We start from the raw sequence: 72,089 nt of genomic DNA, 5'->3' as shown, positions 1-72,089 counted from the left end.
GCTAACTTGCTTGTCTAGTGTTCAACCACCCAGTCCACGGTGACACGTGAAGCCTACCTCAATTTCGCTTCAAAAGCTCTCTCCTATCATCTTCGCAATATACCTTTAGATGTCCACTGAGACCCCCCTATATGACCTATAAAAATTATCTTTGGCAACCATGTTTGGACCATGGACCCCTACTTAGGGTCCGAGTTTGAAAATTATACCTTGATATTAAAAGGAGCTAGGGGGTCTCGAAATTTGAACCTTACTGGCGCCATTTTATTTTTTTATTCTTTTTTTTTAATTATTCCATTACGCTTTCTTTGCTGGATTTCACACACAGAAAACACCCCATGCATGCTATAATATCCAAAATGCTGCAAAAGGAGTCGAAAAAGAGCAAATAAACTGATTTTCCTGAATTTTTGCAATTTTTTTTCCATTTTCGCAATAAAAAAAATTTATTTCCTATATGCAGGACCCTCCAGAATATCGAAAAACACATTAAAAAAATATTATAATGTAAAATAAACAAAGGAAAAAAAAGGAAAATTTTTTGAAAAAGTGTATGTCCCTGGGATTCGAACCCAGGACCCCTCCGTCCAGCAGCTAACTTGCTTGTCTAGTGTTCAACCACCCAGTCCACGGTGACACGTGAAGCCTACCTCAATTTCGCTTCAAAAGCTCTCTCCTGTCATCTTCGCAATATACCTTTAGATGTCCACTGAGACCCCCCTATATGACCTATAAAAATTATTTTCGGCAACCATGTTTGGTCCATGGACCCCTACTTAGGGTCCGAGTTTGAAAATTATACCTTGATATTAAAAGGAGCTAGGGGGTCTCGAAATTTGAACCTTACTCGCGCCATTTTATTTTTTTATTCTTTTTTTTTAATTATTCCATTACGCTTTCTTTGCTGGATTTCAGACACAGAAAACACCCCATGCATGCTAGAATATCCAAAATGTTGCAAAAGGAGTCGAAAAAGAGCAAATAAACTGATTTTCCTAAATTTTTGCAATTTTTTTTCCATTTTCGCAATAAAAAAAATTATTTCCTATATGCAGGACCCTCCAGAATATCGAAAAACACATTAAAAAAATATTATAATGTAAAATAAACAAAAAAAAAAAAGGAAATTTTTTTGAAAAAGTGTATGTCCCTGGGATTCGAACCCAGGACTCTTCCCTCCAGCAGCTAACTTGCTTGTCTAGTGTTCAACCACCCTGTCCACGGTGACACGTGAAGCCTACCTCAATTTTGCTTCAAAAGCTCTCTCCTATCATCTTCGCAATATACCTTTAGGGGCCCACTGAGACCCCCCTATATGACTTATAAAAATTATCTTCGGCAACCATGTTTGGACCATGGATCCCTACTTAGGGTCCGAGTTTGAAAATTATACCTTGATATTAAAAGGAGCTAGGGGGTCTCGAAATTTGGACCTTACTCGCGCAATTTTATTTTTTTATTCTTTTTTTTAATTATTCCATTACGCTTTCTTTGCTGGATTTCACACACAGAAAACACCCCATGCATGCTAGAATATCCAAAATGCTACAAAAGGAGTCGAAAAAGAGCAAATAAACTGATTTTCCTGAATTTTTGCAATTTTTTTTCCATTTTCGCAATAAAAAATATTATTTCCTATATGCAGGACCCTCCAGAATATCGAAAAACACATTAAAAAAATATTATAATGTAAAATAAACAAAAGAAAAAAAAGGAAATTTTTTTGAAAAAGTGTATGTCCCTGGGATTCGAACCCAGGACCCCTCCCTCCAGCAGCTAACTTGCTTGTCTAGTGTTCAACCACCCAGTCCACGGTGACACGTGAAGCCTACCTCAATTTCGCTTTAAAAGATCTCTCCTATCATCTTCGCAATATACATTTAGATGTCCACTGAGGCCCCCCTATATGACCTATAAAAATTATCTTCGGCAACCATGTTTGGACCGTGGACCCCTACTTAGGGTCCGAGTTTGAAAATTATACCTTGATATAAAAAGGAGCTAGGGGGTCTCGAAATTTGAACCTTACTCGCGCCATTTTATTTTTTTATTCTTTTTTTTAATTATTCCATTACGCTTTCTTTGCTGGATTTCACACACAGAAAACACCCCATGCATGCTAGAATATCCAAAATGCTGCAAAAGGAGTCGAAAAAGAGCAAATAAACTGATTTTCCTGAATTTTTGCAATTTTTTTTCCATTTTCGCAATAAAAAAAATTATTTCCTATATGCAGAACCCTCCAGAATATCGAAAAACACATTAAAAAAATATTATAATGTAAAATAAACAAAAGAAAAAAAAGGAAATTTTTTTGAAAAAGTGTTTGTCCCTGGGATTCGAACCCAGGACCCCTCCCTCCAGCAGCTAACTTGCTTGTCTAGTGATCAACCACCCAGTCCACGGTGACACGTGAAGCCTACCTCAATTTCGCTTCAAAAGCTCTCTCCTATCATCTTCGCAATATACCTTTAGATGTCCACTGAGACCCCCCTATATGACCTATAAAAATTATCTTCGGCAACCATGTTTGGACCATGGACCCCTACTTAGGGTCCGAGTTTGAAAATTATACCTTGATATTAAAAGGAGCTAGGGGGTCTCGAAATTTGAACCTTACTCGCGCCATTTTATTTTTTTATTCTTTTTTTTTAATTATTCCATTACGCTTTCTTTGCTGGATTTCACACACAGAAAACACCCCATGCATGCTAGAATATCCAAAATGCTGCAAAAGGAGTCGAAAAAGAGCAAATAAACTGATTTTCCTGAATTTTTGCAATTTTTTTTCCATTTTCGCAATAAAAAAAAATTATTTCCTATATGCAGGACCCTCCAGAATATCGAAAAACACATTAAAAAAATATTATAATGTAAAATAAACAAAAGAAAAAAAAGGAAATTTTTTTGAAAAAGTGTATGTCCCTGGGATTCGAACCCAGGACCCCTCCCTCCAGCAGTTAACTTGCTTGTCTAGTGTTCAACCACCCAGTCCACGGTGACACGTGAAGCCTACCTCAATTTCGCTTCAAAAGCTCTCTCCTATCATCTTCGCAATATACCTTTAGATGTCCACTGAGACACCCCTATATGACCTATAAAAATTATCTTCGGCAACCATGTTTGGACCATGGACCCCTACTTAGGGTCCGAGTTTGAAAATTACACCTTGATATTAAAAGGAGCTAGGGGGTCTCGAAATTTGAACCTTACTCGCGCCATTTTATTTTTTTTATTCTTTTTTTTTAAATATTCCATTACGCTTTCTTTGCTGGATTTCACACACAGAAAACACCCCATGCATGCTAGAATATCCAAAATGCTGCAAAAGGAGTCGAAAAAGAGCAAATAAACTGATTTTCCTGAATTTTTGCAATTTTTTTTCCATTTTCGCAATAAAAAAAAATTATTTCCTATATGCAGGACCCTCCAGAATATCGAAAAACACATTAAAAAAATATTATAATGTAAAATAAACAAAAGAAAAAAAAGGAAATTTTTTTGAAAAAGTGTATGTCCCTGGGATTCGAACCCAGGACTCCTCCCTCCAGCAGCTAACTTGCTTGTCTAGTGTTCAACCACCCTGTCCACGGTGACACGTGAAGCCTACCTCAATTTTGCTTCAAAAGCTCTCTCCTATCATCTTCGCAATATACCTTTAGGGGCCCACTGAGACCCCCCTATATGACCTATAAAAATTATCTTCGGCAACCATGTTTGGACCATGGACCCCTACTTAGGGTCCGAGTTTGAAAATTATACCTTGATATTAAAAGGAGCTAGGGGGTCTCGAAATTTGGACCTTACTCGCACCATTTTATTTTTTTATTCTTTTTTTAATTATTCCATTACGCTTTCTTTGCTGGATTTCACACACAGAAAACACCCCATGCATGCTAGAATATCCAAAATGCTACAAAAGGAGTCGAAAAAGAGCAAATAAACTGATTTTCCGGAATTTTTGCAATTTTTTTTTCCATTTTCGCAATAAAAAAAAAATTATTTCCTATATGCAGGACCCTCCAGAATATCGAAAAACACATTAAAAAAATATTATAATGTAAAATAAACAAAGGAAAAAAAAGGAAATTTTTTTGAAAAAGTGTATGTCCCTGGGATTCGAACCCAGGACCCCTCCCTCCAGCAGCTAACTTGCTTGTCTAGTGTTCAACCACCCAGTCCACGGTGACACGTGAAGTCTACCTCAATTTCGCTTCAAAAGCTCTCTCCTATCATCTTCGCAATATACCTTTAGATGTCCACTGAGACCCCCCTATATGAAATATAAAAATTATCTTCGGCTACCGAGTTTGGTCCATGGACCCCTACTTAGGGTCCGAGTTTGAAAATTATACCTTGATATTAAAAGGAGCTAGGGGGTCTCGAAATTTGAACCTTACTCGCACCATTTTATTTTTTTATTCTTTTTTTTTAATTATTCCATTACGCTTTCTTTGCTGGATTTCACACACAGAAAACACCCCATGCATGCTAGAATATCCAAAATGCTACAAAAGGAGTCGAAAAAGAGCAAATAAACTGATTTTCCTGAATTTTTGCAATTTTTTTTCCATTTTCGCAATAAAAAAAAATTATTTCCTATATGCAGGACCCTCCAGAATATCGAAAAACACATTAAAAAAATATTATAATGTAAAATAAACAAAAGAAATAAAAGGAAATTTTTTTGAAAAAGTGTATGTCTCTGGGATTCGAACCCAGGATCCCTCCCTCCAGCAGCTAACTTGCTTGTCTAGTGTTCAACCACCCAGTCCACGGTGACACGTGAAGCCTACCTCAATTTCGCTTCAAAATCTCACTCCTATCATCTTCGCAATATACCTTTAGATGTCCACTGAGACCCCCCTATATGACCTATAAAAATTATCTTTGGCAACCATGTTTGGACCATGGACCCCTACTTAGGGTCCGAGTTTGAAAATTATACCTTGATATTAAAAGGAGCTAGGGGGTCTCGAAATTTGAACCTTACTGGCGCCATTTTATTTTTTTATTCTTTTTTTTTAATTATTCCATTACGCTTTCTTTGCTGGATTTCACACACAGAAAACACCCCATGCATGCTATAATATCCAAAATGCTGCAAAAGGAGTCGAAAAAGAGCAAATAAACTGATTTTCCTGAATTTTTGCAATTTTTTTTCCATTTTCGCAATAAAAAAAATTTATTTCCTATATGCAGGACCCTCCAGAATATCGAAAAACACATTAAAAAAATATTATAATGTAAAATAAACAAAGGAAAAAAAAGGAAAATTTTTTGAAAAAGTGTATGTCCCTGGGATTCGAACCCAGGACCCCTCCGTCCAGCAGCTAACTTGCTTGTCTAGTGTTCAACCACCCAGTCCACGGTGACACGTGAAGCCTACCTCAATTTCGCTTCAAAAGCTCTCTCCTGTCATCTTCGCAATATACCTTTAGATGTCCACTGAGACCCCCCTATATGACCTATAAAAATTATTTTCGGCAACCATGTTTGGTCCATGGACCCCTACTTAGGGTCCGAGTTTGAAAATTATACCTTGATATTAAAAGGAGCTAGGGGGTCTCGAAATTTGAACCTTACTCGCGCCATTTTATTTTTTTATTCTTTTTTTTTAATTATTCCATTACGCTTTCTTTGCTGGATTTCAGACACAGAAAACACCCCATGCATGCTAGAATATCCAAAATGTTGCAAAAGGAGTCGAAAAAGAGCAAATAAACTGATTTTCCTAAATTTTTGCAATTTTTTTTCCATTTTCGCAATAAAAAAAATTATTTCCTATATGCAGGACCCTCCAGAATATCGAAAAACACATTAAAAAAATATTATAATGTAAAATAAACAAAAAAAAAAAGGAAATTTTTTTGAAAAAGTGTATGTCCCTGGGATTCGAACCCAGGACTCTTCCCTCCAGCAGCTAACTTGCTTGTCTAGTGTTCAACCACCCTGTCCACGGTGACACGTGAAGCCTACCTCAATTTTGCTTCAAAAGCTCTCTCCTATCATCTTCGCAATATACCTTTAGGGGCCCACTGAGACCCCCCTATATGACTTATAAAAATTATCTTCGGCAACCATGTTTGGACCATGGATCCCTACTTAGGGTCCGAGTTTGAAAATTATACCTTGATATTAAAAGGAGCTAGGGGGTCTCGAAATTTGGACCTTACTCGCGCAATTTTATTTTTTTATTCTTTTTTTTAATTATTCCATTACGCTTTCTTTGCTGGATTTCACACACAGAAAACACCCCATGCATGCTAGAATATCCAAAATGCTACAAAAGGAGTCGAAAAAGAGCAAATAAACTGATTTTCCTGAATTTTTGCAATTTTTTTTCCATTTTCGCAATAAAAAATATTATTTCCTATATGCAGGACCCTCCAGAATATCGAAAAACACATTAAAAAAATATTATAATGTAAAATAAACAAAAGAAAAAAAAGGAAATTTTTTTGAAAAAGTGTATGTCCCTGGGATTCGAACCCAGGACCCCTCCCTCCAGCAGCTAACTTGCTTGTCTAGTGTTCAACCACCCAGTCCACGGTGACACGTGAAGCCTACCTCAATTTCGCTTTAAAAGATCTCTCCTATCATCTTCGCAATATACATTTAGATGTCCACTGAGGCCCCCCTATATGACCTATAAAAATTATCTTCGGCAACCATGTTTGGACCGTGGACCCCTACTTAGGGTCCGAGTTTGAAAATTATACCTTGATATAAAAAGGAACTAGGGGGTCTCGAAATTTGAACCTTACTCGCGCCATTTTATTTTTTTATTCTTTTTTTTAATTATTCCATTACGCTTTCTTTGCTGGATTTCACACACAGAAAACACCCCATGCATGCTAGAATATCCAAAATGCTGCAAAAGGAGTCGAAAAAGAGCAAATAAACTGATTTTCCTGAATTTTTGCAATTTTTTTTCCATTTTCGCAATAAAAAAAATTATTTCCTATATGCAGAACCCTCCAGAATATCGAAAAACACATTAAAAAAATATTATAATGTAAAATAAACAAAAGAAAAAAAAGGAAATTTTTTTGAAAAAGTGTTTGTCCCTGGGATTCGAACCCAGGACCCCTCCCTCCAGCAGCTAACTTGCTTGTCTAGTGATCAACCACCCAGTCCACGGTGACACGTGAAGCCTACCTCAATTTCGCTTCAAAAGCTCTCTCCTATCATCTTCGCAATATACCTTTAGATGTCCACTGAGACCCCCCTATATGACCTATAAAAATTATCTTCGGCAACCATGTTTGGACCATGGACCCCTACTTAGGGTCCGAGTTTGAAAATTATACCTTGATATTAAAAGGAGCTAGGGGGTCTCGAAATTTGAACCTTACTCGCGCCATTTTATTTTTTTATTCTTTTTTTTTAATTATTCCATTACGCTTTCTTTGCTGGATTTCACACACAGAAAACACCCCATGCATGCTAGAATATCCAAAATGCTGCAAAAGGAGTCGAAAAAGAGCAAATAAACTGATTTTCCTGAATTTTTGCAATTTTTTTTCCATTTTCGCAATAAAAAAAAATTATTTCCTATATGCAGGACCCTCCAGAATATCGAAAAACACATTAAAAAAATATTATAATGTAAAATAAACAAAAGAAAAAAAAGGAAATTTTTTTGAAAAAGTGTATGTCCCTGGGATTCGAACCCTGGACTCCTCCCTCCAGCAGCTAACTTGCTTGTCTAGTGTTCAACCACCCTGTCCACGGTGACACGTGAAGCCTACCTCAATTTTGCTTCAAAAGCTCTCTCCTATCATCTTCGCAATATACCTTTAGGGGCCCACTGAGACCCCCTATATGACCTATAAAAATTATCTTCGGCAACCATGTTTGGACCATGGACCCCTACTTAGGGTCCGAGTTTGAAAATTATACCTTGATATTAAAAGGAGCTAGGGGGTCTCGAAATTTGGACCTTACTCGCGCCATTTTATTCTTTTATTCTTTTTTTTAATTATTCCATCACGCTTTCTTTGCTGGATTTCACACACAGAAAACACCCCATGCATGCTAGAATATCCAAAATGCTACAAAAGGAGTCGAAAATAAGCAAATAAACTGATTTTCCAGAATTTTTGCAATTTTTTTTCCATTTTCGCAATAAAAAAAAATTATTTCCTATATGCAGGACCCTCCAGAATATCGAAAAACACATTAAAAAAATATTATAATGTAAAATGAACAAAAGAAAAAAAAGGAAATTTTTTTGAAAAAGTGTATGTCCCTGGGATTCGAACCCAGGACCCCTCCCTCCAGCAGCTAACTTGCTTGTCTAGTGTTCAACCACCCAGTCCACGGTGACACGTGAAGCCTACCTCAATTTCGCTTCAAAAGCTCTCTCCTATCATCTTCGCAATATACCTTTAGATGTCCACTGAGACCCCCCTATATGACCTATAAAAATTATCTTCGGCAACCATGTTTGGACCATGGACCCCTACTTATGGTCCGAGTTTGAAAATTATACCTTGATATTAAAAGGAGCTAGGGGGTCTCGAAATTTGAACCTTACTCGCGCCATTTTATTTTTTTATTCTTTTTTTTTAATTATTCCATTACGCTTTCTTTGCTGGATTTCACACACAGAAAACACCCCATGCATGCTAGAATATCCAAAATGCTGCAAAAGGAGTCGAAAAAGAGCAAATAAACTGATTTTCCTGAATTTTTGCAATTTTTTTTCCATTTTCGCAATAAAAAAGAATTATTTCCTATATGCAGGACCCTCCAGAATATCGAAAAACACATTAAAAAAATATTATAATGTAAAATAAACAAAAGAAAAAAAAGGAAATTTTTTTGAAAAAGTGTTTGTCCCTGGGATTCGAACCCAGGACCCCTCCCTCCAGCAGCTAACTTGCTTGTCTAGTGATCAACCACCCAGTCCACGGTGACACGTGAAGCCTACCTCAATTTCGCTTCAAAAGCTCTCTCCTATCATCTTCGCAATATACCTTTAGATGTCCACTGAGACCCCCCTATATGACCTATAAAAATTATCTTCGGCAACCATGTTTGGACCATGGACCCCTACTTAGGGTCCGAGTTTGAAAATTATACCTAGATATTAAAAGGAGCTAGGGGGTCTCGAAATTTGAACCTTACTCGCGCCATTTTATTTTTTTATTCTTTTTTTTTAATTATTTCATTACGCTTTCTTTGCTGGATTTCACACACAGAAAACACCCCATGCATGCTAGAATATCCAGAATGCTACAAAAGGAGTCGAAAAAGAGCAAATAAACTGATTTTCCTGAAATTTTGCAATTTTTTTTTTCCATTTTCGCAATAAAAAAAATTATTTCCTATATGCAGGACCCTCCAGAATATCGAAAAACACATTAAAAAAATATTATAATGTAAAATAAACAAAAGAAAAAGAAATTTTTTTGAAAAAGTGTATGTCCCTGGGATTCGAACCCAGGACTCCTCCCTCCAGCAGCTAACTTGCTTGTCTAGTGTTCAACCACCCTGTCCACGGTGACACGTGAAGCCTACCTCAATTTTGCTTCAAAAGCTCTCTCCTATCATCTTCGCAATATACCTTTAGGGGCCCACTGAGACCCCCCTATATGACTTATAAAAATTATCTTCGGCAACCATGTTTGGACCATGGACCCCTACTTAGGGTCCGAGTTTGAAAATTATACCTTGATATTAAAAGGAGCTAGGGGGTCTCGAAATTTGGACCTTACTCGCGCAATTTTATTTTTTTATTCTTTTTTTTAATTATTCCATTACGCTTTCTTTGCTGGATTTCACACACAGAAAACACCCCATGCATGCTAGAATATCCAAAATGCTACAAAAGGAGTCGAAAAAGAGCAAATAAACAGATTTTCCTGAATTTTTGCAATTTTTTTTCCATTTTCGCAATAAAAAATATTATTTCCTATATGCAGGACCCTCCAGAATATCGAAAAACACATTAAAAAAATATTATAATGTAAAATAAACAAAAGAAAAAAAAGGAAATTTTTTTGAAAAAGTGTATGTCCCTGGGATTCGAACCCAGGACCCCTCCCTCCAGCAGCTAACTTGCTTGTCTAGTGTTCAACCACCCAGTCCACGGTGACACGTGAAGCCTACCTCAATTTCGCTTTAAAAGATCTCTCCTATCATCTTCGCAATATACATTTAGATGTCCACTGAGGCCCCCCTATATGACCTATAAAAATTATCTTCGGCAACCATGTTTGGACCGTGGACCCCTACTTAGGGTCCGAGTTTGAAAATTATACCTTGATATTAAAAGGAGCTAGGGGGTCTCGAAATTTGAACCTTACTCGCGCCATTTTATTTTTTTATTCTTTTTTTTAATTATTCCATTACGCTTTCTTTGCTGGATTTCACACACAGAAAACACCCCATGCATGCTAGAATATCCAAAATGCTGCAAAAGGAGTCGAAAAAGAGCAAATAAACTGATTTTCCTGAATTTTTGCAATTTTTTTTCCATTTTCGCAATAAAAAAGAATTATTTCCTATATGCAGGACCCTCCAGAATATCGAAAAACACATTAAAAAAATATTATAATGTAAAATAAACAAAAGAAAAAAAAGGAAATTTTTTTGAAAAAGTGTTTGTCCCTGGGATTCGAACCCAGGACCCCTCCCTCCAGCAGCTAACTTGCTTGTCTAGTGATCAACCACCCAGTCCACGGTGACACGTGAAGCCTACCTCAATTTCGCTTCAAAAGCTCTCTCCTATCATCTTCGCAATATACCTTTAGATGTCCACTGAGACCCCCCTATATGACCTATAAAAATTATCTTCGGCAACCATGTTTGGACCATGGACCCCTACTTAGGGTCCGAGTTTGAAAATTATACCTAGATATTAAAAGGAGCTAGGGGGTCTCGAAATTTGAACCTTACTCGCGCCATTTTATTTTTTTATTCTTTTTTTTTAATTATTCCATTACGCTTTCTTTGCTGGATTTCACACACAGAAAACACCCCATGCATGCTAGAATATCCAGAATGCTACAAAAGGAGTCGAAAAAGAGCAAATAAACTGATTTTCCTGAAATTTTGCAATTTTTTTTTTCCATTTTCGCAATAAAAAAAATTATTTCCTATATGCAGGACCCTCCAGAATATCGAAAAACACATTAAAAAAATATTATAATGTAAAATAAACAAAAGAAAAAGAAATTTTTTTGAAAAAGTGTATGTCCCTGGGATTCGAACCCAGGACCCCTCCCTCCAGCAGCTAACTTGCTTGTCTAGTGTTCAACCACCTAGTCCACGGTGACACGTGAAGCCTACCTGAATTTCGGTTCAAAAGCTCTCTCCTATCATCTTCGCAATATACCTTTAGATGTCCACTGAGACCCCCCTATATGACCTATAAAAATTATCTTCGGCAACCATGTTTGGACCATGGACCCCTACTTAGGGTCCGAGTTTGAAAATTATACCTTGATATTAAAAGGAGCTAGGGGGTCTCGAAATTTGAACCTTACTCGCGCCATTTTATTTTTTTATTCTTTTTTTAAATTATTCCATTACGCTTTCTTTGCTGGATTTCACACACAGAAAACACCCCATGCATGCAAGAATATCCAAAATGCTGCAAAAGGAGTCGAAAAAGAGCAAATAAACTGATTTTCCTAAATTTTTGCAATTTTTTTTCCATTTTCGCAATAAAAAAAAATTATTTCCTATATGCAGGACCCTCCAGAATATCGAAAAACAGATTAAAAAAATATTATAATGTAAAATAAACAAAAGAAAAAAAATGAAATTTTTTGGAAAAAGTGTATGTCCCAGGGATTCGAACCCAGGACCCCTCCCTCCAGCAAGCTAACTTGCTTGTCTAGTGTTCAACCACCCAGTCCACGGTGACACGTGAAGCCTACCTCAATTTCGCTTCAAAAGCTCTCTCCTATCATCTTCGCAATATACCTTTAGATGTCCACTGAGACCCCCCTATATGACCTATAAAAATTATCTTCGGCCACCATGTTTGGACCATGGACCCCTACTTAGGGTCCGAGTTTGAAAATTATACCTTGATATTAAAAGGAGCTAGGGGGTCTCGAAATTTGAACCTTACTCGCGCCATTTTATTTTTTTATTCTTTTTTTTAATTATTCCATTACGCTTTCTTTGCTGGATTTCACACACAGAAAACACCCCATGCATGCTAGAATATCCAAAATGCTACAAAAGGAGTCGAAAAAGAGCAAATAAACTGATTTTCCTGAATTTTTGCAATTTTTTTTCCATTTTCGCAATAAAAAAAAAATTATTTCCTATATGCAGGACCCTCCAGAATATCGAAAACACATTAAAAAATATTATAATGTAAAATAAACAAAAGATAAAAAAGGAAATTTTTTTGAAAAAGTGTATGTCCCTGGGATTCGAACCCAGGACCCCTCCCTCCAGCAGCTAACTTGCTTATCTAGTGTTCAACCACCCAGTCCACGGTGACACGTGAAGCCTACCTCAATTTCGCTTCAAAAGCTCTTTCCTATCATCTTCGCAATATACCTTTAGATGTCCACTGAGACACCCCTATATGACCCGTAAAAATTATTTTCGGCAACCATGTTTGGTCCATGAACCCCTACTTAGGGTCCGAGTTTGAAAATTATACCTTGATATTAAAAGGAGCTAGGGGGTCTCGAAATTTGAACCTTATTCGCGCCATTTTATTTTTTTATTCTTTTTTTTTAATTATTCCATTACGCTTTCTTTGCTGGATTTCACACACAGAAAACACCCCATGCATGCTAGAATATCCAAAATGCTACAAAAGGAGTCGAAAAAGAGCAAATAATCTGATTTTCCTTAATTTTTGCAATTTTTTTTCCATTTTCGCAATAAAAAAAATTATTTCCTATATGCAGGACCCTCCAGAATATCGAAAAACACATTGAAAAAATATTATAATCTATACATCTATACATCTATACATAATAATAAACGTGGCTGTGTGTGTGTGTGTGTGTCTGTAATCACAATATATCGCCCCAGAAGCCTCGCCCGGGCACGAAACTCGGCCGATAATTGTGTTTTGACATAATGAAGAAGTATTTTTTTTCTTTTTCAAAAATTTTGATTAGTTATTTAGTTATCAATCATTTTGTAAGTCTATGCTTTTCGTCTGCTTTTTCGTCTTCAAAGAGCCATATTCAAAAAACTATTAAAAAATGCATATACTTTTCCCCACTCTTATAAATGTATGCTAATGCGAACCTCACAATTGAAATATTAATTTTCGACAACTTAAACCAATAATATACGAAGGAATTAATAATTTAATTGTAAAGTTCGCATTAGTTTACATTTATTAAAGTGGAGAAAAGTTTAACTTCTGTATTAAAAATGTGGCAACATATTCGATACGTAAATAGAACGCTTCGCTTTGATATATTTGTCGCTGTTCATAATTGTTATAATAAGTTTTTCTTCTTCTTTCCACGCTCTATTTTTTTTTTCTTAAGCGAAGACGATAATTTTTATAGCGATATTGTTGTACTTTGTACAACTAAAAATTCTTTTCACAACACTTTAAAAATATTTACTTTATTTTCTTTATATATACAGAGAACAGTCGGCAAAGAATTCGATTAGGTTGAAAAACATTTCGCTAAAAAGGAACGAATTCCAAAAGAAAAAATAAACAACTTAAAGAATAAAAATGCTGATGCCAGCCAATTTTTTGAAAGTTAACTTAGAAAAAACAAACCAAACGATGTTAAATAACAAACCAAACGATGTTAACAAAATGACATAGAAAGCGCAACTAGATCAAAATTATACAAGCACAACTAGATCAAATTATAATACCTGAGTGCTTGACGTAACAGATATAGAAATAGAATTTGATACCATAAAAAATTATATAGAAATAGAAATTGATACCATAAAAAATTTATTCGTTTTCGTGTTCTTTTCATGTATTTAGCATTTTAGTTTTTTTTTTCTTAAGCGTTGTAGCTATATAATTTCAAACATCCTCAAGAGCTATAACACATCTGCAGCAGAACTGGATATGAAGACAAAATTGCTGGACAGGAACACTTTAATTGTCCACTAATCTTCAGATTTCCGGCTATGTTTTAAAAAATTTTATTTGTGAAAACCTTTATCTTGGCGGACAGCTGGGCGCCTTTGGCAGCTAGTGTAAAATAAACAAAAGAAAAAAAAGGAAAATTTTTTGAAAAAGTGTATGTCCCTGGGATTCGAACCCAGGACCCCTCCCTCCAGCAGCTAACTTGCTTGTCTAGTGTTGAACCACCCAGTCCACGGTGACACGTGAAGCCTACCTCAATTTCGCTTCAAAAGCTCTCTCCTATCATCTTCGCAATATACCTTTAGATGTCCACTGAGACCCCCCTATATGACCTATAAAAATTATCTTCGGCAACCATGTGTGGACCATGGACCCCTACTTAGGGTCCGAGTTTGAAAATTATACCTTGATATTAAAAGGAGCTAGGGGGTCTCGAAATTTGAACCTTACTCGCGCCATTTTATTTTTTTATTCTTTTTTTTAAATTTTTCCATTACGCTTTCTTTGCTGGATTTCACACACAGAAAACACCCCATGCATGCTAGAATATCCATAATGCTACAAAAGGAGTCGAAAAAGAGCAAATAAACTGATTTTCCTGAATTTTTGCAATTTTTTTTCCATTTTCGCAATAAAAAAAAAATTCTTCCTATATGCAGGACCCTCCAGAATATCGAAAAACACATTAAAAAATATTATAATGTAAAATAAACAAAAGAAAAAAAAGGAAAAGTTTTTGAAAAAGTGCATGTCCCTGGGATTCGAACCCAGGACCCCTCCCTCCAGCAGCTAACTTGCTTGTCTAGTGTTCAACCACCCAGTCCACGGTGACACGTGAAGCCTACCTCAATTTCGCTTCAAAAGCTCTCTCCTATCATCTTCGCATTATACCTTTAGATGTCCACTGAGACCCCCCTATATGACCTATAAAAATTATCTTCGGCAACCATATTTGGACCATGGACCCCTACTTAGGGTTCCAGTTTGAAAATTATACCTTGATATTAAAAGGAGCTAGGGGGTCTCGAAATTTGAACCTTACTTGCGCCATTTTATTTTTTTATTCTTTTTTTTAAATTTTTCCATTACGCTTTCTTTGCTGGATTTCACACACAGAAAACACCCCATGCATGCTAGAATATCCAAAATGCTACAAGAAGAGTCGAAAAAGAACAAATAATCTGATTTTCCTGAATTTTTGCAATTTTTTTTTCCTTTTTCGCAATAAAAAAAAATTATTTCCTATATGCAGGACCCTCCAGAATATCGAAAAACACATTAAAAAAATATTATAATGTAAAATAAACAAAAGAAAAAAAAGGAAAATTTTTTGAAAAAGTGTATGTCCCTGGGATTCGAACCCAGGACCCCTCACTCCAACAGCTAACATGCTTGTCTAGTGTTCAACCACCCAGTCAACGGTTACACGTGAAGCCTACCTCAATTTCGCTTCAAAAGCTCTCTCCTATCATCTTCGCAATATACCTTTAGGGGCCCACTGAGACCCCCCTATATGACCTATAAAAATTATCTTCGGCAACCATGTTTGGACTATGGACCCCTACTTAGGGTCCGAGTTTGAAAATTATACCTTGATATTAAAAGGAGCTAGGGGGTCTCGAAATTTGAACCTTACTCGCTCCATTTTATTTTTTTATTCTTTTTTTTTAATTATTCCATTCCTTTGCTGGATTTCACACACAGAAAACACCCCATGCATGCTAGAATATCCAAAATGCGACAAAAGGAGTCGAAAAAGAGCAAATAATCTGATTTTCCTGAATTTTTGCAATTTTTTTTCCTTCTTCGCAATAAAAAAAAATTATTTCCTATATGCAGGACCCTCCAGAATATCGAAAAACACATTAAAAAATATTATAATGTAAAATAAACAAAAGAAAAAAAAGGAAATTTTTTTGAAAAAGTGTATGTCCCTGGGATTCGAACCCAGGACCCCTCCCTCCAGCAGCTAACTTGCTTGTCTAGTGTTCAACCACCCAGTCCACGGTGACACGTGAAGCCTACCTCAATTTCGCTTCAAAAGCTCTCTCGTATCATCTTCGCAATATACCTTTAGATGTCCACTGAGACCCCCCTATATGACCTATAAAAATTATCTTCGACAACCATGTTTGGACCATGGACCCCTACTTAGGGTCCGAGTTTTAAAATTATACCTTGATATTAAAAGGAGCTAGGGGGTCTGGAAATTTGAACCTTAATCGCGATATTTTATTTTTTTATTCTTTTTTTTTAATTATTCCATTCCTTTGCTGGATTTCACACACCGAAAACACCCCATGCATGCTAGAATATCCAAAATGCTACAAAAGGAGTCGAAAAAGAGCAAATAAACTGATTTTCCTGGATTTTAACTTTCTTTTTCCATTTTCGAAATAAAAAAAAATTATTTCCTATATGCAGGACCCTCCAGAATATCGAAAAACACATTAAAAAAATATTATAATGAAAATAAACAAGAGAAAAAAAAGGAAATTTTTTTGAAAAAGTGTATGTCCCTGGGATTCGAACCCAGGACCCCTCCCTCCAGCAGCTAACTTGCTTGTCTAGTGTTCAACCACCCAGTCCACGGTGACACGTGAAGCCTACCTCAATTTCGCTTCAAAAGCTCTTTCCTATCATCTTCGCAATATACCTTTAGATGTCCACTGAGACACCCCTATATGACCCATAAAAATTATTTTCGGCAACCATGTTTGGTCCATGGACCCCTACTTAGGGTCCGAGTTTGAAAATTATACCTTGATATTAAAAGGAGCTAGGGGGTCTCGAAATTTGAACCTTATTCGCGCCATTTTATTTTTTTATTCTTTTTTTTTAATTATTCCATTACGCTTTCTTTGCTGGATTTCACACACAGAAAACACCCCATGCATGCTAGAATATCCAAAATGCTACAAAAGGAGTCGAAAAAGAGCAAATAATCTGATTTTCCTTAATTTTTGCAATTTTTTTTCCATTTTCGCAATAAAAAAAAGTATTTCCTATATGCAGGATCCTCCAGAATATCGAAAAACACATTAAAAAAATATTATAAAGTAAAATAAACAGAAGAAAAAAAAGGAAAATTTTTTGAAAAAGTGTATGTCCCTGGGATTCGAACCCAGGACCCCTCCCTCCAGCAGCTAACTTGCTTGTCTAGTGTTCAACCACCCAGTCCACGGTGACACGTAAAGCCTACCTCAATTTCGCTTCAAAAGCTCTCTCCTATCATCTTCGCAATATACCTTTAGGGGCCCACTAAGACCACCCTATATGACCTATAAAAATTATCTTCGGCACCCATGTTTGGACCATGGACCCCTACTTAGGGTCCGAGTTTGCAAATTATACATTGATATTAAAAGGAGCTAGGGGGTCTCGAAACTTGAACCTTACTCGCGCCATTTTATTTATTTATTCTCTTTTTTTTAATTATTCCATTACGCTTTCTTTGCTGGATTTCACACACAGAAAACACCCCATGCATGCTAGAATATCCAAAATGCTACAAAAGGAGTCGAAAAAGAGCAAATAAACTGATTTTCCTGAATTTTTGCAATTTTTTTTCCATTTTCGCAATAAAAAAAAATTATTTCCTATATGCAGGTCCCTCCAGAATATCGAAAAACACATTAAAAAAATATTATAATGTAAAATAAACAAAAGAAAAAAAAGGAAAATTTTTTGAAAAAGCGTATGTCCCTGGGATTCGAACCCAGGACCCCTCCCTCCAGCAGCTAACTTGCTTGTCTAGTGTTCAACCACCCAGTCCACGGTGACACGTGAAGGCTTCCTCAATTTCGCTTCAAAAGCTCTCTCCTATCATCTTCGCAATATACCTTTAGATGTCCACTGAGACCCCCCTATATGACCTATAAAAATTATCTTCGGCAACCATGTTTGGACCATAGACCCCTACTTAGCGTCCGAGTTTGAAAATTATACCTTGATATTAAAAGGAGCTAGGGGGTCTGGAAATTTGAACCTTAATCGCGTTATTTTATTTTTTTATTCTTTTTTTCTAATTATTCCATTACGCTTTCTTTGCTGGATTTCACACACAGAAAACACCCCATGCATGCTAGAATATCCAAAATGCTACAAAATGAGTCGAAAAAGAGCAAATAAACTGATTTTCCTGAATTTTTGCAATTTTTTTTCCATTTTCGCAATAAAAAAAAATTATTTCCTATATGCAGGACCCTCCAGAATATCGAAAAACACATTGAAAAAATATTATAATGTAAAATAAACAAAAGAAAAAAAAGGAAAATTTTTTGAAAAAGTGTATGTCCCTGGGATTCGAACCCAGGACCCCTCCCTCCAGCAGCTAACTTGCTTGTCTAGTGTTCAACCACCCAGTCCACGGTGGCACGTGAAGCCTACCTCAATTTCGCTTCAAAAGCTCTCTCCTATCATCTTCGCAATATACCTTTAGATGTCCACTGAGACCCCCCTATATGACCTATAAAAATTATCTTCGGCAACCATGTTTGGACCATGGACCCCTACTTAGGGTCCGAGTTTGAAAATTATACCTTGATATTAAAAGGAGCTAGGGGGTCTCGAAATTTGAACCTTACTCGCGCCATTTTATTTTTTTATTCTTTTTTTTAAATTTTTCCATTACGCTTTCTTTGCTGGATTTCACACACAGAAAACACCCCACGCATGCTAGAATATCCAAAATGCTACAAAAGGAGTCGAAAAAGAGCAAATAAACTGATTTTCCTGAATTTTTGCAATTTTTTTTCCATTTTCGCACTAAAAAAAAAATTCTTCCTATATGCAGGACCCTCCAGAATATCGAAAAACACATTAAAAAATATTATAATGTAAAATAAACAAAAGAAAAAAAAGGAAAAGTTTTTGAAAAAGTGCATGTCCCTGGGATTCGAACCCAGGACCCCTCCCTCCAGCAGCTAACTTGCTTGTCTAGTGTTCAACCACCCAGTCCACGGTGACACGTGAAGCCTTCCTCAATTTCGCTTCAAAAGCTCTCTCCTATCATCTTCGCAATATACCTTTAGATGTCCACTGAGACCCCCCTATATGACCTATAAAAATTATCTTCGGCAACCATGTTTGGACCATAGACCCCTACTTAGCGTCCGAGTTTGAAAATTATACCTTGATATTAAAAGGAGCTAGGGGGTCTGGAAATTTGAACCTTAATCGCGTTATTTTATTTTTTTATTCTTTTTTTCTAATTATTCCATTACGCTTTCTTTGCTGGATTTCACACACAGAAAACACCCCATGCATGCTAGAATATCCAAAATGCTACAAAATGAGTCGAAAAAGAGCAAATAAACTGATTTTCCTGAATTTTTGCAATTTTTTTTCCATTTTCGCAATAAAAAAAAATTATTTCCTATATGCAGGACCCTCCAGAATATCGAAAAACACATTGAAAAAATATTATAATGTAAAATAAACAAAAGAAAAAAAAGGAAAATTTTTTGAAAAAGTGTATGTCCCTGGGATTCGAACCCAGGACCCCTCCCTCCAGCAGCTAACTTGCTTGTCTAGTGTTCAACCACCCAGTCCACGGTGGCACGTGAAGCCTACCTCAATTTCGCTTCAAAAGCTCTCTCCTATCATCTTCGCAATATACCTTTAGATGTCCACTGAGACCCCCCTATATGACCTATAAAAATTATCTTCGGCAACCATGTTTGGACCATGGACCCCTACTTAGGGTCCGAGTTTGAAAATTATACCTTGATATTAAAAGGAGCTAGGGGGTCTCGAAATTTGAACCTTACTCGCGCCATTTTATTTTTTTATTCTTTTTTTTAAATTTTTCCATTACGCTTTCTTTGCTGGATTTCACACACAGAAAACACCCCACGCATGCTAGAATATCCAAAATGCTACAAAAGGAGTCGAAAAAGAGCAAATAAACTGATTTTCCTGAATTTTTGCAATTTTTTTTCCATTTTCGCAATAAAAAAAAAATTCTTCCTATATGCAGGACCCTCCAGAATATCGAAAAACACATTAAAAAATATTATAATGTAAAATAAACAAAAGAAAAAAAAGGAAAAGTTTTTGAAAAAGTGCATGTCCCTGGGATTCGAACCCAGGACCCCTCCCTCCAGCAGCTAACTTGCTTGTCTAGTGTTCAACCACCCAGTCCACGGTGACACGCGAAGCCTACCTCAATTTCGCTTCAAAAGCTCTCTCCTATCATCTTCGCATTATACCTTTAGATGTCCACTGAGACCCCCCTATATGACCTATAAAAATTATCTTCGGCAACCATATTTGGACCATGGACCCCTACTTAGGGTTCGAGTTTGAAAATTATACCTTGATATTAAAAGGAGCTAGGGGGTCTCGAAATTTGAACCTTACTCGCGCCATTTTATTTTTTTATTCTTTTTTTTAAATTTTTCCATTACGCTTTCTTTGCTGGATTTCACACACAGAAAACACCCCATGCATGCTAGAATATCCAAAATGCTACAAAAGGAGTCGAAAAAGAGCAAATAAACTGATTTTCCTGAATTTTTGCAATTTTTTTTTCCATTTTCGCAATAAAAAAAAAATTATTTCCTATATGCAGGACCCTCCAGAATATCGAAAAACACATTAAAAAATATTATAATGTAAAATAAACAAAAGAAAAAAAAAGGAGAATTTTTTGAAAAAGTGTATGGCCCTGGGATTCGAACCCAGGACCTCTCCCTCCAACAGCTAACTTGCTTGTCTAGTGTTCAACCACCCAGTCCACGGTGACACGTGAAGCCTACCTCAATTTCGCTTCAAAAGCTCTCTCCTATAATCTTCGCAATATACATTTAGATGTCCACTGAGACCCCACTATATGACCTATAAAAATTATCTTCGGCAACCATGTTTGGACCATAGACCCCTACTTAGCGTCCGAGTTTGAAAATTATACCTTGATATTAAAAGGAGCTAGGGCGTCTCGAAATTTGAACCTTACTCGCGCCATTTTAGTTTTTTATTCTTTTTTTTTAATTATTCCATTACGCTTTCTTTGCTGGATTTCACACACAGAAAACACCCCATGCATGCTAGAATATCCAAAATGCGACAAAAGGAGTCGAAAAAGAGCAAATAATCTGATTTTCCTGAATTTTTGCAATTTTTTTTCCTTCTTCGCAATAAAAAAAAATTATTTCCTATATGCAGGACCCTCCAGAATATCGAAAAACACATTAAAAAATATTATAATGTAAAATAAACAAAAGAAAAAAAAGGAAAATTTTTTGAAAAAGTGTATGTCCCTGGGATTCGAACCCAGGACCCCTCCCTCCAGCAGCTAACTTGCTTGTCTAGTGTTCAACCACCCAGTCCACGGTGACACGTGAAGCCTACCTCAATTTCGCTTCAAAAGCTCTCTCCTATAATCTTCGCAATATACCTTTAGATGTCCATATGACCTATAAAAATTATCTTCGGCAACCATGTTTGGACCATGGACCCCTACTTAGGGTCCGAGTTTTAAAATTATACCTTGATATTAAAAGGAGCTAGGGGGTCTGGAAATTTGAACCTTAATCGCGTTATTTTATTTTTTTATTCTTTTTTTTTAATTATTCCATTACGCTTTCTTTGCTGGATTTCACACACCGAAAACACCCCATGCATGCTAGAATATCCAAAATGCTACAAAAGGAGTCGAAAAAGAGCAAATAAACTGATTTTCCTGAATTTTTGCAATTTTTTTTCCATTTTCGCAATAAAAAAAAATTATTTCCTATATGCAGGACCCTCCAGAATATCGAAAAACACATTAAAAAATATTATAATGTAAAATAAACAAAAGAAAAAAAAGGAAAATTTTTTGAAAAAGTGTATGTCCCTGGGATTCGAACCCAGGACCTCCAGCAGCTAACTTGCTTGTCTAGTGTTCAACCACCCAGTCCACGGTGGCACGTGAAGCCTACCTCAATTTCGCTTCAAAAGCTCTCTCCTATCATCTTCGACATATACTTTTAGATGTCCACTGAGACCCCCCTATATGACCTATAAAAACTATCTTCGGCAACCATGTTTGGACCATGGACCCCTACTTAGGGTCCGAGTTTGAAAATTATACCTTGATATTAAAAGGAGCTAGGGGGTCTCGAAATTTGAACCTTACTCGCGCCATTTTATTTTTTTATTCTTTTTTTTAAATTTTTCCATTACGCTTTCTTTGCTGGATTTCACACACAGAAAACACCCCATGCATGCTAGAATATCCAAAATGCTACAAAAGGAGTCGAAAAAGAGCAAATAAACTGATTTTCCTGAATTTTTGCAATTTTTTTTCCATTTTCGCAATAAAAAAAAAATTCTTCCTATATGCAGGACCCTCCAGAATATCGAAAAACACATTAAAAAAATATTATAATGTAAAATAAACAAAAGAAAAAAAAGGAAAAGTTTTTGAAAAAGTGTATGTCCCTGGGAATCGAACCCAGGACCCCTCCCTCTAGCAGCGAGCTTGCTTGTCTGGTGTTCCACCACCCAGTCCACGGTCATACGTGAAGCCTACCTCAATTTCGCTTCAAAAGCTCTCTCCTCTCATCTTCGCAATATCCCTTTAGGGGCCCACTGAGACCCCCCTATATGACGTATAAAAATTATCTTCGGCAACCATGTTTGGACCATGGACCCCTACTTAGGGTCCGAGTTTGAAAATTATACCTTGATATTAAAAGGAGCTAGGGGGTCTCGAAATTTGAACCTTACTCGCGCCATTTTATTTTTTTATTCTTTTTTTTTAATCATTCCATTACGCTTTCTTTGCTGGATTTCACACATAGAAAACACCCCATGCATGCTAGAATATCCAAAATGCTACAAAAGGAGTCGAAAAAGAGCAAATAAACTGATTTTCCTGAATTTTTGCAATTTTTTTTTCCATTTTCGCAGTAAAAAAAATTATTTACAACATGCAGGACCCTCCAGAATATCGAAAAGCACATTAAAAAAATATTATAATGTAAAATAAACAAAAGAAAAAGGAAAATTTTTTGAAAAAGTGTACGTCCCTGGGATTCGAACCCAAGACCCCTCCCTCCAGCAGCTAACTTGCTTGACAGGTGCTCAACCACCCAGTCCACGGTGACACGTGAAACCTACCTCAATTTCGCTTCAAAAGCTCTCTCCTCTCATCTTCGCAATATACCTTCAGGGGTCCACTGAAACCCCCCTAATTGGACTATAAAAATTATCTTCGGCAACCATGTTTTGACCTTGGACCTCTACTTAGGGTCCGAGTTTGAAAATTATACCTTGATATTAAAGGGAGCTAGGGGGTCTCGAAATTTGAACCTTACTCGAGCCATTTTATTTTTTTCTTCTTTTTTTTAATTATTCCATTACGCTTTCTTTGCTGGATTTTACACACGGAAAACACCCCATTCCTGCCAGAATATCCAAAATGCTATAAAAGGAGTCGAAAAAGAGCAAATCAACTGATTTTCTGAATTTTTCCATTTTTTTCCTTTTTCGCTATAAAAAAAAATTATTTCCAACATGCAGAACCCTCCAGAATATCGAAAAACACATTAAAAAAATAATATAATGTAAAATAAGCAAAAGAAAAAAAAAGGAAATTTTTTGAAAAAGTGTACGTCCCTGGGAATCGAACCCAGGACCCCTCCCTCCAGCAGCGAATTTGATTGTCTGGTGTTCCACCACCCAGTCCACGGTGATACGTGAAGCCTACCTCAATTTCGCTTCAAAAACTCTCTCCTCTCATCTTCGCAATATACCTTCAGGGGTCCACTGAAACCCCCCTAATTGGCCTATAAAAATAATCTTCTCCAACCATGTTTTGACTATGGTACCCTACTTTGGGTCCGAGTTTGAAAATTATACCTTGATATTAAAGGGAGCTAGGGGGTCTCGAAATTTGAACCTTACTCGCACCATTTTTTTTTGTTTTTTATTATTCCATTACGCTTTCTATGCTGGATTTCACACACAGAAAACACCCCATGCATGCTAGAATAACCGAAATGTTACAAAAGGAGTCAATAAGGAGCAAATAAACTGATTTTCCTGGATTTTTCCATTTTTTTCCATTTTCGCAATAAAAAAAAATTATTTCCTACATGCAGGACCCTCCAGAATATCGAAAAACACATTAAAAAAATAATATAATGTAAAATAAGCAAAAGAAAAAAAAGATAAATTTTTTGAAAAAGTGTACGTCCCTGGGAATCGAACCCAGGTCCCCTGCCTCCAGCAGCGAGCTTGCTTGTCTGGTGTTCCACCACCCAGTCCACGGTGATACGTGAAGCCTACCTAAATTTCGCTTCAAAAGCTCTCTCCTCTCATCTTCGCAATATACCTTCAGTTGTCCACTGAAACCCCCCTAATTGGCCTATAAAAAATATCTTCTGCAACCATGTTTGGACCATGGTCCCCTTCTTAGTGTCCGAGTTTGAAAATTATACCTTGATATTAAAGGGAGCTAGGGGGTCACGAAATGTGAACCTTACTATAGCCATTTTATTTTCTTCTTCTTTTTTTTTATTACTCCATTACGCTTTCTTTGCTGGATTTCACACACGGAAAACACCCCATGCATGCTAGAATATCCAAAATGCTATAAAAGGAGTCGAAAAAGAACAAAAAACTGATTTTCCAGGATTTATCAATTTTTTTCTATTTTCGCAATAAAAAAAAATTATTTCCCTCATGCAGGAATCTGCAGAATATCGAAAAACACATTAAAAAATAATATAATGTAAAATAAGCAAAAGAAAAAAAAGATAAATTTTTTGAAAAAGTGCACGTCCCTGGGAATCGAACCCAGGACCCCTCCCTCCACCAGCGAACTTGCTTGTCTGGTGTTCAACCACCCAGTCCACGGTGGTACGTGAAGCCTACCACAGTTTCGCTTCAAAAGCTCTCTCCTCTCATCTTCGCAATATGCCTTTAGGGGCCCACTGAGACCCCCTAATTGGCCTATAAAAATTATCTTCGGCAACCATGTTTGGAACATAGACCCCTTCTTAGGGTCCGAGTTCGAAAATTATACCTTGATTTTAAAGGGAGCTAGGGGGTCTCGAAATTTGAACCTTACTCGCGCCATTTTTTTTCCATTCTTTTTTTAATTATTCCATTACGCTTTCTTTGCTGGATTTCACACACAGAAAACACCCCATGAATGCTGGAATAACCAAAATGCTACAAAAGAGCAAAAAAACTGATTTTCCTGGATTTTATCAGTTTTTTCCCATTTTTCCAATAAAAAAAATTATTTCCTACATGCAGGACCACGAATTATATTACCGGGTAATAGCGTGCCCTTCAGAGAGGGTACGCTACGTAGAGGTAGTGGAAATAATTATATACCTCATGGGGGATACACAATGTGGCTCTTTAATTTCCTATGTATCTAATATAGTGTGTTCAATCGCTTTAAAATGAGGAAATTTGTCTTCTAAAAACCTTTAAAATGAGGCGATTCGAAGTGATTTTTCAATATTAACGCAAGACCCGACATCAGACCTTAATATTGACCCATAATATTTTAATTGAATCACGTATTCTATTACCAGGTAATAGTGTCCCTTCCAGAGGAAATAATTATATACCTCATAGGGGGTACACAAAGTGGTCCTGTAGTTAATTATGTACGCATATCTAAAATAGTGCGTTCAATCGCTTTTAATAGAGGAAATTCGTTGTCTAAAAACCTTTAAATAAATAATATAATGTAAAATAAACAAAATAAAAAAAATTAAAAATTTTAAAAATTTACCACTGCTGAGGTTCGAACCCGTCCCCCCTCGCTCCAATCGTAAGTCACATGGTCTTAGCCGTTGGATCACTCTTATACGGGTATCGTGATACTACATAGCTTTAATTACCCTCTCCCGGTTAGCTAAACAAATGACGTAAGGGGCCACTGCGACCCCCCTAATCTATCTAAAAAATTTCCGTTGTTAAGGTTGTTCGATTCAGAGAGGCATACTTTCGGTCCGAGTTTGAAAATTATAACTAAATATTAAAGGGAGTTAGTCGGTCTTGAAATTTCATCCTTTTCCCCGCCATTTTATATTATTTTTTTTCCATTATGCGTTCTTCTTCAAAGAAAGACAATTGATTTTATACATAGAAAACCTTTGGTATGCCAAACTATCGTGAAAGTATTGTAAAACAAGTTTGAAAAAATAATATTATAGAAATAAACTATGTTGCCTTCTGTATGTATTATATAAATAAACTCTTTGAATTATTTAATACATAAAGAATTTTATCGATCGTATTTTTTTTCCTATTATTTTATTGATAATATGATATATAAGAAGGGGAAACAGTAGTGATAACTCAGGAAAATATTATTCTGGTTAATCTGATTTTGTTGCAAAAATCATTAACTGAGCTGTTGAGTTTAAAAACCAGTCATCTCCTCTTTTTTTTTCAAAATTGATATTCTCATTCACGCATTAAGTTTAGCTAACTTAAATATATAGCTAGGATAAAAAGAAAAATTCAATTTTATCTTCTTGGTTTAGTAAATTTTATGAAGTATAAAAACTCAATATATCCGGATTATACTGAAATTTTTTGTCTTTCCGGTAAAGTTATGTTTGTTGGAGATGACGGGGTTTCGTACTCAATGATTCAATTATTGCATGAAAATGAAATATAATTTTTATCCGTTGTATGAAAAATGAAGGATGAATGCAAATAATTCAGATCAAATACTGTGGCATCTTAATTTTGTGGGCATCTTAATTTTGTTGAGAGTGACACGTAAACACTTGGGGACAACATTTTTCCGGTGAACGCAGAAGAAATATTTTCAGGCTTCGCGCTGTCCTATAATATTTTGAATAGAAGTAACGAAAGTAATTAAATAAGATGCATTTACACCACAATAAAGATTAAAATAGAAACATACATAACTGCGACATCTGCACTTTTTAAATTTCAATTTTAGAATTAAAGATAATGAAAACAAAATTTATAAGTTTTTTATTAATTCCTTAACACCACTTTTTAAATTTTCTTAGGACAATACAATCCATGTATATTTACAAATTCAAATCAAGCTGTTAGTGATAATATTTATGATGTTATAAATTTATTGCGTTTGGAATGTGCAATTCAAATGCATTGAAAGTTTTATTTTAAAATTGGAAGAAATAATCGTAAATAAATAAAATAAGGAAAGGCAACGAGAAACTTATTACGAAATAATTCTCCAGTGGAAAAAGCCTGCAGCTGGTCTCGAACCCACGACCACAGGCACAGCAGACGCCAATCTTTGCCTTAAGCCACTGAGACATCACATCGGATGCTTTCTTTGAAATTTTATATCGCATGCAGTAATATATATATATTTTTTTTTTATGCCAATAGCGCCAACATATGGCGACATTTTGCCATATTTAGTGTGGTAACCCTTTAGTATAAATACTTGACTTTGTTTTGAAAACAATGCCAATTCTTTTGATATTGTGCTTTGAGTTTTGAAGTTATTAGCGACGATTAGTTTATTGTGAGTGTTACTTAGTATCGATTGTGAAGTGTTATAGTAGATGTGAATAGTTGTTAAGTTGGTGTGAATATATATCATTTAGGATTTGTATTTTGAATATCGGGTGAGTAATTGAAAATTTTGCTTTACTATAGATTGCCCAAGGATGTCATTTTGAATGTTTTTAACTACTTTTTTATTAGCAAAAAAATGTACAAATAATAATGCATAATTTTTTTTTTTGAACCTTTCTCCCGCCATTTTAGCAAGTGAAGTAAATTTTTTTTATTGTTTATATTTACTTTTAACTTGTTATATAACTGTTAATAATATAAATACGTAGCTAATAATTTCTGTTAATAATATAATACGTAATAAATTTCTCAACATGTTATATATCGTTTTGATTTTAAAATAAATTTTTAATAACCAGTCCAAGCGTGTATGTTATTTTTCATTAACATATTAATAAATTTTTTTAGTACTTTAAGTAACGTTTTCCTTTAAATTAAAATTTCTTTTTTACTGTCATGTTTTTATTAAAAGAAAACTTTGAATTATTTTCAACCAACTTGGTGTTTAAAATTATTCGTTGCAAAACAGCTCACTCTTTACTGAGCATACTATTTTTTACATACTATTATTTACATTTTTTACATTTTTAATGATACATTGTCTTTTTTTTATTGTGATTCAACTTTCATTATATTGTTTGCTTTGTTTTGTAATCAACAAATTCAAACCTCAATTTTATTTTGACGTTTAAACTTAAATACTAGAATGTAAACTTTAAGAAAGTTCTTTCTTAAAAATAATATTGAAAGAAGTTTACTTTTAAGAAAATTATTTTTTCAACTTTAGATTGAAGCACGCCTAAAGTATACCCTAAAGTAAATGTGAAATAAACTCTGGAATCTATAAATAAAATACATTTATAAACAACTTAGAGTAGAACTCAAAGGCTAACTTGTTTGAAATAGCTGTCCTTGTAAAAATTTAATTTTGATTCTTGGTGATAGGGGATATTCTATTTTCACATTCAATTTGTTATATTTCAATTGTAAAAATGACTTTTATGTGTTTTAAAAAAATTTATTTAGGCTAGCTATAAGAAAAATTGTCTGAAAACCTATGCCTTTTTTCTTGCGTAAAACTTGTTTTAATATCCGCCTGATGTAATCTAATATACCTTGTTATTAAATGAATAAGCCCAAGAAACTAAATATTTAAAAAAAAACTTCATTGATTTAAAATATAATAGATGATGATAATTTTAGACATGTTTTGAGCATTCAATAATTAATGTCACTAGTCATTCCCGCCTGTCAAGTCCTGAGAATGGGAGCTTATATTTGAACGCTTGAAACATATCGACTGTTATTCCCTCTTAATTTTTTTAAGCCAGTAAAGTTTTTATTATCAATTAAACTGTTTCATATTTGGGTCTTGATCATTATATTGATAAGACTTTTATGTTCTTAAAAGTAAAAATATGCATTTTAATATTTCAACAGGATTCACGTAGTCCTTAAAAAGTAAGAGAACCGTGGCATCAATGTGGCATTTATGAAGTTATCTTTAACTTTAAAACTAAAGTTTTGAGACCAGATATTTTGTGTAAATGAGATTTAATATATTAACTGAAGTTTTTGGGCCACAATTTCAGTACCTTAAGGAACTAACGAACTTTGTTAATTATAGTAAAATATATAAAAACTGTAAAATATATGAAACTGTGCATTAGAATAACTATAAAATCTTTTTCTTGCACTTTCACGAAACTTTGTATGGAAGACTCGATCGAAGCTATAAAAATGATTTTCTCTAAAATTTTGATTTTATTTATAATAAGTTGTGTAAATTTGATTTTAGTATGAAATGCTCGTAAAAATGAATTAAAAACAACATAATAAACTAAAATAATGTCAGATAAACAGTTCATATATTCAAGTTTTAAAAGCTCAAATTCCAAATTTCTATCATTTGAATAAAGTTATTCAGGGTGATATCTTTTTTTATTGCTCACTGTATGAATGTGTGAGTATGTACGTGTATATATATATATCCATATGCATATCCATATGTTTTTTGTATGCAAATTTATGTACACAAAAAAACTGACCTACTTGAGTAACGTTTGATTTAAATGAGTTACTTAAAATAATCTAATTAGTGCATACATTTTTTTTAATTCAGACTATAAAACCTACTTTCTTCGAAAACATATATCTTTTTTTTCAATGGATTTGGATTTCTGATCCCAAATAAATAGGGAATCTGGAAAATATGGTCCTCATAGTTTGGTCAGGAGAGCGATCCAAAGTTTGAACACCTTAATTTTATTTTTATATGTTTCATTGTATATCAAACTTTCCAATGAATTGAAAATTTTTGCACATAATTGTAAATTTTAGTTATCTAAGGATATTTCATGCGAAATTAGTAAATATTTTATTATTTTACTCCATAATAGTAAAAAAAAAATTGTTGGTCATATTTTGTTGGTTATATATTTTTACATCTTATTAAAGGATATAAAACTTTACATAGCAAAATACGAAATTTGAGCAAAATCATTCGAATAGTTATTGAAGAATTTAAAATTTCGATTTATATTACAGATTATATAATAAAACCGATTTCCCTCATATTTTGCCATATGAAATTGCATTCTTTAAAATGATGTCATTCTGATGTTGTAATTTTGTAAATGATGCAAAGTTTTTCCGGCTATTGTTAAATTATATAATAAGGTACTTATTAAAAAATATTTTTTGTACGAAATTATCTTTGGATCAACAAAATGTATCGCTTTGTGCTGAAAAGAAATTTTAAAATAATAAAATATAATCAGATTATGTGAGGATAATTTAGTATGACGAAGTTCCTCTTCTAGTAATTTGTTCGAATAGTGATATTTTAATTTTTTTTTCAGCAATTGAAACTTCATAGTTTACTCACATTTTTTAACTTTAAATTTTAAATTAGTTATATAGATGAAGAAAAATTTGCTTGAAGTATAGCATCTTTTTCAAATTTGGTTTAATACCAGAATTCAAAGGTTTGACGCAGCTTCTAGTCTAGATCTCTATTTCAATTTTGTACGTATAAGCAGAATTTTTTGAGCATTTTTGTTATTTGATTTTTGTGTGTATAAATTAGAAATGAATAAACTTAATTATAGTTTTGGATGCCGTATGAGATGTGTAAAGTTAATGCTTTGGGTGCAAAGTGTCTATCAAACAAACCTCTTTATTAAACGTAGAGATGTACCGGGTTCTAAAATTTTGTCTGATTTCTGGTGCAAATTAAATCTCTTTACCCGGACGATTCCAGGCACCACTAAAATTTTTCAACTATAGTTCGTTCACCAGGAGATGGCACTTGATTTCGCCTTCATCACGTGGTATCTGACAATACTATTTCGCTATTTTTGGGATGTGAACAAGGCTGCTATTTAGTGATCGTATGATAAAAATACTTATATTTATTTGATCTCTCTCTCTTTTGAGTAAATAATTTGGCATATAGCTGTAATATATTTAATTAGCTAGACTAGCGAAAGGTATAATAGCAGATGATAAGATGAAGTAAGTGACTGAAATCGCTGTTTGCGTTTGACACGAATCAAGGGTTGTCTCTATTTCAAGTGCGGAGAAGTTTCTCCTCCCGTGTAAAAGGAATTCTTCGTCAGAGGAGGTGGAGCCAAGTGCCAACTCCAGGTGAACGAACTATACATGAGTATTGAAACATTTATGCAAAACAATTTGAAATGTTTCGAATTTTTATCAAACAAGGATCGTACAAGATATAGTTCACGCAGATTTAATTTTCTCCTAACTGTAATAAATGCTTGGTTTTTTTATTTGTAGACTTAGTCACGAATTTCTTTTTTAAAGCTTCTGAAGAAAGTTGACTGTTCAGATGTAGAAGGCTAAACGTAAAACTTTGCTATGAAAAGGAGACATCTGCTAATTGTAGACTTCATAATAAATTAAATTTTTCTATAGAATTAATAAGTACAGTTTCGTTAAACGTAGGATTTAACTATTTAAAAAAACTATATAGTAAATGAAAAATATTTTATTATCAGGGTTAAATCATTCAAAGCCTAAAATTAATTTAGGGGAAGTGATTGATTTAAATAAAATCTTGTAGTATTTTTCTATGTTTACAAATGTTGGACAAATAAGTGATTTTGTTGTCATAATTCAATCTCATTATTTTAGTAATTTTGAACCTTCAAAAGATAAATAATTTACAATATAACTAGTAGAAAACAAATTTTCTAATAAAATGTGAATTTCCGATGATTAATTTTATTCATGCATGCTTATTTTCAAAATTCAACGAGAATCAAATTTTATTAAAAATATCTTATTAAAAATACTCATGTTTTGTTAGTAACTGTTATCTTATACTTTTATAAAATGTTAAACCTACAAATCCAAAAAATAAAAACACATCGAAATTATTAATTAGCAGAAAGCATGTTCAGTATGAGATTTAAACATAATGTATTTTATTTTATAACTATTGTTGGTCAGCAGACCCAATATTTTGAGTTAGACAACCATTGTTTAATTCCGTAGCCTTGTTATTTTAAACCCAATCCAGAATACAAGGGAATTCCTGGATCAAGTATTGGAAGAAATTTGCCTTACGTGAAGCACTTTTTGATGGAACGAGCCGGCTTTTTATTTACATGGAGAGGAAAACCCCGAAAAACTAACACGGTTAGCCTCATGGCAAGGGGACTCTAGCCCATGTTCCTTCTATCACTGAAGATAATTTACATCAGCACTGTGGTCGGTGCAAGCTGAATGCGGAATTCATATCGACCAGCCATCGCTGAGATTCGAACCCGGTTCACCTCATTGGAAGGCGAATTATGCGTTTTTTAACACGCATATATAATTTATTTTCAATAGTTCATTTTCTTAAACACGCATTTTGACCGTTTTCGAGATTGTGAATTTCGAAGTTTGTCAAGATTTAAGAAATATCTTATTTTAAACACTATTAAAATGCCATTCGGAAAATAACCGTCTGGTCATCCAATTAACCTTCACATTAAAGAACCTTTATAATCATTTACAGCTAGTATGGACATACTATACACAAAACTATATGGTTTTTTCTAACCATTTACAACTGGCATGCTTTCAAAGCCGGAAAAATAAAAGAAATTTAATTGGATATTGACTTTTCGTTAGATGATGGACATTGGAGTTGGGAATAGGTGTGTTTTATTGAGAAGAAATATTGTAGTGTGAATACTGGAACCTTCTGTCTGTTGGCAGTGAGATTGACAGATTAGCCGTCCAATTACAAGACTTCAGTTGGTTTGGTAAAATTCTGGTCGTTTAATTGTGTTAGATGAAAGCCGTTAATAAAAGGGTTTCTCTCACTGTTAACATTTTGAATACCAACTTATTTATGGTTATTTGACTATTATGTTTGAATATGGCCAAATAACACTTGGTTTTTAAGTATTTTTTTTCGAGAAATTTCTAGCAGTGAAGTTAAATTTCACTGCCTGTGAAAATAGCTTGTGGTGAACAATATTGAATGCAATCTTTGCAGGGAAAACATTCGAAAATACTCGCTCCAAAGTTTTGACTGAACTCTCAGATTAAGAAAAATGTTTCGACGCCTACACATTATGTTATAGGGGGAGTGGGGCAAAATGTTCATTTCTACAACGTAAATCATTTGCGCGCACTATTAAAATACCGTTACCATGGATTCTCCTTTTCTATCTTTGAATGCACAATTCCGGCACAGGATTTTATTATATCCATTACAGCAGTGTTTCCCAAACTTATGACCTTTGTGTATTCTTTCTAAATTTCTTGTAACGCTGCGTTACCACTAATAAAAGATGAATTTTAAAAAATATGTTTCTTTTTCGGTACAAAGTTTTGTTAATAAGTATTTTGCTTCAGTGAGAAGGATGCATCAGTGTATGTAAGTAATTTGCATCAGTATAAAGTAATTTGTATCAGTGAGAAGGATGGTATTGCTTTTGCAGTGATAACAGTTCATCATAATTCGGTTATCTTGCGGTCAATTTTAGTCTGAGATGCGAGTCCACGTTCAATAATCTACTTCTTTTTTTCGACTTTATGTCCACGAATGCTGAAAAAAGACTTCACATAAATATGAAGTTGTAAAGGGACAAAATATATTTCGCAACTTTTTCTTCCTCTCCATGTAACGCAAATGCGGGTTAGCTCCATCGAAAAGTCCTCCAGGAAGGCAAATTTCTCCCAACACTCGATCCAGGAGTTCCCTTGTCTTCTGGATTGGGTTCAAAATAAAAAGACTATGGAGTTGAGCATTAGTAGTCGTAAACCCACAAAAGTTGGGCCGACTGTTCAACCACTGTTATGAAATTTAAAAAAAAAAAGTCCTTCATTAATTCTGACCCTATTTTTTGCTATATTTGTGCTTATTTCCTACACATCGATTCCAAGCAATTTTGTTTTCCTGCATCAATTTATTGATAACATTGAAGATATTTTCTCCTGTTGTATGACCTAATAACGGCTGACAAAATAAAGTCGTCATGAATTTGTGAATTTTTTTTCGTATCTAACAAACGCTATAAGATTTGCAAAATTCACAATATAGTGAATTCATTGAGTTGTAATGCATAATAACGAATTTGAGAAATATCAGATAATATAAGTTTCACATTATTAGACATATCAATGATTCGTCGCTGAAATTCGAGAGACAAACGTTATCAAAAGTTTGTTTCGCTTTTTGGCCTATCATTATTTCGGCCATTATTTTGGCTGCAGGCTTGATTAAAATTTCCCCTATGGTTTCCATTACATTTCGCCATTAATAGTGACATACGATAAGAAGCTTCTAATATTTTTTTATTCTCACTACCTGTCAAAACCCGCATTATTCAAATCCATAAGTTTATTTTCAAAAAAAAAAAAAAAAAAAAAAACTATCGATTTATCTTTGTATTTCTTATGGTTTGTTTCAAAATGGCGATTTAAGTTGGACGGTTTTATGTTTTAGTTTGTGAGTTTTTCAAAAAAAATGAGGCAAAGTGGAAAAGACTCATTTTCTTCTCCAGTCCATGAGAATCCAAACTGAAGATATTCTTGGTCATAATTGCGGGTTTTCTTCACTTTTTCTTCACAGGTTCTTTCAGTTGATTGCTACTATCATCACTGAGTGTCGTAGATATTAACCAGCGATCTATATTCTATGTTAGGCATAAAAATTACATTTTTTAAAAATAATCAAAATACGTGGAGTTTATTACGAATCTTTACAATAAAAAAAAAAATTGAGCAAAAATTAAAAATCACAACTAGCCGTTGACATCATTAATAACTGTTAACTCTGCAAAAAATAGGCAATAGAAAAATATGTAATCGTTAATTTTTATGGATAGCATTGTTTTTAAATAAAATGTTTTGAAATTTTCGTTTTTGAGATGTTTCGCGTAAGAACGCGTACCCCCACTAAACCGTGCCCCGAGGGGCACACGTACCACACTTTGGGAGAAACTGCATTACAGGGTACAGTCACCTTGAATAACTTTTGTTCTAATAATCAGATTTTCGCGTACTAAGTGTGAATTCCAATAGTTCTCAGGGATTGGCCACAAATACGCTAATTAATTAGTGTTATCTATTAAATTGCGATTTCAGATAAAACTCATTTATATATTCTCGAAGAATATGGAGGGAGTCTCAGTTTGGAATTAGTTCATTTCTTACGATACATTCAAGCAACCAATATTTGGAACAATTTTAACATTTACAGATATTTTCATATAAATATATAATATGAATTTAATATAAAAGTGTATATTCAAATGCAAAAAAATTACCGAAACATTGGTTTCGTGGTAAAGGAAGAAAAAAAGAAGACAATTATAAGTTTAATAACTAATATAGATATACTTGTCTCTCATTGGTTTAAAAAATATGTCAAGTCTGCGAATATTTTTTTACGAAGGTAATGATTTTTTTTAAAAATTTTTCAATCCAGTCTATTTTACCATTTTATCTTTTTATGAATATTTATTTAACCGATATGCATTTCTTTTCAAATCAGTTTTATTCAATTTGTAGTAGAAAAGAAACTGTTTTAGTAAGTTCATGGTTTCATTTTTCATAAAAATGAGAAAAACTTTATTTTAGACAGCTTAAAAAGGTCGAATAAAAGCTATGATGAGTAGTTCCATTTATAAAGTGACATTAGATACTGTTGCAATATAAATTTGTTATTTGGAGATTTTATTAAGAAGAATAATCTCAATGTCTTATTTTTAGTTATAATGGATCAGAAGAACATCAAAAAGTCACCAGTCAAAGATGTGAATGATAGGAGAGAGGAACGCCGTTCGGAAAGGCTAGTGGAATTTTTATTATTCATTTTGATAAAACAATTTTATTTAGGTGACCATTATTAATAGTATATTAACTTTAAAGTTAATACATTTGCATAGAACAGAGAGTGAATCTCTTAAATATATTATTTTCTTGTAATTCTTCATTTATCGATTTGATTTGTCTGATCTGTCATTTACTTTTATATAAAATGTTCACAAAATAAGTTTAACAATTTTTGAAGATAAAAACAAGAAAACCAACAAAAAGAAAAGAATTGATAGATACATATTCGATTAATAATTAAATTCTAATTTGTTAATTTGATAATTTTTAAATGATTAATAATTTTGTTATAATCATTTTCAATTAATTATTTTTAATAAATAATTTAGTTACCGATAAATATTTCATTGAAAAAAATTTATAGTTTATTATTAAGTAATTAAATAATGTTTGATTATTAATAATTAAATAATTAGTAATTACTAAATAATTAACTACTAAATAATAAGTTAATTAATGATCGATAATTATTCTTTTAAATATTTATTCTTGATCAATTATTTAACATGTTAAGTTATTAATTCATTTACTTCTCATCATATTTAATTCTGACGTCAGTCCTCCATCTATACGACTGTTTTTCTTTTTTTTTTCTAATGAGAATTTGGTTTCAAGTTAAATTCAGCAACGAACACATTCTATAATTTATCTAATGCGATAATCAAATTATTTATATTTCGGGGCTGTATTTCTTACAGAAATGATGAAAGAAGGGAAGAACGGTCGGCATCGTTTTCCAACAGGCGAAATAATGATAGCACTGATGCTAACCCGCCTGCTAACCAGGCTGATCCAGTTGATCTCAATCAAGCTCTATTGCTAGTAAGTGTATTTTAAAATGTCTGTTTATATTCCTTATCCTTCCCTTATAATCAGCCCCTGAAAAAATGTAGTTGTAATGTAGTTTTTCATGTAGGCTTACTCATTCCACAGTTAGAGATTACCCAGTCTTGCCCTGAGAGCGGAGGTTATCCTTATTGTACTTAAACGTAATCTTATTGTAACTTAAAGTAAACGAATAATAATCTAAACTAAAAACACTCCATATAGCTCTATTGACCAATAAATTAACTTAGAAATAACTTATTTATACAGACGCCATTAATTAAAGAACAACAGGACGCCCGTATGATACGTTTTCTTGACTATTAAAGTGAAATCCAGTCTGTGTTCTAAAAAAATTTTTTTTCCCCACACAGTCGAAGTACCCGGCCTTACCTTATTCTCCCTTACCTTTATTTAAGCATTTCTTTTAAAAAAAGGATTACCGAGAAAGATCAAGTTATTCAGTCCAGAAAAACTGAATCAGAAAACTGTAATGGCCTAGGAGATAGAGCGTTCGCCTCCCAGCGAGGTGAACCTGGTTCGAATCCCAGCGAGGTGAACCTGGTTTGAATCCCAGCGAGGTGAACCTGGTTTGAATCCCAGCGAGGTGAACCTGGTTTGAATCTCAGCGAGGTGAACCTGGTTCGAATCCCAGCGAGGGCTGGGAGATACGAATTTCGTATCCAGTTCGCTCCGACCACAGTGCTGACGTAAAATATCAATGGTAGACGGGTAATGGGTTAATCCTTTTGTCATTGGGCTAACCGGGTCTGGTCGAGGTTTTCCCTTCCATGTGACGCATATACTGATTAGTTCCATAAAAAAGTTTTCCCCAAATACAAAATTTTCAAAATGTTTGATCCAGGAGTTCCTTGTCTAAAAATTCTTAACCTTACAATTCGAAATTTGTTCGACTATTCATAAATAAACTAATAAATATTTAGTAAAACTTATTTTTTGCATGGATTTTTCTTAGGAAAAATAAATTTTATACTTGTATGCAAAGCAGTTTCAATTCACTAAAAAAAAACTTCTATGAAAGATGCAGAAAGTGAAATTATCATTAAGGAGACCAGATTTCGACCATTCTCCTGACCAAACTATTGGGTTTATATTTTTCATAGGGTTTCAGCTCCTAAATTTTGGGGATCAAAAATCCAAATCAGCCAAAAGAAAGACATGTTTATTCAGAAAAAGTTCGATTTTTGTGTCTGATTTCATATTTTGAAATAGTGTTTACAATAATTAATAAACATATTTGAAATCATCCCCTCTTACCATTAAGATTGAATCCTAAAACTTGAAAATCTGATAATTGGGGAAAGAAAGTTATTCTTTTCACTCAGTGCTTGTGCTCACTTCATATAAGCAATGAAATATTTAAGATTATTAAAAAGCTAGCGTGAACTCTCAGTGAAACTAATTTTTGATTAAACTGAATTATCTGCTAGCAGAACTACGCTATTGTTGAAATAATTCAAAAGTAGTTTAAGAGATAAATTATTTAAAATCTTGTTTTTCACTCTCAAAGGTATTCGAATATTGAAATTACAGATCATTTTTTTTCCAATCTCATTAACTTTTATAGGCATACAGCAAATACTAATTCGATGAAAATTTTTCAGAATATTTCAGATCTCAAATAATTTTTGTTTTCAAACAAATAGAACGGAATGTAATTCACTTTCTGTCACCTTAAGGAAGTTTTTCTTAATTTCAAAACACTTCTCGGATTCCTTTCAACAATTGTAAACTATGAGAATGCGTTCTCTAACATTTGATATTTATTGTAATATTTAATTATTTACATTGTTATATTATAATACTTTTATTTTTTAAAATTTTCTTTATTAAATATTGAACAAAGAAAAGATTTTTTATTTAATTTTTTTCACTATAGCAGCTTTTATCGAAATGCGGGGATTAAGTTTTGCAATTAAATTTTAAAGTTCGTAAATTAGCTAAGTTGCGAAGTATTTAAAAGTTATATGAAGATAAATCAAATTCTCTTATGAATATAATTTTATTGAGCTTAGATTACTGGTTTGATAGGTCATTTTTCTACACGATAATTATCTTACACTATTTTGTCAGGGCCTGAATGTAGCATGATCTGAGAAGCAATTGCCCAGGACCCCTAAATATTAGTTTTTAAAATAGATTTCAACTTAAGGTTTTTTCAACTTAAGGTTTAAATTTTACACTTTATTCAAATTTGTGATTTGCGATTCATTAAATTTTTACAATATTCTAATTTTTACGCATACTGGTAACTTGTGGAATTTTCGGTTAAATTTAAATTAATGTAAATTTCAATGTTATGTAAAATCTTGTTGTCTCTTTATAGGAAGATCTTAGCACTGATGATACTGATGTGGAAATGCAAGATCTGAGCTCAAATAAGTAAGTTTATGCTCGACTAAATGCACAAATTAAAGCAGCAGTTCATTCCTTTTTTTATACTAATTAATCTTTGTACAGCTTTTATAAATGATATTCTTTATTTCATCAAGAGTTCTTAAGGTAAAATTCATCGTTTGATTTATGCATCTTTCAGCTCTATTCCGTTTAACGCAACTTAACTCATTTTAGAGTACTTATATTAGTTTATAAAAGTTTAACATCTCCTCCACATGAAGATTTAAGCTCCACTATTTCGTGATTTAGGGCATCATTCTAGCAATGTGGTCAGTCAGCATTGAGCTCAGGCAATCATTACTCCCAAGTCAAGTTGAAACCCATCACTGCTCTATATAAGGTGTCTATTTCCTTAACTCTAATAGTACTTATTATCACAATTAACTAAGCACAACAACACTTTTTAAATTTTATGCTCTCCCTTCACACCCAGTACATACATTTCTTTTAAAACTTTTTTAAAAATCAGAGAGAAAAGTTCGAAAATGGAGGAAAAAAAATACTAAATCAGAAATTTTGAACTTCATTGTGATTTTAATAATTGAGTGACGTCATTCGATATAAGTAGAATAAGAAATTGACAATTCCAAAAATTCACTTAAATTATGTAGACATTAAATCAAATAATGAATTAAAGAATTCCAGAATTGAAAGAAGCAGGTTGTGATTGAAAAATCATGAATATAGATTTCTTTTGATAGTGTGAAATAAAAATATGGGCATTGTTATTTTAATTTCGTATGAAAAATCAACGGTTTAAAATTTAGTAACTTTGCTATTTATAAGTAACTTGCATATTTACACTGAAATCAAACTAATATATCATTCTTTGTTTTTCAGTGTTCCAATCATCAATGTGAGTGAGGAATCTGTGGAGGCTGCTACTGGAACATCAGCACAGGAGTCTGAAGATTCACAGGTGAAGACCTTTTTACCTAACGGGTCATTTCGTCTAGGCGAACATGCTTCCAAATTTCAAGCCTAGTTTTCATGGCGAACAATAAAGTATCAAGATTCCCTTAATTTTTAATTTATTAAATAAGACTTTTTTAATCAAAGAGTTTTAAGAAGCCACTTAAACACTTCAAGCTGTGTTTGGATAAAATTTGCTTGCCATATAGGCAAAGTTTTGAAGGGGAAAAATTATTTCCATTATCGTTTTGTCGCAACCAAATGTGGTGTTCTTTCTATTATTAGACTCTAGTTTAAGAGTATAAACGCCCTGTTCATTTACACAAAATAGTTTTATTTGTTAAAAATATTGTAACTAATTAAAGGTTGGTAATACTCATTTCAATATTTTAGTTTTTATAGCATCCTTTAAAAAAATATTATAGTTGGAATTCTCTGTTTTAGTTTTATGGCTGCACATTTAACAACTAAAGTTTTTATTTTTAAATTTTTTAATATTGATGGATCAATTCGATTAGCAAAGAATGAAAGCTTTTTTTTCTCATCTTTTTAAGACTAATATGAAGAAGCGTTGAGCTTTTCAATTACATGAGAATGTAATAATATAATTAATTTATATTGTTATTATCATTATTTACATTATTATTAATTATATAATAATTAATGATAAGGTAAAATGTAATAATACTTTAAACATAATCTATGTAAAATATAATAGAGTAAAAATAATGTGTTATGATCAGGTCATTAAAAAGTGTTTCCATATTCTAATGTTCCTTTGACTTAAAAAAAGTTTAACAAAGATGTTCAAGATTTTAAAAGATATTCGAGTTTGTTACAAATACACGCAAAAGTAGATACAAGTTTCTGACGAAAAACTAAATTTAACTTTTTGCTAGTCCAACTGCATCTGGCCCTACATATTGCTGAATTTGTTATAAATTTTTATTTTATAACCGTCGTTGAACAGCCTATCCAATTTTGAGTTTACGGCTACCAGTGTTCAACTCCTTAGTCTTGTAATTTTGATCCAATCCAGAAGACAAGGAAACTTCTGGATCAGTACCCCCAGAGACATGATTTGTTATGGGAACATGGAGGATTTTATGACATGACGGATTTAACGTGCACCAGTCATCATTTACTACACGGGGAGTCTTCGGCCGGTGGAGATCAAACCCACGACCTCTTGGACAAGGGCCTAGTTATTTTTGTTTCAGTTAAAGTTATCCTTTTTTTATTTCAAAATAGTTTGACCAGAAGAAGAAAAAATCATTGTAAAATTCGTACTCTCTAAAATATACTTGTTAAAACAGGTTTAAAAGTATGAAATTTTAGAAGTTTGGTAGAGTTACTACACGCAATTATTTGCACTACGTTCAGTAGGTGAGGATACACATAACTGTTTTATAACAGTCGTTGACCCAATTTTATGGATTTACGACTATTAATGTTCAACTCCGTAGCCTTGTAATTTTGAACCCTATCCAGAAGACAAGGAAACTCATGGATCGAATATTGGGAGAAATTTGCCTTCGTGGAGGATTTTTTGAATGAGCTAACCCGCATTTGCGTTACGTGGAGAGGAAGACCACGAGAACCTAAGTTTAGCCAGACGGCAAGGGGAATCTCACCCATGCTCCGTCTACCACTGAGGATATTTCACGTCAGGACTGTGATCAGTGCAAGCCGGATGCGGAATTCGTATAGACTGGGAATCGAACCCGGTTGGCCTCATTGGAAGGCGAAAGCTGTATCCCCTGAGCCATCGTGGCTTTGAAGGATCCTGATTTTTTGTACCATATTGAGAGTGGGAAGGTTATTTACAGTACCTTCAAAAGTATAAACACTTTTTTTTCCTATCGCCTTTTTGATCTGTAAGTAATCGTCATCTCTAACGTAATCGATAGAAGAGAAAAAAAGCGCAAATTTTCATTATAATTTTTTTGTTTATGAAATGTTGTCATCAAAGAGTTAAATATATGAACAAATAACTTGCATGCAACTTTCAAAGTCGGTTTTAAATAAAGTGGATTTTCTATGTATCAATATTTATTAAAATTAAGAGAATGGTTTCATTCTTTCCTTGTTTGTAAAATAAGGGTTAACATTCGGGAAGCATGACTAAGGAGAGGAAGCGCGCGAAGCAAACCTAAACATTGCTACCTTGACAAGTGAGGTATTATTTCTGAATTATTCTTTTTCGCAAAATCAAAGGAAATCAAACGTTTGAAATAAAAGTTCAGAAGCTATTTAGGTTTTAATTATAAAAGAAAAACTTATTCCTATTCACAAGTCTAACATAGTTATCTAGACAAGTGAGATTTTGTTTCTTATTAATTTTCTATTACTGAATCAAATACTATATTTTTCTTATTCTGAATAAAAAATTAAAGCGAAACCCTGTAGAAATTTTTTCATTTTCTTAATGGTTTCATGTGTACAAAGAACAATTTTTTATTATTAATGTTCCTGATACTAGATCAGTAAAATTTTCAGATACAACGCTAAAACCAAATCAAAATTTAGTCAATTGAACAAATAGTCTATGAAAGTATAATTTTCTTATAGTATGTGTTAATTTAGAAAAAATCATCTATAGAAAATTTAATTCTATTCATTATACACTTTTTGCATCGTGTTTTTTTTCTCATTTCAAGAATTCAATGAATGAGAGGAATATATCTCAACATTTTCATTTTTAAAGGCTTTTAAAAAATATTTACTTTTTTAAAGCTCTAAAAACTAGAAACATTGTATGTAATTTCAAGTTAACGCAGAATCGAACGTTACTTTAAAGGGTATAGTTAAATTTAAAATCCTATAATTGTTCACTGCTCACACCAAGCTCAGATGCCTTTACTCCATTCATGAGTTATATGTGCTAATTTTGGTGTATGTTTGGAAACAGTTGGACGGCATTATTTACAATTGGGCAGAGAAGGTGCACGTTTATTTTCGTCTCACACGATGCTGAACATTTCACGGAAATAGAAGTTAACTGTTTTAAAAAGGCATGTATTTAGCTTAAGAAAGATAATTACGCTCTTACAAAAAAAATTTATCAATATAAATGTACAAAATAGTTTTAAATTATTTCATTTCTTCGTTTCAGTTAAACCTTGTTCGAATTTGTATTTTCTTTGCGTTGTGAGTATGCTTGATTAACAGACTAATTTTATTTTAAGAAATATTGTATGCACTCATCTCGAATGAATGAATTTTGCTGCAAGGTAAAAAATAGTTTTACTCTCTCTTATGTGGATCATATGTTACTGTAATTACGAATTTTAGTGTTCCCGAATAATAGAAAAGGATACTTTATTGTATAAAAGAACATTCTTCCTGGTATCATGAGGCACCGAGAGTGACCTATTGTGTTAAAGTATACTGTTAAGAAAAAGTAGTTGTGCCACCATTTTTGATGTTGAGACAAACTAAAGGGGAGGCAGTCACACTTTTTTTTCTACTTTTGATGTTATAGAGTAGTTATAGTTACCTTTATAATGTTAGTTTTATTTATTTCTTCCATCTTTTTTTAGCTTTATTGACAGCACATGTTTTCATGCGCATTAAAATCAATTTAATAACTTTATTGCAAAAAATTATCGTTTAAAAAAACAAGCACGTTTTTAGTGATGTATTTGCACTAGTTTAGTCATGTAGTTTTCTGATGCAGTCAGTCATGTAGTTTTCTGAACGATAACTAAAGTTTGGGGCTTCTAAATATATTAGCAACTAAAATTTAAAGCTGTTAAAAATATCTTCTCAATTATAAAATTGTTACGAAATAGCTTGTTCGTGTTGAGATACTTAATTTCTTGCAATATTCGAGCGGAAGTTGGAGCATATTTTGTTAATTTGCTTCAATAAGTATCTAAAGCCCTTATGTTTTAAAAATGACATAATTAACTTCGCAAGATATTATGAAAAAGTTTATTCTTTTTTTTTTTAGTTAATTTATAAACATGTAATTAGTTGTGAATCTGGGGAAAAAAAAAGAGAAATGAATGCTTTGTTTTACAACTTTCGCATTTCTCTTGCAGGCGGAACCTGGTACCAGTGGATCAACCCAACAACAGTAAGTATTTTTTTTTTCAATTTTTGTGTTACACTTTATTATCAATTTCTTTTATATATTATAATTCTCAATACCCTTTTTCATAGTCAATGTCGCTTTTTGTTTAGAAACTTGCCACACGATTACAGTTAAAGCAAACTAAGTAAAAAAAATGCAAATTTCAAATTGAAATTTTAGTTTCTCTAGTTGGTAATTGTTTTTGAAAATTGAAGCGTTTTTTTTTCTTTCATTTCACTGCTTTTTAAAAGACTGAGAAAAATAAGACAATTGGTACGATCGCATTTTCATAATTTTTTTTATTTAGATGAGAGAATAGTTATTTGAATATTTACCAATGCTTTTTAGTTATACATGACAACTAAATTACCCCGTGTGAAATATGGACATTATCTTTTGGAAAATCATTGAATTTATTTTAGAATTTATGAGTCATTTATATTTAAGAATTACAAGTAATTTGGAGTAACAGTTACCAATATCTTTTTTTTTATCCTCTGTAAGCATTTTTCTACACTTAGCGTAATAGAGTATTAATTCTCTGTTCCAATTATGAGACATTAAGTTTTAGAATGGATTCCTATTAATTGGTAGCGAACAACATTTTTATTTAAAAATTTTGATCGAGGATTTTTACGAAATGTTAATGACATTGAATTGTAAAATAATGAGTAAATATTAAAATGCCCTATTTGAGTTTTTCTTAGGGGAAATAAAGATTCTTGTCGCTATAAAATAAATTTAATTGGTAAAAAATGTATACTTTTTTCAATTTTACAGCTTTGGTTAATATGTAAAAGTGATAATTTTTCTCTTTTAAACATAAGAATTACTCTATCATCCAGTAATTGATAACTGTATTTGGAAGTCGCTCAAGCTTTTATGGTGGAGGTAAAATCATTGCAGTTTTTTTGTTAAAAACAATTTTTAAATTTATTAATATTTAACTATAGGATTCATCCCAGATTTTAACTCCTAAATCATCTTCCCCATGCAGTTTCAGCAAACTTTTATTGGGTAAAGCAACAGAAAAATTATCACAATCTGAAATTAATCATTGACTGAAGGAATCAAAAATTTCCCCTATCATGAATGGCCATTGTAGTAATTTCTGGAACAGTTGAGCTTCTTACGATTCGAGGAAATTGAGATTTTTTTCTTCTTTTAAATTGATGCTTAATTTAGGAAATATTATTACATCATAGCCATGATGATAAAACATGAGGATGTAAGGACGAAGAGATTCCTTTAAGATGAAGAATTTTTTAAAGATTATTCTTGGGGTTGAATCCCCTCTTTTCTAACACCCAGGTGATTGAATTGTTCCCAACGGACAGTTAGGGGCGTGAGAAGAAATCCAATGCATTGCTGGAAATTCATCGAAAGATAAAATATCCAACTAAGTCAATCCCACGTTATTCATATTAAAGTTTAAATAATTTCACTCAATCACCATAAAGATCGTGAGAATTAATATAACTGTGGCAAGAGAAATTTCAAAGAGTTAAAAATAGATGCTTGATCGCGAGTTATGCATTGGGTATTGAATCAAAAAGTTAGCAGTTACATGGATTGATAAGAAGAAAATAAAATATTGATATTAATTTTTTTTAAATGTAATAAAAATTAAATAATCCGTTTCAATTTAAAATTGGATTAAGAACTGTTAAAAATTTATGAAGTCAAAGAAATTTTAAAAGTTGAGAAATGCCTTCCGGGGCGCGTATTGACAAAACATACCGTAGATTGTAAAGGGGTTGGCGAAAATATCTATCGGCGTTGAAGGAGAGTCTCGCAAATCGCCAAGCAGCTGTGTGCTTATGTTTTTGTTTTGTTTTCGGTATCACGTATCTATCATTCACCAAGTTATATATGGGTGTCACATTTCAGAGTTTCAAATAAGCTGATCTTCATTAGATTCTTCTGCATTAAATGAAATATAAAGCGTATTTTTTCGTTATAGCTCCGACATAATCGTTTGTATTTGTTAACATAATTGTGTTTATTAGCGTTTTTTAGAAGATCGTAATAAAACTAAGATAAAAAAAAAATTATATATTATTACCTCCATAGCCCCCTTCTGTATTTTCATAACTTTCATTAAATGTATACGCGTATTTCGAGTAGTGAACTTCTTTACCTACTCATCCACTTATTAAAATTAATAATTTCACAATAACCTCTAATCCTTAATAATGAAATGATTATTACAATAAAGTTTGTTTACTTAAAAGATTAAAAAAAAAATTATTGTTCAGCAGTGACTTTGTTACTAATTCTATATTCATTAATTAAACTTAATGGTTCTGCTCGATAACCATTTACAATTTTTTTTAAATTTTATTTAATTTTCAGTTATTATGGAATTCCTTAAATATTTTTTGACGTAGAGGTTATTTAGCAATAATGCGAAAAGCTGAAATTTATAAATGTATAATATTTATAAATGTTTAAGAGAATTATTAGCAGCTATTTTGTACTAATTATTTTAGTTGAAATGTTCATTATACACAGTTTTATAAAAATAATCGTAAAATTCATTGAACGATGGAGACATTGACATTTTAAAATGCAAGTAGAATTCAATAATCATTTCATTTTATAACTGTAAAACGGTAGATAAGTAACTTCGTTATCAAGTTTCACATGATACGAGAATATTATGCTATTGCTTTATAATGAAAGAACAACATTTTAAGTTCTAAACTTTTTGTGGAAAAGAAAAAAAAAAAACGAAATTTTTTTCCTGTCATCGGTGTTAGCGATTAGAGAGTGTTTTATCGTATAAATGTTAAGTCAGTACTGTTCCATTTTAAATAAAAATGCATTTTGATCCGGAAAAAAAATTACTTGAATTTGTCAATAGAAATTCCCTAATTATTGTAGCAAGAACTTTTAAATTTCTAATCAAACTTTCCTCTATTATAATTTTGTGTAAATAATTATTATTAATAATATAAATGACTATTAAAAGGAATTAATTGAGAATGTTCAATTTTAATAAATTAACTGTTTACGCAATCAGATTAATAACTTTTTTCATAATTTACAAATGGAGAAAAAGTCTTTTACAGTTTAAAAGTGAAAAGAAAAATAAAGTTGAGATTAAATTTATAAAGTAAGCATAACTCGAAGGAGGTTGAAGTAAGGGCATTAAAATCAAAATTTCAAAAGAAAAAAAAATCACCTTTTAGTGTACAGTGAGCAATAAACGAAAAATCTAAAACTAACTTTTGATCTAATGATCAGATGTTTACGTTCTAGGACTCAAACTTTAGATTTAGAATTTCCTTAATTCCCTACCACTATTGTCGATATTTACTTTTCACCTAACTTGTAAAATTGTAAAGTTTAGAATTTCTTACAGAATCACTCAGACGAAGTGATTGTGTTTTACTTAAATATTATTTAGAAAGAATTTTTCTAAAAGTATTTCTTTTAAAGTTTTTATCAAACTTTTGTTTTTTATTTATCTATAGTTATTGAAAGTTAAGTTGATGATTTTTAAGTTGAAATGAATGCCGCCCTGCTTTGCATATTTCAAATATTATTTCTAAAGAAATGTATAACTTAACATTAAACACCCAGGACCTTATAATTGTAAATCAAACAATCACTACATTTATTTATTAAAAAACACTCTTGTGACCTGATAATAAATTGATCTAAATCTTAAATGTGAGTTTTATAACATATAATTTATTTAAACTCAGCACATACATCTAACCTCTGTTGTCGCCAATGTCTCAATTTTAAAATATAGTTTTTCTTTTATAAATTTTCTGATATTTTCATATAAAGGATAGTATTAAGTTCGAGAATTAAAAATTTGTGCCCAAAAAAGTTGCTAAAAATTATAATTATTATTAATATATGACAACAGGAAGTTTTCAATTGAAGGTTGAAATTTTTTTCAATTATGTTATTTTTTAATTATGTTATTTTTTAATTATATTTTTAATTACCAAACTCATATAACAGTATTTAGGAATCTATAAATTTATGTCATGTATGATAGTTGCATTATAACCTGTACGCAATGCGTGTAAATAAAATATATTTTTAAAATTGTGCATTTTCTATTAATTGCATTTATTATTCTTATATTGAAAAGGTATCAAGTTATCTATGACCTCCATAATGAATGAAGTATTTACCGACTTTTATATATATTAAGGAATTGAATCAATTTTTCACAAAGTTTAAAATCTCATCTCATTCCAAAAAAAAGTTATTTCATAAAATTATGCAAAAAAGTAATTTAATATATATTTTTTTTATAACGAATGCTTCTAGTAATGAAACAAACGCTTTCAAACTTTATTTTAAAAATATTGATTATTTCGTTTACAAGAAACTATTACTTTAAAGCGTGATAACATTTTTGAATACTCTATTTTTTTTCTAGTAAATAATATGTCTTTGTTAATTTCTAAAAAAATAATCTTTATAAAAAAGCTTACATTATTCTTTTATAGAGAATATTGATTTCATAGAAAATATCACTAAAATAAAACAGGTTATGTTTTCTTACAATAAAAGTTAAATAGAATTAATTCTTCAAAATAGCGTTTCAATAAAACATAGTATTAAAATGTTACGCTATTTTTTGTGATTGGTTCATTAATAAATTATTTTTATTTCTTCGCAAACACAATTCTTGTAAAAAAAATTAAAAAATTGAATCTGTTTTATCAAAAAACTAGATCGTTTTATAAAATATAAATTATAGCGCTTAATAAAATATGAATACAGTGTATTTGTAAAGTGATCCTGACAATAAAAAGGTGTTATTTTCTTTTTTATTTTCTCTGCTAAAAGGAATTAATGAGTTATTTTTATTCATAATGGCTAGTCGAGGAGAAGAAGAAAATATCGAATTACACTGCTTAGGTTAATGTAATTTCGTTCTCCCACCACATTTACGCGTAATCCATCGCCAACTCCACCTGCAATCGCCACGTTTACAATCTACGGTATGTTTTGTCAATACGCCTACGGGGCATCACAATAATGATTAGCCTTCATTTAATTTAATGTAAAATTATTGTTCAATAAATGCTATATTCTTTGCAGTAGGTTGACTGTAGATGAATGTGTTGACATAGCGGACGTTTTTAGAGATTATAGGCGCAGGAGTAACAGTGAGCCTGTAGTAAGTAAAGTAATATTTTCTATTTGAAATGTTAAAAGAATTAATACCTTTTTTGTAATAAATTTTTTAGCTAAATTCTATTTTATGCATTTTGCAAATTCCTTAAAGCTAAGAATAACTAAATTCATTAAATTTTACCCCGATAGATGAAATGGATATTCAGTAATGCATTAATATATATTGAGCTTTGTAATAGTACGAAGAAGAGATTATTTGTTAGCAAATAAATGAAAACATTGTTTTCTTTCTGAAAGCAATAGCGAAGTTAACTGTACTATATAAATGGAATGGCTAAATAAATGCTACATTTGTTTTTAGTAAGTTATGAAAATTTGAAAAAGGAAGTTACAAATTACTATAAATTAATTTCATAGGTTTGTTGACCCATTTGAAATTTTTTCATGCAGTTTTTAAAACATTCCCTCATGATTACTCTATTACAATTTACGACTAAGGTGTTATTATTTGAATGCTGCAACGGATTTTTCCCTAGAATTTCAGTTCCGTTATAGAAAGGAAAAATGAATCTTTCCTGTTATAGAGAGGTTATGTTACTAATCAGACTTTTCATGTCAATGCTTTTTGAATCATATTAATTTATATCATTCTAAGTTCATTTTTCCGTTTAAAAAAGTAGCACAAAGGACTGACCGTAAGACTATTCCGGGAGATCAAGGACTTGCGGCAGTGATCAATGAGTGGCTGGGTGACCACTTTGATCATTCCGTGAAGTGGCCTAGAGTGCGCGGTATCGGTCTTCGTTAAACTGTTCTAATGACAAGCGGGACCAAGAGTTGTTCAAAAGACTTGAGGACCAAGAGATGTCCAAAAAAGAGAGGTTCATCCCTTCTTCGGAAGAGGAAATTTATGATGGCAAGTCTTCAGGTCAGCTCCCGACCCTTGCAAATATCCCTTTGTGCAGCTGTAATGTGACGTAAAAAATTATTACTATAATATCAAGAAAAAAATTTTTTTTTTTCCTCTGGCGAGTTTTGAAAAGGAAATATTTCTTTGGCTACATGCAATTTCGTGGTATTTCTACTCTTACATAGCTCTATCAATAAGTTTTCAACATTCTTTTTGTATTTTGTAGCGCCCAGAACATCGCAGGTCTTCATTAATCGTAAAGAGATATCCTGATGAGAAGTCACCAGGGAGAGAACCTCCCCCAAAGTAAATATATGACATTTGTTTAATTTTCTTAATTTTTCTTAAAGGTCTAAATTTTTTTTACTGTATTTGCTAAATCAGTAAAAATTATTTTTATGTAGTGTTTTTTTTAAAAATTTATTACAGAACATTGCTTTACGTAAGGTTTACTTTCAAAACATAACGTAAAACGTTTTTCTTTTATGTTTTAAACAACTATTTCATTTTATTGATGATCGTACTGTAGTGTGATTAGAATATTGATATTGTTGTGAGATGAGAATCTTAATAGAGGTTTTCTCGAATTAAATGTTGGAAGCAAAGTAGAGTTAAAAACGTTTTTCGTAACCGCTCCAATTATTCAACAGATTCTTTTGTTTCCTATATTTTTTAAAGGGGGGAGGCAACTACAAATTGTTCTGCGGAAAAAAATTAGACTTAAGAAAATACATTCTCCGTCAAGCTTGAGAATTGATGCTCTCTCTGGTAACAAGAAAAGCCGCTGGAAAAAAAAGCAGCTTAAAACAAAAAAGAAATTAAAAAAAAAAGCAGGTAAAATCATTGCTATACGAAATTGAGCCTGTGTGAAAGTTTAGGAATTATTTAATTATCGATTAATTACTTTTCAAAATGAATTAATATACAAGAATAAATTTGAGTTTTGTAGTAAGAAACCTAGCACATTTCATACTTAATACTTTCATTTCATATATCGAATTTCTAAAAATTTTCTGTTTCCAATAATTGCCCTAATCATATGTAATATGATAATCACTAAAAGCTTTTTTTAAAAGGAAAATTGCATAATATAATGACGTATTTAATCATTTTTGTAAATATTTTGAAATCATATGAATTACATACTGAGAGATTATTGCTAATTGATATATAATATACTATCATACGAGGTAATTAAAAAAAAAACTCAAGTTCTTTTAACCTCTTTCCGCACACTTCAGATTAATCCTGAACATATATAAATTGATTTCTTCAAAAGTATCTTATTTAACGTAATTAAACATTTATTTAAATGTAACTTTGGAACTTTGGGTCGTTCTATTGATATAGTTTTTAAAGAGAATCTTGATTTAGTGAGTCAGTTTTGCATTATGACTCTTGTGTTCTTAAAATATAACGTTTTATGAAATATTTCTATCCGTGAATTCAATTGAGATCGTTCGGATATGGATAATAAGAATTAGCTAAAAAAATTGTTAATAAAAATTTTATATGCATTTTTATTTGTGGAGAATCACATATTTGAACTCTTATTCGTTCAATGGAAACTACTCTTAGTTTTACTTTAAGCTTTTTTACAAAACTTTATCAAACTGATTTTGTCCTTAAGATCAACTCATCATTTATATATCTTTCAGTATTATTCATAATACAGTCAAACTCCGCTATAAATACTATTTATAGTGAACTCTAGGATATACCGATTTTTAAAACCATCTATACCATGGAATGTGGCAGTATGCATTTTTTCTTGTTTGCTTCATTATTGAATTGGTTCAGCATTCAAAAAAGCCGCATTCTTCCAGTGTCTGGATAAGGCCAAAGCAGATGCATTTTTCTGAGTGATTTGGTGAGACTACTTTTATGCTGATAGGTTTAAAAAGCTGAATAATTAGCAGATTAAAAATTCTAGAAAAATTATCTGAGAGTCGGGAAATGTTTCCATATCTGATGTGGAGGATTGCTCATCAGCTGAGGATTACTAATTCTTTTTTTCTTCCTTTTTTTGTACTCAAGACGAATAGTAATGAAAAATAAAAGTTAACACATTTTTGTTGCTACGAATAATTTTTGTCATTTTTGTATTGCATTTTTTTTAGTTATTTACATAAATAATATATAATAAAAAGGAACCATTACTTAAAATTGGTTGCGGATTGGATATAGTGACGTCCCGGTAATAGTGAACCGAAATTTCGGTCTCTTAAAGTTTCACTATAGTGGGGTTTGACTGTATAAGAAAATTTATTTTTAAATTCTTCTCTTTTTCTATTTTAGGAAAGTTGAGATTGTAAAGCACAACTGCTCCATCATTGAGGAGGAGAATTCTGTAAGAAAACAATATTCTGTATATCTTTTTTTTATGCATTATAATATAAATTTATTTAAATAACATTTCTCATATATTTTATTGATACAATGGATGATGATGGTATACAGCAAAGTACAGTGTCCTAAGAATAATAAATCAGCCTAAATTACTTTTGATTTAGTAATTAGCTTTTTTAGTACTTTAACTTAATCTTAATTCCTTAAAAAATAACTTAAAAAAAGTCAGATATTTTACAAATTTTGTATTTTGCGATATAAGTACATTCTTTAAAATTTTGAGTATATTTTGATATTTAAAAGTTCTTTGAAATATAAAATAAAATAAAAATCAAATCAAATCAAAGTAATAAAATATATAACAAATATATTTAGCATATTTTTCCGAATCGTGTTGATGCCGACGGAATTCCCCCTAAAATTAAAGACTAATATAAATAAGGTATGATGTTGGAAATGAATGCTCTCGCAGTGGGTAAGAGAAGCGAATATTTAATTAGTTCTTTTAAGAGATCAATATGAATAGAAGTGGTGATCACTATGAAGACTCAAGTAAAGATGATAACATCGGAATATCCAGACATTAAAATGACTGAACAGGAATTAACGGATATACTGAATTTATCGGATGTTATTTAATTCCTTTTGTTTGTATATTGTCATTCCCCAAAACAAAGCTGAGCTGAAAAACATACCTTGCAATTTTCCTTCTTCTAATTTTAAACTTTTTAGGAATTCCGTTTTCAAAGATCTAGTTTTGTAAGTATTTTTCGTAATATTCACTGATTATCGCTAAACAGAATATTTCTGTTTAAGATGTCCGTTTATAAGAAGAGATTTCTTTCGTTTTATGTTCGGAAATATGCAGCATTAAAAGTAATTTTTTGCACTCTTTTGGTTTAAAAAAAATGCATAATTGAGGGTGAAAAATTTTCTATTCATTCAAAAAGCTCTATATGAGGGGAAATTCGAAATAACTAACATTAAGTGGTTCAAACTTAGAAGCACTCTTCTGACTAAACTATCTCTCAGATTGCGCTTACCAGTTATATTTTGCTAGTCAGAAATCCTCTGTAAAAAGGTGTTTTTGTTCAGAGAAAGTACGTTTTAGTGTCTGATTTTGTAATTTAAAATATCGTCGGTACTAATTAATTAGCATACTTGAAACCACCCCCCCCCTTGAACCATTAAGATTGAGTACGTGAAAATCCGATCAAAAATTATTCACGGCGTTACGTATTTTTTTCCGCACTACGAATTTGAAAATTTTTCAAAACTTAATTCGAAGTTTAGAGTTGGTGAAAATCTTTTTCAAAAAGAGTTATAAAAATTATTTATATGCAGCTCAGAGGGAGAATATTTTCTTTAGAGGTCTCAACATCATATCGTGAACATTCTTGTTCGAATATATGAAACCGCTGTTTTTCAAAGGTTCTGTTATAGCAAAAAATTATACTTTTTTTTTGCGAATAATAGACTAGTTTGCAACCCCTGAATGTTTGTCCAATTTTTAGTCAGAGCTTTTATGCTAATTCTGAAAATAGGCCTCGAATTCTCAGTAGGGAGAAAAGACGAAGTTTTGAGAAAATGATAAACATTTGTGATCTAATTTTGCAATATTTGAAAACTTACTCAAATTCTGCATTATCTGGGCCCATAATAGTTTGTAAAAAATAAAAACAAGACATTGTTTTCGATAATTTTGATCTTTGTGGAAAAATTTGACCAAAGTGGCGATTTTTCAAAAAGAGTTTCATACTTTTTAAGATATTTAAGCTATTTTTCTGTTCTAAAGCCCAGATAATTCTTCACAGCAAAGATGGAATATATAGTTAAGAATTTTAGCTTTACTTCAAGTGTAAGGAACTTAAACTCTGGATTTTTTTTACTTCCATTGGTGCTTTGAAAAACCATGTTAAAGGATAATATTAAGTCTTAATTACAAGCAATACTTTTTTAAGCAATGGATTCAAAACTGTAACTTATTTCCAAGAATCCCAATTAATGCTATCTGCTGCTTATAAAGCGAAATGTTTCAATAAAAAAGTTTCAGAACGTGTTAGGTTCAAAACCAGACTCTGGCATTTCAATTCGAGTAGATAAAGGGAGTCGAATAAAGGATCCCAGTAGAAACTCAAACAATAGATTTCTTTTTTGAAAAAAAAGAAAAAGAAAAACTAATTAAAAATATTAAGTATGAGGGAATCATAGATGCGGTTATTTTGTTTTAGGTTCAACGATTTTTCCGGAATAATATCGAGACATGATAATTATGTATTTAAGCTAGGTAAAATGCTGGTAAAACTTTAGTTTTATTTTTTAATTAGATAACAATCGTTGTAGCAAAGCTTTAGTAAACTCTTCTCATTGTTACAACATACTCAATAGATACGTAACAGATTTTTTTTTTATTAACTTTAAATATTGTCTGTCTTTTGAAAAAAAACACAAAAAAAACATACAATAAAAAAATATATAAACTTAAATTTGGACGAAAAAAAATTTAGAGCATTTCTTAAATTCAAGAAAGCTATGTATAAAGATTTTTTTAAAACTTACATAGATTAGGAAAGTTTGTTTCGAGGCAACAGAAAAAGGCAACTTCGCGAAAGTATTCGGCCACGAAAAGAATAAGATTGAGGGCATCGTTAGAAAGATTCAGTTGGCAGATCCTGAAGTCCTAAATAACAAGCGAAAATTCTCACGAAAAAGTAAACTCGTTATTTTACTAGTCTTTTAGACAGACTTCATTTATGGAACCCTTTGATGTACTTACTAAGTTTACCTGGTAGTTTTTTAGAACAAAGTTCACTTAAACTAATAAATATAACTTAATTTGCCTGAGGTGCAAAAAAAAAATAGTATTCATTATTATTTATTTCTTATGCTTTCAAATTTTATGTATGACTTCCTAAGTAAGATTTTACTCTGTTTTCTCTTTTAGTCCTTGTTAGAGGAAATTTCGGCCCTGCAAAGTAACTTATCTACCGTTGAGTCCCAAAATGTAAGATTTTTTTATTGCTTCTTCAAACTAGAAACTTTGTTAACTGTCAGGACAAAAGTATTCGGACACCCCAACTAAGTCATTATTTCGTGGTGCTGGTGTTTCTAATGCCATTTGCCAATACACCAGCAAGCCTGGTTGATGAAACCAAGGGAATTTGAGGCAGTTGTGGAATTTCTTGTTTTTCAGTGGCGCCATCTATGGCCGAGAATACGACTTCAGCCACACACACAGCCTGGTTTAGAAGGCTTCATCCACAGACCGTAATTTTGACCTGAACCAGAGAGTGGGCAATCTTCAATTCATTTGTCATGGAAACTTGTGGACGATCTACCATCAATCAGGCTATTTTTAGTGGTATACTATTTCGCGGTTCGGCCACTGATATTATTTGTTAACTGCATGATGGAACAATGTAGGCCTATTTCTCTTAAAGCAGTCTACATTAAAACATCAAGACATGAGGTTTGACGAAAGGGTTGCTGGAGTAGTTTTCTGTTGGACTAACTTTTTTAGAGTGCTCGGATACTTTTGGCCAGATATATTTTAAACAATTATTTTTGTATCATATCTTAAAAGAAGGTAATATATTGTTTTATAAATGAATTATTTTGAAGTGATGTATTAAATATTTTGTCATTATGTGGAATTTTTCCATTGTGTTGAAACATTTACATTCAGTTTTATATTATGATACAATTCTACTTACCAGAAATGTATCTATTCAAATAATGAAGAAAGTATTTCATAATTTATTTGTGATTAGCGTTGTCACTGCCATGTATTTAAGGATGTTTTTCAATTCCAAAGAGTATTTTAAATACATAATTTAGATGCGACATAAGGGAAAAAAACCTTCATTTTAAACTCAATAAGACGCACAAAACTTTCCTTTTTTGAATGAACACTTTTTACACCGCAAAATGTGGCAACTATGGTTCTAGCAAGGAAAACAGTAAAAAATTCCTTAATCTTTATAATCGTTGTCTCTAAAATTATTAAAAGTGAATTAAGCAACTTTTGTACTTTTTATTATTTAATTTGCTTTGAAAAAGAAGTAATATAGAAAATTTATTTCTTTATTTCAAATTATGTTATTCTAAATGTTCAAAATTTAAAAGATATTGGTTAGACAAAAGAAATTAAGCGTTTTGAATTGTTTCTTCCAAAGTCAAAATTAATGCATGAATTAAACCTTTTAACCTGTTTCATTACCATTCCTCTCAGTCAAAAATTCAATGAAATCGATTTGCGAACCCAAATCGCTTTTTTCATTCACTACTCTTCGACTACTTTGGCCTTAATAATTGGCCTTAAATAACTCGAATGAGAAATTTCAGCAGTTTTAATCATTTACATTTTGCAATGTAATAGGATTTGCATATTGATTAGACACAGAACAATGTATTAAAATGTATCTGTAACATAACTGCACTATAAACTTTGTGTAATATTGATATAATATTTCTGTTATTATGACAAATTTTTCAAAACACCCTCAAAAGACAGAAATGAAAGATAAAATTTTATTTATTTATAAATAGGAAAAAAATTGCTGGTCTTCCTCTATTGTGAAAATGTTTCGGAGCAAATTAATATTTATACTGCTTAAATTAGCAATGTTCAACGAAGAATTATAACTTTTTTACGTCTGTTATTAATGCAGAATTATAGTTAAGAGAATTGCATTTCTTCATCTTATAGTACTTTGCTTTGCTGATTGTAAAGCAAACCGGTCACCTCCTGTTAAGTTATTCTTCGTGTTTACTAAAGAAAAAAAATCCTCTATATTTTTATTATTATTACCCATGTATCAAAAGACATTTGATGACTACTTTCGGAATGGTACATTCGAGATTTTAATTAATTACTATATGCATTATACGTGTTTATGCCAACCATCCTGCTCGTCAATTGTTACAACAGATTGTCAAATAGTTTAAGAACAACAAATGCTATTAAATAATTTGATTGCTGTTGAACATGATGCCTTTTGATGTAGTTTTTAAAATTGTTTACTACTCATTTTTACTTTAAGTATTTTCTATTTTTATGTCACGCAGCAAGACTTAACTAACCGGTTGAGTGAATCTCAGCAAGAAAATCAAAGGCTGACTGAAGAGAATGCCAGGCTACGAGCGATGCTTGCAGATGAAAATGAACAGGTAGGCTAATGTTTTACATTATTATACACTATTTAAACATCAATGTTTTTGACTTCCGTCATATTAATACACCTATAGAGAACTTTTCACTGGATTTAATTATAGGTTTAAAAAAAAGAATATTTTTCGTAATCAACTCTATTTAAATATTTTTTTTATTTTCATTTTGGGTCAAAAAGACCCATTCTGTGGTTCTAGTGTTAAATCAATAGTCAAATAATCACACAAAAATTATGAACAAATAGCAAACGTAATTTCTTTAGGTTCCCGCCACTTCACAGCCTGCTCCTTCTACTCCACCGCTGGCTCCTGCTTCTCCACCGCTGGCTCCTGCTTCTCCACCGCTGGCTATTGCTACTCCACCGCTGGCTATTGCTACTCCACCGCTGGCTATTGCTACTCCACCGCTGGCTATTGCTACTCCACCGCTGGCTATTGCTACTCCACCGCTGGCTATTGCTACTCCACCGCTGGCTATTGCTACTCCACCGCTGGCTATTGCTACTCCACCGCTGGCTATTGCTACTCCACCGCTGGCTATTGCTACTCCACCGCTGGCTATTGCTACTCCACCGCTGGCTCCTGCTACTCCACCGCTGGCTCCTGCTACTCCACCGCTGGCTCCTGCTACTCCACCGCTGGCTCCTGCTACTCCACCACCTGTTCATGCTACTCCACCAACTTCTGCCAGGGCACGTAAGTGTCACAATTTTATATATGCCGATTGACATCGCCGTAAGACTATCGAGTTACTACTCCCAACTGACTCTTAAGCCTGAGCTTAAAAAAACTCAAAACATGGCAAACCTTTATTTATGCTGCGTTTCATTTGACTCTGTTAGAATTTATAAATTACATCTTATGAATGGGTAAAATTTTACGCGTAAATTTAAACACAAAAAATACAATAAATCACAGATCGCCTCGTTAAGCATATTGTAAGCGGATGGACTTTAGGAAGCTTATTCATCCATGTCTTAAAGCTCTGGATACTTAATTGATCGTCAATACTGAGTGTGGTAGAAAATATTCTTATGAATAGAAAAATTACGCACAAATTTAGAAAGATTGATTCCTGGAATATCACTCGTATCGTAACATAGGCGGATTGATAAATCGGAAGTTATCTTTATTTCGTATGGTTTATATTCCCATCGATTGCTTGTTCGTAGGGTCTTTACAGTCTTATGTCACTTTCTTGAACTTAACAAAGTAGCACCTAATATTAGATAACATCTTTTAATATTAGAGAATAACTTCTAATATTAGAAAGTAACAAAAGAGTAGTGTTGCTTTTTATATTTGGAGTAAGCAAGAGGAAGATTTGGATGACAAAAGAATAATTCGGCCAGAAAATTTTACTTAATTTTCTGTATTGCTGTAAAGCAGTAAAATATAGAACAAAAGTTTTATAATGTCATTCAATGCATTATTTACTTAGCAATACAGAAATACTAAATAAAATTATGTTAGGGAATTCTGCTACCATCCATTTTCCTCCTTCTTACTCCAAAGTATTTATTATGTTCTGTTAAATTTTTGAATATTTCTGACCTATTTCAGAAATAATGTTATATTGTAATTTTTATTGATATGGATATTTTTTTCTTTTCTGTATACAATGGGTTTCCTGACTAATTTTCTCACATTAATACATTTCAAGTCTTTTAGTTTCAAAATGTATTAATTTTTTTAGATATTTACCTATTTTATCAAAATTTTAATTGAATTTGTTAGTTTGTAAGACATGCTTTTTAAAAGTCGTAATTTAAGCTATTTGCAATTTCACAATTATCATTCATTATTTATATTCTGAAACTTTATGATAAGAAACCACACTATTTAATTACTAAGTTAAATTTACATTTGAATTGAGTTAAATGTTTTCCTTAGAAATTTTTTTAAATAGAACTGTCATTAATTTCCAAAAATATTAAAATAAAATTATATCTCGAATTTTTAAATTGTTATTTTTTGTAATAATTAGGACGATTCAGAAATTTTAAATATATTCAAATTATTTATTTGCATAAATCTCTTGCATATTTTTTTCCCTCTTATTTCACTGAAAATAAATGGAAAAATATTTAAGTATATTTATTCTTTTAAAATCTGAAATTTTACTTAACACTGAAAGATAAAACTCTAAGGCACACGTAGAAATATTTTCAGGGACTGAAACCAGGAAAGCCTTTATGAATTTTAATTAAAAAATTTGCCAATAATTTTTTGTACTGTAAAAATGTTACATTGGTGCATCAGAAATTTTTAAAAATTCGTTCATTAGTTAAAGGTACTATGTACTAACCAGCATTTTTAGCCGAAAAATTTAGGTATCACATATGGTTCGAAATCCAAAAAAAAAAAAAAAAAAAAAAAAAAAAAAGGGAGAGAGAAAGAAAAGCAGAAAATATTGTGTTTTATCAAAATTAACTAAATTTGCACAAACATTTATCTGCTTACAAGAATGAGACGGAAAAACATAAAATCTTTTTTAACTTTCCTTTAGTATTAATGACCCGAATTTGACTACCATCAGTATTTTGTTCAAAATTATTTTTTGTTCAATCACAAAATTTGTCTCAAATCACAAAACGTTTGTTCAAAATTTATCAATTCCATTGTTTGTCTTTCGTTGATAAGATATTATGCATTACAAGCATAGTAAAAACAAACATATCATGGCAGGTATACGTCTTAATCGGGACTCTTTGAAAAAATCAAATTTCAAGCGAATATTCATGGGAAAATTTCCAAAATTGAAGTAATAAGCACAATGTTGACAATAAAGATAATCACAAGTTTTAGATGGACTTTGAGATCAGCGTTGAAGGAAAATTTCCATATCAAAAGATTAAATATAATCAAACTTTAAATAAATTTACCTGTTTTCATGACTCTTAAGCACCATCTACCGCAAGAACTTGCCAACCTTATATTTTATGAAATTTTATCATTGCAAATATGATACCTGACAAATCCAATTTTTTAAAATTTTGAAGATTTATTACAAAGTTGTAGAAGAAACCACACACTACAGTAATTAAGACAAAAACACATGATACACATTAGAACTATTTCAAAGCAAAGTAATTATACTTAAAAATTAAACACACTATAAATGTGATACATTACCTTCAGTGTTTAAAATTAACGTCTATAACCTTTTCGTAAAACATTAGTTAAAAATACATAATTGTTATAAGAAAAATAATTTTTTTCATGACTATTTGATTCAGTTTATTCTTCCAATTGCAAGTTTTGTTCACTTGAAATTATTATCCATAAAATGCCTTTTTTAAAGTTTTTAGGAAACGTTCAGAAACAATGTAACCACACAAAACAGGGATCACAGGATTCATTTTCTCTTATAACATCGCAATCAACATGAGAACTTCCCCCATTTAAAATACACCTTTTTAAATATCATCCCAGCATATTACTCACAGCTTTCCATCAGGGTGTGCAATCTCCATTTTCAGTGTCCAGCTGCCCTTATCAAAAATGAACCAGCCTTGAGAACATTTAAAAACAGTTTCTTCGTGGTAGATTTTCTTGAAAATGAAGAGCTATCGCTGAAATTGAAAAAAATAAAATAAAATTTTCAAGGAAAATACCAAATTTAAAACTATTAAACATTGAATATTTATTTGAAACTTAAATTATATAATTTGAAAATGTTTTCAGGAAATTATAACATCCTTTAAAAAGAAATTCAATGTGTAAATTCCGGTATCGATACCTACATAAAAAAATCTCGGTAGCGCCACACAAGAAGCACAAACCAATACAGTGGGAAGGAGATTAACTAAGATCATAAGTACTCCCAAGTATCAAATTTTGTTTTGATAAATTAAAACTGCGAAGCCCCCTTTTAATAGACCTGAAAATAACAACTCGCTATGTTGCAAGTCAACGTGGCGAAAAATGTTAAACATACAACTGTTTATTTTCTTCCATTGATTAGTTTAAAAATCGTTTAATGTACGTCATTGTAAAAATATACTCTAGGAATTCCATCAATTCGTGATTGAAAAAGTCCTGTAGAAGGAGAATTCTTTAACAATTCACATATTTCAAAATTGTAATATTTACATTAAATATATTCTTCCCCCTAAATATTTTTACATGTCGTTCTTTAAAAATCAGTATGCTTGATTAAATTTTTTTCACATATTTATTATTTTTATGGTTTATTTAAATTTTTTCAGCTTTAGATTATTTCTAATAGTATTTTTAAAAAAATATAATTTAATCAAAGTAAAAATTAAGTTTGCAAAATGTGGCTTTTAAATGTCTTAAATGGCATCCTATTGATATTGGTCATCAACTCATTAGTTTTAAGAAACAAATGGCAGCTAAGACATAGTATACCAGGTTATTAACTGTAAGATTTAAATTTTCAGGTCTATTTTTTAGTTGGAGTGAGCATTCAGGCATATTCTGATAAGAAAATATATCAAATTCAATGATTTTAATTTTAAGACAAGCTTATACGAAGCCAACAGGAAACTTTGCATTTTTTGCTTAATAAAATTGTACCAACTTTCCAACTTTACTCTTCATTCAACATAAGCACCATTTTAAATGGACCACATTATAGTTTACTTTTTAATCATTTACAAATTAATATAAATAATGATGCATCAAAAACATATAGATCAGTCGGCTTTCAAGAAATTTAATTTAAAACGTTTTAATTCATTGTTTTACAATATTTTAAACATGAAATTTTAATATGGTTACAATATTGTTTGTATTAAACTTTCAACATTCTACAATGTAATGACTCTAACTGAGCTAAAAGTAGCAGATTACTAATTTTTTAATTGTCCTAACATGGCTTATTTGTTTACAGACAATTATATATTTCTTTTTCATCGTTGCAGAAAAATTCTATCACAGACGATTAACTAAACAAACGTTGTTTTACGAACATATTCTGAACTAATTTGCAGTATTTATAACAAGACAACACGTTTTACATAAGAAGTCAACTGATGCGCACGGACTATAATGTTCATGAAGTCAATAATGATCACAATTCACAATATTTTCTTACTTTATTAGATACATGATCAATAAATTAATTCTTAAATGTATTGATTAAGCGTTAAAGTACACTAGATGTTTCTGTAACATCTCTCTAACATATTGTGCTTTATATTACTTTTCTAATTGATAATCATCTTAAGAAAAAAACTACCTACGATACTTTTTTAATGTTCTAAGTAACTGTCACTGAAAATTATAAAGTTTACTAAAAATTACTAAATTATAAATACCTTAAGAAGTTGAAGCAGTTCATACCAGTTTGCCGACCACAAAGAATTTGGCAATTTGAAGTAAACAATCGTGAAGAAATTACAACTCAGCATTTGAAAAAGTTTTTCCAGTTTTATATTGTTCGCGAACAGAATTTACTTAAACTAATATTTTCGTACGTTTTCTGACATAAAATTGCATTGTCTGAAAATGATATTTTAAGTAATATTTAAATTATTTTCTTTCATAAATAAATGTTTGTTTATTAATAATATTGGATGCCCTTTCACAAAAAGTGTCACTTGAACAAAAGTAATGAAATAGATGATAATTTCATAAGCTCGAATGTTAGATTGAGTACTATTTAATGTTATATTACATTATCTCCAATATTAGAAGATAGGATTTATGAGTCTAGCATTTTTCGAGCACGGCAGTATTATATTGCCTCTTTCTAATGCTACATAATATCATTTTGTTACCTGGTTATAATAAGCTGATCTTAAAATAATTATTTTTATTGTAATGTCCCATAGTAAAGGATAATTTAAAAACAATGGATAGTTGGCAAAGTTAAATATCTGCACAGACTCCATGAAATAATCGACAACAACTCACTTCACTAGTTAAGTACAATTCAGAAATGTGGTCCACTTAAAAACGGAACTAATTTCAACACCCTCTTATGTCATCTCGCTTAATTTTGTATTTTTCTCTTATAGGCAGACCTTCCACTGGGTCTTCGCCAGCTTATCAAAGCCCAGTAAAAAGAAAGAAAGGCGAAAGAACGACGGAGGCTACACGACTAAGGGAGTATTCTCAAAACATAGGTCGACCTCTCTCCATGAAACAATTTCTAGAGCCACAAATGAGACTGAGAGATAGGAAAAAATTCAAAGTCTGTTATAAAGGAATGTGCTAGTGCTTCTGGTGAGTAAGTTTCTTTTATCCTGCTTTTGCTTTTATTTTCTGTGTTAGGTTTATCGAATAAATCTTTATGCAGTTACCTGTAATATAGAAGTAATTGAGTTACAGAATAAAAATGTCTGTATCTTTTGTTTTTCAGATCGGTCTTGAAATTGTTTTAGTTCTACTGTTCCAGTTACTTAATTATTGTTAAATTTTACTGAAAAAATTGTTCAGAAAGTTCTTTGATGCCCCTGTTCAGTTCATTTTGTTCAAGTTTAAACATTTCATTTATCAAAAAATTTTATGCAGTTGATTTGACTGCTTTTTGGAATCCAGGCTGCTTTTTGGAATGCTCTGACGTAATCATGTGTGACGTAAGAAGATGATGATTCGTAGTCATGTTATGGTAAGTTCTATTTCATTCAGTTTCTTATAGAATTCAATTATGAGTAAAGAAAAGAACGATAACTTTTCCTTTACAGATCAAACATCATTTTCCCCCTCTAAGGTTAAACTCTAAATGTAAAATAAATATATTTATTAGTTAGTGCTATCTATAATTTAAGTTATGGAATCAATATTTTCATGTAGATTATAATTTTTTAAATAAATATCCAATAAAAAATTCATCCGATTTCATTTCGAACTGAAATTTTACTGCTAAAACTTTAAATATTTTCTATTTTCGATGATTGTCTTAAAAATTTATTTCTTATATTTTGATATGTGTGTCTAGTGATGGGATATAAAATGGCAAAAGTTAATAATTGTGTTCTTATTTTTAGAGATTCTTTCTCATATGTGATATTTATAAAAATAAACTAAGAACTAATCACTTTATAATATGCAAAAGAACGAAATTTGTCACTAAATCAAGCGGAACTAGATTGTAAACTGTTTAATAAACAATTGTAAACTGGCACACTTAAAATTCTTTTAAATAAAAAAAACTAAATGAAATATGTAATATTAATGTACTTCATTCAATATATATATATATATATATATATATATATATATATATATATATATTTAATAGTGCGTATTGCTACATACAGGCTGAAACTTATCTTTGCCATTACGGAAATATTGAAACATTACTTTAAAATTATTTGATTTTGGTCGTTACAAATTGGACGTGATATGATCACGTCCGGGTCACCAATGTGGGCCAGTTGCTATCGACAAGGTCGACCTTCATTTATGAAATAGTACACCACCATAGAATCGAGTTAACATGTCTTGTATACTAGTGAATTGGAGTAGTATTTTTGTAGTTGTAGATACGCTATAGTATAATGAGATATTAGCAAATTGAAGCTGGTTATTTTTTAAGGCAGCAGTACCATAAAAACGTGATTTGTTCAGTTGCTGTTCTAAGCAAACTTGCAAAATAACTTGCTGTTCTAAGCAAAGTTATTCTGATATAAAAAATAATATAGTTTATTATTTTTTGTTAATATTTGCCTTTGTTATAGTAGAGCACCAGTTTTAAATTCTTTCATTACTAATTTAAAAGATAGAGTGTGTTCTGGGAAACCTAGAGTAATCCATGAAGTTTCAATCTCTGAAAAAAGTTAAAAATATCAATGCAAACAAATTATTGAAAGATAATTTCGTCATTGCGTAAGTCTATATTATCTTCTACTTTATTTTCACTCTGATATTTTAAGAATTTCTTTTCAGTATTCGAAGCTTCATGTCTTACTCTAGATTAGTCTGAATTCACTTTTTCTGCCCATTAAATTTTAAATTAGTCATGGTTAATCAATGAGAATTTATGATGAAAAGTTTCTCCCATGCTATATAGCGTTCTCTTAATGCCAATTATACTTTCTTCTTAATTCGCAATATCACGAGAACTTAAAGAAATGAAAAGCATTTTTTTTTCAATTAATAAATTAATTTATCCATTGATAATTCCATACAAAAGAAAATTTTTAATAAATATATATTTTCATTGTTTTATTTAAAAATTGTCAAAAGTCAACAATATGCAAATTTTTACATCATTTTAAAGAATATAATACCTAAATACGAAAATTGAATGAAATTGATTAAATAATTCCTAAGAATTACCCTAAACTATGCTAGCCTTATTCTTGAAATCAAGGTTCGATATCTTTTTTTTTGGTAATAAAATAAAAAAAAATTTTTTTTTAATTATTTTTTTTTTGAAAATTGAAAACTTTCAATTTGTAAGTAGTTATTAAATTTTAAAAATGTAATTGTAGATTAAATGTTGTTATAAATAAATCATAACAATTTTAAATTGAAACTAATACTGCATTAAAAAACTGATTTAATGTATTGTAAATGCAAATACGTAAAAATTATTAAACATAGAATTATGTATTAACAACTGAAAAAGAGGTTAAAATAAATAAATATTTATCTCAATTTTTTTTTGTATTTAATATATCTGCAATGAAATGTAGTTTTTAAGATTGTATTTTAGAGCTAGGAATAAATAGCATATTCCTTACTATCATGTTTATTGAAAAAAATAATAATCCATATTAAATAAGTATTCTTTACAGATGATGCATGTGCAAAGGTTCCACTTTCTTTTCTTACATTTTGAAAAATCCAAATGAAATATAAGATTTTTAAAACGACATTTTAAAAGTACTGGAAGTATTAATGCAATTTTACTAATTAAAATTCATGAACACAGCAATAAGCTTATAATTGATTATATTCGAAAAATAAGAATCAATTTAAAAAAACATTGTAGCGATTACGTCTTATTTTTTGGGAGTGGTCCCTTAATTCCCTATAGGGAAGTTTTATTAAAATTTATCATTTGTAATATTTTTAAAATTTTTTAAGATGCAATTTTAATGAGAATTTTGTGGTCGAAAGCTCCTAAAAGTAATTATTTCAAAGTATGTGGTTGGTTTACAATAAACTGTCTTTTGTTAAAAATACTTAAAAGTGTTGAATTCAAGAGCTTGGTTTGTAAGCATATTAATGAGTGGGTATATCGTAATATAAGTATAACTCACTGATGGTTCTGCATGTAAGAAATCGTATTTTGACCTTCTTGCATTGCAAAACCTGTTTTTTTTCCCTTGTTATAAGGCATATTGTGGAGAAGCTTCCTTTGGATATTAAGAGAATTTTTTCTATAAATAATGTGTAAATCTTGTAAATGAATCCCAATGGTTTAAAATATTTCATTCCTATTGAATTAGGTTTTGTAATGTATAAAAATAAAGTTTTAACTTTTTTGAAGATTTTATTGAAATATAATGCTAATAAAATGAATAAATAAAATAAAGTGAATAAATAAAATGCATGTAATTTATGCGAATATACATACATATATCTATGTATACATATATTTTTATTTTTAGAAAGGAGTTCAGAAAAAAAAAATCCCGAGGAAGGAGGAGGCAACCAGACTTTGAACTTTTTAAAAAGTTTGGATACAACAAATAGTTTTCTGGAGGATTTCAATTAGATAGAAAGTAGTTTTTACCGATATTCTGGTTTGTAAGATAAACACCAGTTTCTGGGATTCAGGCTGATTGTGCTATACGTGCCACTTTTCCAATGTTATATGCTCCTGGATGGAAATAATGCTGCAGAAGCCATGAAGGTACAAAATTAGTTTAAATTTTTTGTCTTGATTCACACTCTGCATTTTTTAAGTTCGTTTTGTTGATATGTTATTTTCTATAAAGTTCAATTGCTAGGCGTGTTAGTTTCGTAGAAGTTGAGTTGCAGTTAAACTTGTTAGAATTTTAAGACATTATGCTTATAGATTGAATTGAAATTCTATTGAAATTTAATTTTTGTGATAGAGTATGGTTTTATTAAACTATGTATGGAACCAAATTTGACTTGGAACATCACATATAATATTATGCCCCCCCCCCCAGTTCTGAAATGGTATGATGTTGCAGATGATTGATTTTCAGTTTCATGTTTTGGTTTGTGTTATCGCCACAAATTATCATATTTCATAATTGTGAAAGTTACACACTTTCTGTATTGTAATTTTTCATTTAAACTCACTTTATTAACTTTTTTTTTGTTAACAAAAATTCAAATAGTTGTATGTAAGTGTGTTGTACCACAGTAAATGCGTACGTCATATCTTTTAGTGACTAGTTTGTAGAGACTGATAGATAAATCTTCTATCTAACCGTGCATTGCAGTAAGATAACTTTGAATTGTAGATTTATAATGAAAGAATGTTAAAACATCTCCATGACAGAATAGTGCTTATCCACATGTGTTGGAATAAACCAAATTGTTCAGGGACGAAAATCCTGAAAAGAAACCAATCGCTCTTGATGAGTGCTTATGCAGGGCTAATGTAATCATAACTGCAAACTCTACTGGATTTTCAGTAGATACTGGATTTTGGCAGTTTCTCCTGGTCTACTGGTTTAAATAAAATTGTTAAAATCCTGGTTTTTGGACATTTTAGAAAATTCCCTAAAATTGAGTAAATTTCCTAAAAAAATCCCTACTGAAGTAGAATTTTTGAACAGATTATTGCTTGAGTGTTTAAATATTAAAATAAGTATTACTAATACATAATGAAGTGAACCTCATTTATAGAAATCAGTTCAAAACTTTTTTTTTTCTAAAATTTTCTGTGTATTTTTATTTAGAACTCTTTTTAAATTAAAAAAAATCTTTTGACTATCTTTGATATATTATATGCCTATTAATATTCAAAATTAGGAGTAAACTTAATACATAACATTTCAAGCATGTTTAATGTCAATCATAAGTGGAAAATATTTCAGTTTTTCTATTCTGATGCCTATAAAACTCCCTAAAACTCCCAACAATTATCATGAAATTTATATTTCGTAAAATCTACAGGAATTTTTCCTATCCATGATGACAATTATGTATAAGCCACAAATTAAAAATTTTCCTGCAGAGCATTTTCGGTGAAAAAAACCACGATTTTCATGTTGACAATAAAATGCTTCTGCTTATTTTGCTACCATTTAGTGAAAATAACTGAGTTGTAAATTGCTTGTTTAGGAATAGTACTCAAGAAAAAAAATGAGGTTATAACTATTTTACTCTAATCTCTTTGTCTATACTGCCACATTAACATAGTTGCTTTTAAAAATTTAAATTTTTTTGAAAGTATATGTAACAACAATCTATCTCAAAAATCGCAAATATGTAACTAAATTTTCAAACTCCCCATAAGTTGAAGAAAAAATTTGAAAATTTTGTTTGACGCGGCAACGAAGCTACTTGCTTTAAGTCTTGATAAAAATTATAACTCACATTTTAAGAGTAAATAAACAGTGGTGTATTTTAGAAATTTCATTTTCAAAGTTAAAAATAAGCAAATATTACAGATTTTTAAAAAAAAATTTTTTTTTTAGGAATTTTGTTTCAAAATTTGTATTTATTCTGAATGAATTATTATAACACATGATTTTGCATTATTTATTTGTTTGATCTTTATTATTTTCAGAATAGGGATTCGGATATTTTAAGAGCCTAAATATTAGGATGTGATAATGGTGGAAATAAGTACTGGTACTTTTATGGAACGAGATTATACAAAGAACAACCTGCCCTGGAAAAAAAATTAAATTGGTAAGCTTAATTTCATGAATACCAGTTTTTATTTTAAATATTTCCTATTTCTCTGTTCAAAGCTTCGTTTTTAAATTTTCTTAAGTTGGTTCATAAAATTTAAAAATGCTATTCCAGCTTTTTTAAATGATTTACTTTTTGTTGCATTGTAATTCGTGTATGCAATTTTTTTTTTAAAAGAAGGAGTCAAAAGTTTTTTTTTTTTAACTTTTAATTTGGTACTTATTAAATCTTTATTTTTTTTAGAAAATATTAAGTATGCATAGACATATTTTAAACCTCAAATCATTAAAAAAAATGTTCGTTGTTTTTATGTGGGGATATTTAATGGGTAAAATAAATGTGGTAAAAAAATAGATGATTTATGAAATTAATTAATAAAATCGATGAAATAATATATTATCAAATTTTACTGCATAAAATTTCTGGTATAGTTATTTATATATTGTTTAAAGTTTTTTTTTAATGCAATTACTTATAGCTAAACAATGTTTTATTTTAAGGACAGCAGAAAGTGAGGAGGTACAAAGCGAGGTCGTCCTCGAAGAATCCCTTGAAAGTCTGAAGGAGAAAGGTAATTATAAATTTACAAGAATGAAAGTCAAAATTTTAGTATCATTATGAAATGAGATAAAATTACTTGTTTTTTATTATAATTACACTGTCATGTTCCTTTTTGTAAAACACTTTATTGTTTCACTTTATTACAATATTAAAGTTTGATTTCGAAAACTCTTTATAAATTATTTTTATTGATTTTCTGAATTTTGTAAAAACAAGTACCTTTTGTTAAATTTTAATAAAAATCAAAAAAATTATCTGTTAGTCATTTGTGTGTGTTCATAAAGCCTACATATTAAGCATAACTGAATAAACTCAGTTGAAGTATTAGTTGATTTCTTTCCTCCATGCTTCCAAATAAAATTACACCCATAGTGTAAAATGATTTTTTTTATCATATTAATAGACATTGCTTTTTTAATGAAAGAATATTATCGATATGCCAGTCATTAGATTCTTTTCCAAATGTTGAAAAAGAGATGCAATTAAAAGTATGATTATAATATAATTGATTTCAGTACTTTTATTGTTATTTATTGAGCAATTTTTTTCACAATTATTTATTTTCTAACAGAAGCTGCTCACATTTCTAAATTTTTTCAACTAATTTTAAGTGAAGTCCCTAATAAATTGTTAGATTTTCCTAATTTTTCCTTTTTCTGGTTTATTCAAGTTTACTAACTAGTTCAATGAACTTTTAAAAAAATCCCTAAAACTAGTGATCAATTTGAAGCTATATGCATTTTTAGAATATTTTGAATCTTTATTGTTTTAAGATATTTTTTATTTTGAAGTCAGAACTCTTAAATTCAATATCTATCACTATTTAAAAGTAAAATAATATTCAAGATTAATATTCAAGTCTATTATTTATATCATTCATGAATAGATAATATTGCAGTCATTTTAACTTTATTAATAAGTGCAATAGTTTTTCACTTTATTGGCTGTGAAAGTTCTTAAAATTATTCACTGTGCCTAGAATCTACTAGTATGTTATAAAACGGATCTTGTGATGTTGATTTTAAATGTTTATTTGCAAAATGATTAAAATATGTCACCTGCATATTTTTCTAATAAATCATTTCTATTAATATTGGATATATTTTAAATGAAATATATTGGATACATTTTAAATGAAATTGAATATATTTAAAATATTTTTAATTTCAACTCATACACACTGTTTTAATATTTTTATAATATTTTCCTTTGTAGTCTTAATAAACTATCAGAGTCCTCCGTGGTAGAATCGTTGCGACATTGTTGCAAAACGTTCTTGAAAAAAGATTCTTCCTTCGGGAAGTAAAAAAATTAGGTTGTCTTTTCTGTAGAAATTTTTATTCTATTTTTTTATGCAGTTATTACTATTAATTTCCTCACAGCTTTTAAAATCCGATAATTTTAATACGATACTATTGATTACAACTGAATCTCAAAACGAAAACAAGCATTTAGTTACCCCTTTTTGAAGAGTCTGCTTGATTCGCTTGTTTTTTGTAATTTTTTTTTCGTCATTTAATGCTTCGTATTTCAAGATTTTTTTTAATGTTATAATATTTTGCAAAAGGCGAAAAAGGAAACAATAATTGTGTTTTCCCCCCTACTATATATGAGAATATTGCCCATATTATTAGAATAAAAAATATTACATATTCAATTAAAAATAGTTACCGTGCAGCGGGGGCTATTTTGTGCAAATTCGAAATTGGCATTTTTCAAGTGCTGCTATTCAGTATTATGTTTATTTCACGTTAAAAATGTGTGGAATTTGAAGATAGAAATCTCTTCTATTACTACAAGCATTTTTTCGAATTTTAAAACAATCTCAGAGTGTGTTTCGTTCATCCAATGTCAACAACTTTCCGAGGACGTCGGATGTCGAAAAGAGTGCGTGGAAACTTTAGCTGTGAAATGCAAAGACGTTGATAAAACAATTGTCGTAACTGCAAAATTTTTTATTTATATATTAATAAACAATTATATCATGTTAGTGGTAAAAAAATTTGAAAATTAATAACAAATAAACGGAAAAT

At 31.2% G+C, this 72,089-nt stretch overlaps 1 protein-coding gene and 1 long non-coding RNA gene across 2 annotated transcripts; both read left to right on the top strand.

Annotated features, from left to right (window-relative positions):
* The first annotated feature begins 37,826 nt into the window (after positions 1-37,826).
* On the top strand, positions 37,827-58,460 carry LOC147812745 (uncharacterized). The gene is made up of 10 exons (XM_087158523.1): positions 37,827-37,835; positions 39,132-39,187; positions 40,043-40,121; positions 44,161-44,195; positions 49,272-49,347; positions 50,441-50,520; positions 52,513-52,564; positions 55,508-55,567; positions 57,631-57,732; positions 57,996-58,460. Exons 1-10 carry the CDS (start codon positions 37,827-37,829, stop codon positions 58,458-58,460), a joined length of 1,014 nt encoding a protein of 337 aa, XP_087014649.1.
* Positions 58,461-63,288: 4,828 nt separating this feature from the next.
* On the top strand, positions 63,289-64,312 carry LOC147812744 (uncharacterized). Its single transcript, XR_015432257.1, has 2 exons — positions 63,289-63,927; positions 64,064-64,312. It is a non-coding gene; the product is annotated as an uncharacterized LOC147812744 (long non-coding RNA).
* Positions 64,313-72,089: the final 7,777 nt, after the last annotated feature.

Source organism: Parasteatoda tepidariorum, chromosome 3 (assembly GCF_982258835.1).
Source record: "Parasteatoda tepidariorum strain Cologne lab strain chromosome 3, Ptep-v5.0, whole genome shotgun sequence".
Lineage (NCBI taxonomy): Eukaryota > Metazoa > Arthropoda > Arachnida > Araneae > Theridiidae > Parasteatoda > Parasteatoda tepidariorum.
Note: the sequence above shows the minus strand (reverse complement) of the source record. Positions and strands in the feature narration are given on the sequence as shown.

What these genes read in the sequence shown, in the direction of transcription:
- LOC147812745 (XM_087158523.1), top strand. An exon ending in TCATTGAGGAGGAGAATTCT is followed by an intron (nt 52,565 to 55,507) that starts GTAAGAAAACAA and finishes TTTCTCTTTTAG; the next exon opens with TCCTTGTTAGAGGAAATTTC. An exon ending in CTACCGTTGAGTCCCAAAAT is followed by an intron (nt 55,568 to 57,630) that starts GTAAGATTTTTT and finishes TATGTCACGCAG; the next exon opens with CAAGACTTAACTAACCGGTT.